Source organism: Chinchilla lanigera, unplaced genomic scaffold (assembly GCF_000276665.1).
Source record: "Chinchilla lanigera isolate Chin_1 unplaced genomic scaffold, ChiLan1.0 scaffold00168, whole genome shotgun sequence".
Taxonomy (NCBI): Eukaryota; Metazoa; Chordata; class Mammalia; order Rodentia; family Chinchillidae; genus Chinchilla; species Chinchilla lanigera.
Window position 1 is genome coordinate 1,216,919 of NW_004955569.1, and position 71,854 is coordinate 1,288,772.

Sequence of the window (71,854 nt, forward strand, 5' to 3'; positions counted from 1 at the left end):
TTCAGCAATGCTGAAACTGTTAGGACTTTGGCAACTCTTGCAGATGGACTAAATGCTGTTTGTATGAGGGGGTGGGCATGAGTCTTTGGGGGGCCAGGGGTGGAATGATATGGTTTATGTCTGTGTGTCCCCCAAAGCCTCATGTGGCCAAGGGTCAGGCTATTAAGAGTTTGATTAAGGTGTGAGAGCTGCATCTGCCCTGGGGTGGATAGTTTGCATACGTAAGGGAGAGGAAGAGAGTGCTTGAGGCCATTCCTCCCCCATTCAGCCTTGGTGTGTGCTGGTTGCTTTTGCTGTTATCTGCCACCCTGAGCTGTAGCTCTCTGCCATGAGCCACTCTGCCTTATAATCTGCCAAGTACGGACTGAAACCTCCAAGAACTGTAAGTGAAATAAACCTTTCCTTCCTTAATTTTGGGCATCAGGTATTTTGTCCCAGCAAGGAGAAAAAAGTAACCAAGACAGCCACCTTCCAAAGTCTCTCTTTCCTCTGAAAAAAAATAGGGTCAGCAGTATCTGTTGACAATCATCCCAATTGGGGCAGTGAGTTTTAAACACTGACTCCAGTAAGGTCATCTGAGCCCAAGGCTGTCCTGAAAAAGAGGGATTCTGGGCTCTCCAATTATACAAGTAACTCGTGCTAAAAAGGGGCATAAACCAAAACAGACCGATGTTTCCCTTGTACCCCCAACAAGGCCACCTGTCAGAGGGACAGAACAGGTACCATGTCTGAAGAAGAGATTTCCATGTCTGTTGTGGCGGAATCTGTCAGAGAGAGTTGCTGGTGGGTGATGGAGACCACTACAAAGTGGGTCTGAGCAGGATTTAATATTAACCAATTGGCTTTCTGTATTTACTTGTGAATTGTCTGAAGTTTGGGCATCTTGTTTGAAGGTGGGCAATGGGCTCATAGTACGTAAACCTCTGTGTCACTGGTAACCCTGAGGCCTGTATTGACCTGTAAGCTGTGACACCTCAAAGGACAAGATAAGGCCACAGGTGAGAATGTTTGGCTTCAACCCCAATTAACTACAAGGAAACTGCAGCTGTAGGCTCTTCAATCCTACAATAAATATCAACCTAAAGACAAGGTAGTTCTCCTGATTGACATAATTTACTACTTGGGAAAATCCTCAGAATGTCCTACTAGATTCCCATGTTTTCTTTTGTTTTGTTTTGTTTCCAGTACTGGGAATCAAACTCAAAACCTTGCTCTTGCCAGACAGATCCCACATTTTCTTGAGTATCCTCCTCCTTTGTTTGAAAAACAAATAAATATGGACTGCCCTGAGAAGTCTGTGTCTAAACTCAGAAAATATCGAAGCTGTAAGAGAGCAAGACCCTCCTGGAGCCCTGAAATCATTTCAATTGTCTCATTTATTTAAGCCTTCGCCATCACTCGCTTGGGAGATTGTGGGCCTGATCAACCCACAATAACTAAGAGTTATTTAACCCAATTGTCAAGGGTGGCTAGGAGGGCATGAGACAGAGTAGAGTGGTGGTGGAGCCAAAAGACCTAAGGTTGTTGGGTCATCCTTCTCAGGAGCTGAGAGCAACACAGGGAGTTTTTGTTTTAAGGACCTCTCTTTTATCACCGTAAATTGATCAGGAAATCCACAAGCACACATCCTGAGCCATTAGGGTAATGCCCATACTGTCCACAGCCAGCAATCTACATCGGGGAACTGGTCTGGGTGTCCAGGCTCTCCAGTGACAACATCCCACACCCTACTCGCTACTTGAGGATCAATCATCCCCTCTGCTGGCCATCCCACATCAAAAGAAGACCATTCTAATTCACAGTGATAGATTTGACTCACAGTCGACATGATAGATTTGACTCACAGTCGACGTGATAGATTTGACTCACAGTCAACGTGATAGATTCAGGTGTGATCTGAAAATCAAGTGCATTTGGGAAAATACAAACTATACAAATAACAAACAAAATAGTCCTGGGGACTATTTACAATTACTGACCATCAATCTGGAAGAATTTTAGAGTCAAGAAATGACTCAATTCTGAGAGAAAACTCTTACAAAATTCTCCACCATGCTAAGAATAAAACTCCACCGTGTCCAATGGCAGGGCCCACATAAATTTAACCAAACATCAGTCTGGAAAACAAGTCCCTTGACAAGTTCAAAGGCACCAAATTTTAAATGCTTACCTAGGTAGGGAGGTGGAGCTCAGTTGTTCCATCTCACAGCCACAGCATCCTGCCCCACAGCTGTCTCAGGAGACAGGCTGAAATTAGTCAGGGTGCCCCGCCACACAAACATCAACCACTAAGGCAAAGAGGCACAGGGCCTCCTCAAGGAAGAACCTTGAGATCTTGCTAGGATCTCCAAATGTAATGGCCAATTGCAAAAAACACTCACAGAAGACTGAGAATAGACGAGCAAGCTTTATTCTGGTCAGCAGGACAGTAATCAGAATGCCAAAACACCAATGACCCAGGCTTTGTTCTCCAGGGCTTTATACATTAACAAGTTTCCAATCACCATCACAACTACATTACAGGGTTTTTCACAAGGTCACAAGATTTACATTTCCCGGGTGTTCGTTAGTTAGGCAGGATGAAGTTAATCTTAGCTTACCCACAGTTCCTTTTATTTATTGGTTCCTCTAGATGAAAGACTTGTTCGTCCTTTAGTGGGTTTGTGGTTAGCTAAAGGGAGGGGTAAGGAGTGAGTTCATCTTAAGTTTAAGGGACTACTACGGTGGAGGCAGGAAAAATGAAGTCACTTTAGCCATGCCAAAAGCAATAAAAATTACCAAAGGTAATGGCATTGCCAGCATCAGGGAATAGGTTAAAGGCATTTGCCTCATAGTATCCAGGAAGAATCATTCTCCAAAAAATAATTCCACTATTGCTAAAAATCACTTTAACAATGTTGTTACTGAGAAATCATAACATCATTTATACTTTTTGGAGCAATTTCTTACTTGAGGTAGTTAACTGTGTGTCAACTTGAGTAAGAAATGCCCACCTAAATTGAAAAGGTACACTTCTACGTATAGAAGACCCACAATAAGGATTGCTGCCAGAAAGTGACAAGAGAAACATAATTAAAAAGTTGCTTGTTTTTCTTCAGAGGAACTCCAGTGCTCACCTTCACCTTGGACATTGTCTCCTGGCTTCCAGTGCAAGCTCCTCATCTTCCAGCACAGAACATTCATCCTTCATGGCATACACCACTTGGTCTCTTGATATGAACTTGGATAGAGCACTACAGTGGGCACCAGGCATTCAACAGAAGGATTCAGATCTCCAGCTCATGGACAGGCCTTTTGCACTTTTCCACATCTCACTGTACAAGTGGCTATTGTATGCCAATCTTCTAAATCTACTTGTGTATCTTCCATTAAATGCTTCTCTAATAAGTACTGACTGATACAGATTCTGGCTCTAGAGAAATTCTTTAATGCCTCTAGATGAAGTTCTTTAATGGCTTTAGGAATTCCTGGATTTGGCTAATGTGATGAGATCTAAAGATGTCATGGTCTTTCCTTCTCGTACTGTGGAGAATACTAAAAGTCCTTGCTGTGAACTCTTTAAAACATACAATTGAGATCCATTTGATTGTCCTAATTTACCACTTATGAAATGGAAGGAATTAGTGACTTTATATATGAAACTTTGCAATATTTTTGGCAGAGTGGAAAATACAATGATGATTGTTGTTGCTCGTAGAATCTTTAGAGGAACTGAAGAACAGTTAGCTTAACCAACCCACCAGCAATCAAATTCTTCTTTGAGGGTAAATGTATACAGGAAAACAAGGAGCTCAAAGATTCAAATTCCTACCTACCTGCAAACACACACAAAAAAAACTTGAAAGGATCTAAGTGTGCCCTGAAAAGTAATCTCCCCTCCTTTAGCTACTGGAATAAGATTACAAAACCCGAACACAGGCCTTCATAATTTGACTAGCTGACAACAGTGTAAGTTTAATGCTCAGCCGTCAAGGGTATCTGAAGGTGAGGGCTCTGATTGGAATAGAATGTGCACTGTTATGGAACTGTTTACGAAGATCCTGATGAGGCTGAGAGTGTTGAGCATCTAAAATCTCATGAGATTTTTTTTCCCAGAGGAAGATTTCCCTAACCTGTGTTGGAGGTATATACAACCCCACCCCTGTGGAATTAGCTTCTGCTAGTATACATGAGGAAATTGATTTTGTGTTGACTAAGCCTAATAATCCTGATATTAGTGAGGGCCACCCTCACCATGCATGATTGTCTGAATGCCTACAGCAAAATTCAAACTTAAGGACACTCTTAAGGGTGAATCCTACCTATGAGGAGGTCCACTATTCTCTCAAAGTATTTCTTGAGTCTTCTCTGATAATCAAAGGCTTAGTGAGCAATATGAGAATGGGTTTTACATGTGGAATAATAATAGTGTGAAAATGATACATTTGGATCAACCTAAATTTGTTGATATGGGCCTGTTCAGCAGTGACTCTGAATTTAATGTTGCAGCCCATGGAATAAAGAAAAGTTTTAATAATTTATTTCACTCTTTGGCAGAGGGATGGATCAAAATATGGCCCACTATCAATGACTCTGAAGTGCCTTACATTTCATGGTTTTCTGTTGATGAGGGGATTTAGAGGCTTAGGGAAATGTTAAGGCTGGAAAGGTTCTGCAATGTCAATTCTAATCTGGCACACTGGGATGTTCAGAAAACGTTCCCTACATTAAAATCTTGAGTAATGAACTTGTGAGATGAGCATCACTATCCCTGAAGAGCCCTGTCACTGCTCCTCTCTTTATGCCAGATCTTAGAATAAGGATCAGAGATTCTCATTTCGTAAACATAAGGACAATGGGTTTATTTGGATTCTGAAGTGGCAGGAGTCAAGTGGCAACATATAATTGCCAAAAGCAAAGTGCATGCACTTATGAAAATGTATGATGCACTTATGAAAAATAATGATGATCAAGATAGTCTGACACCTGTAGACCCACGGTATTTACCAATTATCCATGGTGTTCCCAAAAGTGAAATACATGGGATGCCTAAAACATTTTACTAGATTTACAAAATTTAAAAAATGCAAGAGTGAAAGAACAGAGACTTATTTCAGATCAAGGTAAGTGGGAATCACAGCCCCTAATCACTCCCCAGTTCCCAGATATGAGCAAGTTTTCAGGCCCAGAACCCTTTGAATGAAAGGGAGACCAGATCCCCTTGAAGAAGGACCTTAGCACACCAAAATAATTTATATGATTAGTCTTTCTCCCATCATTCTCCAACAGGACCTAATGACTTTTAACAGAATAACAAGTTGAAGAATGTCGAATTTGGAAAGTAACTGATAGTGGTTCTAACCTAAAGCTGATTCCACAAGATTTAAAATATCATTGTGGCCCTCCAGTAAGTGTAGTGGCCTATGGAGTTCAGGTACTCAATGGAATTCTAGCAAAGTTGGTCCCATATGTCCTCAAATTCATCATGAAATTATTTCTCTTGTTGCAGAATGTGACATTGGGATAGACATACTTTGTAGTTGGCAGAATCCTCACATTGGTTCCTTAAAAAAACACATGTCCATGTCTCTAAATATGCATATATTTACAAATGTAACATCAAATTCAAAGTTATCTTTTGGTATATGGAATATGAGATATATACACCAAAAAAATACAATTAAATCTAGTTGTAAATCCCAATTAAAAGCTATTTATAAAATACAATTTTTAGCTGACTGAACCTCCACATAGTAAAAACAAATCAAAATCAAAACTATACTAACTGTACTTGAAAGAGAAATACATTTTAATTCACCTTGTACTATTAGAAGATACTGTATATTAGGTTCAAGACAATGGTTTACATAAAACACACTACATCAATATTGTTTCTAGTAAACAGTACAGATACACAGTTCAGTTGTTTATAAGTGATTTACTGAACAACAGAAACAATATAGATTCTAGGAGATCTCTATCAGGCAATGTATTTTGTGGAAAACCCATAAAGAAATGTTGACATCAAATTTTTCACTTATATATGTACAGGGCTCCATTATATGAGGAACTTTCACAAGTTTGTCAGAATAAGCTTACATATATAGGATCACTCTCCAGTGTGACATCTTTCACATAGTGGATAAAAAATGTGCTCAATCAGCACTTCCCCCACATTCTTTGTATACACTGGGTTCCTCTCCATTGTGAGATCTATGTGTATATAATGAAGACTTACTAATAACTCTTCTTCCAAATGCCTCATATGCATATGGTTTCCTTTGTGTGTGAGTTCTTTCATGTCTTTGACAAGATTGGTGTTTAGGGAATGCCTTCCCACATTGTTTGCACACATAAGGTTTCTCCCCAGTGTGAGATCTTTCATGTACTTGACAAGAATGGTGTGAAGTGAATGCCTTCCCACAGTGTTTGCACACATAAGGTTTCTCTCCAGTGTGAGTTCTTTCATGTCTTTTATAATTATTCCTTTGAGTGAATGCTTTTCCACATTGCTTGCACACATAAGGTTTTTCCCCAGTGTGAATTCTTCCATGTACTTGACAATCTCTGTGTGTAGCGAATGCCTTCCCACATTGCTTGCAAACGTAAGGTTTCTCCCCAGTGTGAGATCTTTCATGTACTTGACGGGATTGGTATTTACTGAATGCCTTCCCACATTGTCTGCACACATAAGGTTTCTCCCCTGTGTGAGTTCTTTCATGTATTTGACAATCTTCATGTGTAGTGAATGCCTTACCACAGTCCTTGCACACAAAAGGTTTCTCCCCTGTGTGAGTTCTTTCATGTCTTTTATAATTACTCCGTATAGTGAATGATTTTCCACACTGCTTGCACACATAAGGTCTCTCCCCAGTGTGAATTCTTTCATGTCTCTGACAAGATTGGTATACAGTGAATGCCTTCCCACATTGCTTGCACACAAAAGGTTTCTCCCCAGAGTGAGTTCTTTCATGTCTTTGACAATTATTTTGTGTAGTAAATGACTTCCCACATTGTTTGCACACATAAGGTTTCTCCCCAGTGTGAGTTTTTTCATGTCTTTTATAGTAAGTCCTTATAGTGAATCCTTTTCCACATTGCTTGCAAACATAAGGTTTCCTTCCGGTGTGTGCTCTTTCATGAACTTTACAAGATCGGTGTGTAATGAATGCCTTCCCACAGTGCTTGCACACATAAGGTCTCTCCCCTGTGTGAATTCTTTCATGTATGTTAGAATCAGACTTTGTAGTGAATGCTTTTCCACATTGCTTGCACACATAAGGTCTCTCCCCAGTGTGAGTTATTTTATGTCTTTCACAAGATTGCTGTGTAGTGAATGCCTTCCCACAGTGGTTGCACACATAAGGATTCTCCCCTGTGTGATTTTTTTCATGTAGTTGACAATAATTGCGACTGGTAAAAGCTTTCCCACACTGTTTACATACATGAGATTTCTCCCCATTGTGAGTACCTTTATGGCTTCCACATTGAGAGTACCTATTAAATGATTTCCAAAATTGCTTAAATACATAGGATTTCACCCCACTGTGAATTCTTTCATGCGTTTGGCAGCAACTGTGTGTATGGAATGCTTTACCACATACACAGGGTTTCTCCTCTGTGTGAATGCTTTCATGAATGTTACAACTTTGAGTATTGCAAGTTTTTCTACATTGCTCGCTTACACATGCTGTCTTCCCACTGGGAATTCTTTCATGCATTTGAAAAGCACTGGGGTTGCTGGACACTTTCACACTGTTCTGACCCTCAGTGGTCTTCTCTCCAGGGTGAGTTCTTTCACTAAGTTCAGAGTAGGATTTCCTACAATGCTCACATTGAGGGGGTTTGTCCCCATTCCGTGTCCCTGCATGCTTCTGAAAGGATTGGAATTCACTGCAGATTGTACCATGTTCATTACATGCACTCACCTTGTCATCCAATCCCAAACACTCATGTGGCTTCTCTCCATTGTGACATAAAATGGGCACATTTAATGATAAGTGCCCAGTCAGGGGCTCTCTACAAACAAGACTTTTGGCTGACTTTAAAGCAGCTTCTTCCTTGTCCACATTAGCATCTGGAGTCTGAAGGAATCTGTTTTCATGTTGACTGCAAGTTGTATATTGATAGCATTTTTCTCCCTCTTCATTTCTGTAAGAAATAAAACATCAATCACAATAAAATGCCTCCATATCAATAATTTACTGAGAAAAGTTCTGGCTTGATGCGTGCTAAGAAATTTTTATAATGAATACACTGAAAGCCCTGGAGGATACCTACAAAAAAGCACATTTCACAAAGTATAATATTTATTTGGGAATTTTAAATTGGTATATATTTGTAATACATAAGGTCAAGTTTGATTTAAGTCACTGATTCATACATGTATCACATATTATCATTCTTGACACCTTTACTTGAACACTATCCCCTTCAATCACTTCTTAATTTTACCCCCTAATTTATATTTTAGTATCTCATATAAAAGAAAACACTTGATAATTCACTTTTTGTGTCTGGCTTACTGTCTTAATATTGTGATGTAGTCTCATCTTTTTTTGCCAGAAAATATGACATTCTTCTTCTTTTATGGCTGCATACATATAGCATATTTTTTTTCAATGCTGAGAAATAAACAAGAGTCTGAGCAATAAAATGCATTTTTACATTGAGATTCTCATTGATCATTCATTTGGTCAGGGTGAACTTCATGCTGTCATTCTGCTGGTTCAGCTTACCAAAATGCTCAGAACATAAGAAGGCACTAACACCTTAAGCCTATCTCATATCCTCCTTTTCCATGCATATAATGATTGATATGTAAACTGTTACCAGAGCTTAAGTATTGTGAATTATTTCCAGAACTTAACTGCTGTGAATACCCATGCATATTCCACTTTGAGCATAAATATACATGCAACTTCATACATTTTCTTGATGTTTATAATGAAAGAATTTTTTTATAACAATGTATGAGAGAGTGTCTCGTGGCATAATGCCACTAATAACTTAACTTTCTCATATTGGAATATTTCTTTTTTCAACGGTCAGATTATACAAAATCAACCTGTATGTGTATCAGCAAAATTTCTTTGCAAGTAAATAAATTTGAACATGGCCTGATTTGTAGAGTTTCCTTGTAATATTTCTGCTCACATATGGACTCTTGAGAAGTACTGCTTTTCCTTATGAATGAAAATTACCTTAGATTTCTTGAACAATTTTTGCATTCTTCCATTTGCTGGCAGTCCCAAGTCCTTCCTGAATTATAGCCACAGAAATAAAAAAGTCACCATATCATTATATAAAACTTAGCAGTTAGCAGAGTTAGGTTCATGGAATAATATAAAAAGGCCTGAGATATTATTCAAAATGTTTTCACATTCTGCACCCATCAGAAAAAACCAATGCTCTCTCATTATATATGAGAAAACAATGTCATCCTTACCTATAGCATTTATATTCCTAAATGTTTCCCACATCACATCTCTGTAGAGCTTCTTCTGGGATGGATTCAGCAGAGCCCACTCCTCCTTGGTGAAGGTCACCGTTACATCCTCCAGGGTCAGTGCCTCCTAAATAATCACATATATATTTCCTGAAAAAAGGTTGAGACTCACACCCCGAGAATTTGAACGCTTCTTGTCAAAGTGAATGGATGATGTTCCTTTAAATGAAAACTCCATGACTTTGTCACAAAATCCATGAGTATACACATAGTTTCACAAACAATTCTGATGCTAGACTGCTTCTTCCTGTTACAGTAACAGTGGAATATAGCACTGGGTGCCAGGTAGGGTAACAGAAATTGTATTATTGCAGTTTCTTAATCAGAGGTCATAGAGGTAGCCTGCAAATCACCATTTCCAAAAAAGGGGACAGAAATATATCTAATGAAGGTTTGCAACAGATCACAGATTATACTTCTTTTCAAATCTCATTATTTATGGAGTTAAATCAGTATTTTTGTACCATAGGGATTGTTTTGTTTGGCTTTTTTGGTACCAGGAATCGAACTCTAGACCTTGCACTTGTCAGGCAGGCGCTTATGCCACTGAGCTATATCCCCAGCCTTCTTTCTCTACTGCAGATAGGCAGCATTTTGAAACGTGAATCTGGTTTTACAGAAAAGAATTTAATTGAACATTAAATAAAGGATATGCATTTTTTCCTTACTTATACTTTTATTTTATTTCTCACACCACAGAAACCATGTGATATTTACACACGTGTACCCAGTTTACTTCACTTAAGAGTGTGATGTTAAGGTCCACCCATTTAGCTAGCAATGTTTCAAGCTTATCCGTATTTACGGCAGAATACTACCCCACTGTATAAAAAAGAACACTTCTTCCTTATCCATTCGCCAATTGATGGACATTTGGGTTGTTTTAAAGTTTTATCTCTCGCAAACTCTGCCAGGAGAAACATGGGGATATATATCACTGTGGTATGCTACTGTTAATTATTTTGGGGAGAGACCAAGAAAGGGAATAGCTGCATCAAACAGACCCTCTAACTTTTGTTTTTTTGAGGCATCTGAGAAGAAAGTGTTTAAATGAGAAGGGTACCAATGGAAGGGTAGTGGAAGAAAAGCAGAGACAATGAAAATAACAGAAGGATAAAGAGGAAAGAGTTTCATAATTACGAGGAGATGGGCCTGAGGGCATAGCAGGAGAGAGGAAGAAAAATAAGACATACCATGTACAAGTAAAAATTCCTAAGATGAATGTTATCACTACATATAGATGAAATGTACCAATAAAAGAAGAAATGGAAGGCTTATTAATACTATCTAAATGATAATGGAAAAAAGATGTTCTTGGAGCAAATCTATACAAAATGAAAATAGGGTCCAGTTGGCATAGTATCATATACCTCAGTGATAGCAAGTGATCACCTTGCACTCAGGTATAGAAAATCCTAGGATAGTATAAGTGAGATTAATGAGGGGAAGGACATGTATAAAATATATTAAACACACTAAAAAGGAAGATATCACAAAGTGATTAGGTACTAATTACAAAAGGGCAACTTCAGCCAGGTGTGATGGTACCTGCAAGTACTCCCAGCACTTGGGAGGCTGATGTAGGAGAATTTCTGCGAGTCTGATGATTAGCAGGAGTTCAAAGTCCAGCCCCAGCTATGAGGTGGCTTCACAGTCAGTCAACATCTCAAGTTGAGACATTATGTCAGACCACCCCCATAAAAGTAAAACTTAAAGAAAATATGATGTCACTTACAAGTCACTCCTTTGCTCTATTCAAAGAATTACAACTATGCAGTATAACAGATGACAACATTCAACACCTTGTGAGCAAGGTGGTACCTTGCATACTTTACATAAAACACTTTCAGGTTACACATTTTGTTACAATCTGCATTTTGTAGACAGAATGACATAATAAATCTCAGGGAAGAAAGGCAGCCTTCTAAGTATCCACATATCAATAGAATAGTGACCCATGATGCATCTTGTGTAAAGCATATCTGAAAGTAATCATAACATTTTATTTACGTGCTGGAAGAGATATGTATTTGGATATCTGGAGTGTATACTCTTCCATTTTATCTAAATAAATTACATATTGAAAAGGAAAGATAAACTTAAATACTTTAGGATTGTATAGTGAAGTGTCTTTTAGACACAGGAAAAGTTTCCTCAGAGGAAACAAGTAGCTACCAGAATTAGAAGGAGAAACGAAGTCTATGAAAACCATGGGAAATAAATAAAACAAGACTAAAATATTTGCTGTGTACACAGTACAAAGATTTTATATAGCGTGTAAAGATCAATGTACACAAATCTCTGGAATATATAAATCATATGTAACTCAACAGAAACACTGAATAGAAAACAAGATCAAATCAAAGAAAACTGAGGTGTGGAAAAACATAGTATGTCTCATGCAAAGAGGGAAAACCAATGGATACACTCCACACTCATCTCCTTTGCTTTAGAGTTTGGTAAAATCAACAGACCAGGGACTTTTTCCCAGCGTCCAGAAAATATATTGTGCTATCATTCTTGTAGAGAGATGTGATTATTGTTAAGTAAAGTTGAAAAATCTTGAACTTCATGACCACAGAATTCATGACAATGCACTTTTCCCTTGATTCAAACATCAGCATTTGTCAACAGTGAGACAAAAAATGCCCCAAAGTATTTCCCTGTGCAACATCCATAATACTTATTAAAAATTACATGGAAAGAAACTAAAACAACTCTATTCATGGAGAATCACACAAAGTAAACTGAGGAAAAGTTGCCAAAGAACAAGAGTGGTCAAAAGGATGAAACTCTTCTCTCATCCGAGGTCTCAGTGCTGAGCAGAGGAAGGCACCCACAATCAGTTGAAGTTTGACCTTTCACTTTTCCCAGTATATCTTTTGAACTCAACTGTGTATTCTTTGTGGAGCACTAGCCAATTCTATAACAAAAAACAGTGTGCCCAAAATCAATGCACCATGCAAAATGACCAAAATGCTGACAAGTTCAGAGTACAGTCCTAGTACATTACTTAAAATGAAAGTTGCTTCCAAGGCATGTGGTATTTTTCATCATGAAAAGTCATCATTCTGAAGTTTGGAAAATGTAGCACAGTCTCACCATTAACAGAAATGAATATATTTCCTTAAAGTGGCTTATGATAAAAATAGAATGCATTTCTATAGTACAGAAAATGATGACAGATTCTCTCCTCCAAAATCTAGGGAGAATTTCACTTCAAAAATTCTACAACAGGGGCTGGGGATTTAGCTCAGCGGCAAAAGCGCCTGCCTGGCAAACGCAAGGTCGTGAGTTCGGTTCCCGGTACCGGAGAAAAACCAAAAAAAAAAAAAAATATTCTACAACACACAGAACTAATTTCAAATTCATAGATACTTCTATAGGGTATCAGGTTTCCAAGGAAGTCATTCACAATGATCCCACACATTATCAATGAAAAACATTTTCAATATTCTTGACATTAAAAAGAATAACTGATGATGTTTAATTTAACCAAGCATTGTGATACTGCTTTACAGTTATACTTGGGAAATCAACACCTGTAATCATGCCACTCTGAGGGACTGAGACTTGAGGATAACAGTGTTGAGTTCAGCTTGAACTCCACAATAAGACACATTCTGAAAATTCTGTAAAAGCCTTTTTCAGGAGCTGATTTTCCTATCTTCCTGCATATTTTTCCCATATTATCTGTACTCCTCCTTGTTCCTACCTTTACAGAAAACTTTTTGTGGCTTCCACTGATCTGCAAGCACACCTGCACTTGGTACTTTACCCCTGATGCAGTACAGTTTGTCATCAGAGTCCCTACCTCATTCAGCGTGTCCTTTTGTGAACACTGTCTATAAACTATCAGTGAACAATAGCAATTATGTAAGCAGTGGTACTTTTTTTATGTGCACTAAATCATCAATTATATGTACTTTTGAGTACTGTACTTTAAGGGATTTGAAAATGTGGGTTTAAAAGTCAGTCCCTCATGAAGACTGTCCTTTACAGCATTAGTTATCACCTTCCTTTATTTAAATATAATTTTTGGCACTATAAAAGCTTATTTATTGGTTAATTTATTCATTTATTGCACTGCTCTGGATATGAGAAAGGAGTTTTAGTATGGTTGGCAAGGACCCCAATAATGATTTTCATCACACTGCAAAATAAACAGTATTCTGCAATTTTTATATGACTTGTAAATATGCTTTAATGACTTTAAAATTATGTGTAAGTGGTTGGTAATTTTGAAATTTACCATCATGACATAAAGTGCAGAGTGGAGAATACAATTTGTGTTTGAGATCTCATATTTCTTTTTCTTTCTTTCTTTCTTTCTTTCTTTCTTTCTTTCTTTCTTTCTTTCTTTCTTCCTTTTTTTGTACCAGGAATCAAACTCTGGACTTCATGCTTGCCAGGCAGGTGCTGTGCTGCTGCTGGGCTATATCCCCAGCATGGGGATCTCTATTTCAACTTCTAATCAATTTAGCACATTTCTGACTCTTTTCTGCAACTGGGACAAAATATCCAACAACCTCAATTTAAAGAATAACTGATTATGTTGACTCGCTGTTTCAGTTCATGCCCTCCTTGTTCCAATTTCAGAAGGGCAGGGCAAGGTTGGAACGGAGGAAAAGGTACTCAAACCATGGCAGTCAGAAAGAAGGGAAAGGTGAGACTAGGACAAACATGAATAGAATTTTCTATGCCATGACCCTAGTAACCTATTTCCAAAAATCTCCATCTCCCAAGGGCATATTCTGACACTGAACTCACCAGTGAATGCATCCACTGAAAGACAGGGCCCACAGAAACCATTCAATTTTTGTACTTCGAGACTTTCTGTGAGTACTGTAAACTATAATACTTAGTGTGTTTCTGGGTTAAAAAGTAACAAAAAACACAGTCCAGTCTCACCCACACAGAAACTTCATGTAAGTCACGAGTCTCCCCTTAACCCTCCTGCTCACTGCACTGCCTGGTGAGAAGTGGGGCTGCACAGACTGAGAAGGGAATGCCAAGGCTCTGGACACAGTAAAATCACCTGTCTTATACAGAAAGGATTCTTATTCCTGGCAGAAGCCTCAGCCCCTTCCTGAGGGCCAGAGAAGACATAACGTGTACCAGACAGTGTTGACAGATAGGAACAAAGATTTCTTAACAGATGCAGTGAGGCATAAATCCTGCCAAAGCTGATTCTGCTCATTTGCAACAAGAATCTATGCCTCCAACAAAAACCATACTCTTGCATTTGCTCATTTGGTCCTGCACAATCACCTTCTTGGGGATTGAGATCTGCCAGTTCCTTCCCATGCAACCAGTCAGCAGAAGCCACGGTGCAAGTCAGGCTGGGTCAGCCTGGGGGTCTCTGAGCAACACTTCATGAGCTTTTGACTAAGCTTCCTGAAAAGGAGGATTCTATTCTCTGGCCAGCAGGTCACATTTGACAGCTCATACAACTCAAACTCAGCCTCACAGATACAAAGCTGCTTGGTGTGCTGCCCAATGAGCCAGAAGGAAAACAAAGACAGTCCACTATCTGCTCTAGAGAAGCCCAAATGATAGAAGATAACATCCCTTGCCTGCCCAGCCTTCAGCCCAGGGATACTGACTTGATCCAGCCTGTTGGATTGATGATTTCAAGCAGGATTTAGTCCAAGCTTTGCAGAGCTCCTTGTGTTTTCTTACTGTATCCTGTGGGCTCTTTATACTTATTGTACCTGTTGATGGGATCACAGGTCCACTACTGTACTTGCAGATTCAAAGACACATAGGGAATAACAATAAATTCAAAGAAGAATCTGGGTACAGGCCATGGAGAACACTGTGGGCCAGCAGGAAAGTGCTAACATAGTCAGAGTGTAGAAAATTGAGACACTTAGCTTTATGTTACAGATTTTCTCACCATTATTTCTCAATCTAATCATTTTCCATGAAAAATAAAAGCATGCCCATAGGGAATATAATTATTTAATAAAAAATTGTTGCAATTTGTTAGCAGCAATAATATAAAGTAATCAAGATGAAATTAACATTTTCAAGTGCCTCAGACAGGCACATTATTTGAGCCAAGTCACAAGGAAATCCAACTTTCTAACAACTAATCATACCTACAAGGCCAGAGTGATAACTACAACATAGGCCCACCCTCAATCACTTTCTTGTGATGAGGCTGGGACAGCTAGGAATACAAAATAGTACTTTTCCCATAATATCCACTTTCCTCTTCACAGTTTAAAAGTTTTTCTCCATAGGCATATTAATTTTTCCAAAGTCATGTTCTCACCCTGATGGTTGGACTTCTATTGTCACATTTATTGGTTTCAGAGCTGCCTAGGATATTAGTAAGATTATGTCTGAGTATATCAGAATGAGGATAAAAGGAATGCCCTGTGTAATTACATCTACTGCATGGCTCCTCCCCCTCAAGCTCCTTCCCTGCTGATGAATCTCCATTAGAAGAATGAGAATTGATGCTGGAAGCTTGAAACAATTTGAGACCAACAACCAAATGGAATGGCAAATACTAGAGCTCATCCACAGAAAAATGGGGAAGATGTCATTTTCCCTTTTTATCCACTGATGGCACAAGCTTATTGGTTGCTGTGAATGGCACACAGGGTAGGCCACCCCTCCTGAGTTTGTGTCCTACAAGCCAGTCATCCACAGAGAAACACTAAGCTCTACAAATGGGCTAAGTGATTCTTACTCACATATCATAACTCATCACAAAAACTAAGTATGTCTTTCTTTTGCCAAACATGCCCTTCACAGACAGTCTTCTTAGATAGTATTTACTATCAGATTGCATCAAATCACTGTAGGTTAAAAAAGAAGAAAGCATACATTTTACATTAAGAGCCCTACGGCAATCAGAGTCACATCCTCAGAAATAATAAAAACACAAAGTAATCTGTATGTGAGACACCAGGTTTCTAACACTATGCAGCTTGTCTCGTTAGAAGTATTTCATGCCCCACACGGATTTAAAGCAATAAAAGATGTTTTGTCATGATAAATTGAAGTTATCAAAAACTCCTTTTTAAAGGACAAAATTTTTAGAAAAAACAAATCAAATATAAATTGTCCATTTTTCCCTGTGCATTGGTTCCCCTAGTATTCCAGTTTACCACAGGGCCCAGGTGATCTATTTTTAGTGACTGACACCTTCTGCTCATTCTTTTAAAATTATTTCAGTACACTTAAACCTCAACTAATGCATGTAGCCAGTTCCATGATAAATTCTAAGAATCCTAGCAGATTCTAGCCCTTTCACAAAGTGTAACTGCCCTAAATTTGAATCGTTCTGAGTCTGAATCAGTCCATTCAATTGAAATTCTAGATGTGAACTTGTGTTACAAGACCTATGATGACAATTTGGAATTATACTACAGAAAATTGGCGGGGGGGGGCCTCAATGGATTGTGACATTACAGGAAATAAAATAACTTACATACTATATTATTGGGCCATACGCTAGAGGTAATGAAACAAGTTTCTAACAATCTTTTCTTTTTGGTTTTCTTAGACCTTATTAAGTTGTAATTTTTATTAGTACATGTGCACAGTATATAATGATTGTCTTTATTATGGGGAATTGGTATATGTGCAGAGCAAATCTCAATTCATTTTTCCTCCTCTTGCTTCTCCAAGCTCTTACATTTGCCAGCATTGTATTTATTTATCATATAAGTCCTTTAAAACATAATTAGAGAAACCTTGAAATATTTAAGATTATGTGTCTGATTTACTTCAGTTAACATTATGCTTTCAAGGTACATCCATTATCCTACAAATAACTCAAGTTTTTGTGCATCTTTATGGCATAGGAGTACTCAATTGTGTATAACTAGCACGTATTCTTTAAGCATTCATCTCATGACAAAGAAATAGGCTGCATCCAATATTTAGCATATGAATTGTGCTGCTATAAACGTGAGTATGCTTACATCCCTGAGGAATAATATCTGACACTTTTAAGAAGACACCTAGAAGAATAGCTGGTCAGATTTAAGTTATAATTTTAGTTTCCTGAGAAATCTCCATTAAGATTTGCAAAGTGGCTGTACCAGGTTACACTGCAAACAACAATGAAGATTTACACCTATTTCTATGCTGACTTCCTTGCATTTGTTTGTGGTTGATTTTTGATTATAGCAATTCTTTCCGGAGTGAAATGGAATCTGAGCTGTTTGAATTTGCATTTCTTAGGGGCTGGGGATTTAGTTCAGCAGCACAGCGCCTGCCTGGCAAGCATGAGGTGGTGAGTTTGATTTCTGGTACCAGAAAAAAAACAAAAAACAAAAAAAAAAAATTAATTTGCATTTCTCAAATGGCCAGCAATAGTGAACATTTATTTATGTATTTATTGGTGATAGTTTTCTGCACCTGAGAAGAATCTATTCATTTCAGACCCATTTTTGCTGAATTCTTGTATTTGTCGCTCCCTTTTTTCTTTGAGTCCTAAGGTTGATTAAAGCTTTCCTTATTCATAATAAAAATGTTGAGAGGTTCTTCAATATGTTCTCTAGCCTTCTAATGGTGGGCAATGCCAATTTTCTTACAAACTTCCCTCCAACACTGGCATGTTAAATATTTTGTGGATATCCCTTAAAAACCCCATAAAACAAGCCATTACAGAATGACCTGGTGTGGGGCTGGGGATTTAGCTCAGCGGCAAAAGCGCCTGCCTGGCAAGTGCAAGGTTGTGAGTTCGGTTCCCAGTACCGGAGAAAAACCAAAAAAAAAAAAAAAACAGAATGAGCTGGTGACCTCCTTAAAACTAAATTTATAAATTAAATAGTGGCAATAAGGCCCAAGAGTTTAATTTCTTAATATTTTAAATTTTCTACATTGTGATTCAGAGGGTTTCACAATAATACAGAGAAACAAGTCACCACTGTGCTGAAGTGACACTGTAAAGTATGAGAGTTTTCTTTATTCTTGAAAACCTGTCTCTTACGAAGATCACATAGGTCACCAGCACCTCCAAAATTACAAAGGTAAAAAGGCCTGTTATCATTCTGAGTTTGCTGACACATACACTCAATTAAATGACATGGTTTATAGGCACAGGTTCTTACCTCATTTGCCTTAGGTATGGTTACATAGAAAAATAAAAAAATCAACGCTATCCTTTAATGAAACAATAGAGACAAAACTTACCTGACACATCCTGGTCACTTAAGGCACTGCGGCTATTTCAGTGGTTTGTACCTGTTAACCCAATATGGTATTTCCAAACAAAAGAATTTCTATTACATACAGTCCAATATCAGATAGTAGTTAATGTATTTCTTTCCAACCCAATGGTATATATATATATATTGATAGATGCATTTAGTGTTTCTCAAACATTATTCAAATTACAGTACTCAGACAACAAGGCAATACTTCACTGCAAATCAATCTCATGAGAGAATGTTTAAAAATGTTTCAGCCCTTACACAAATCACTTCAACACTTAAAATTATTGGGGGGAAAAAGTGTTTTTTGGGACATTCATTATGTGATAGCTACAGCAAAAACTACTGCAGTCATCTTAACTCATTCTGTTCAAGGTGATCAAGCTATGAATAGGTACTTTTAAAATAATACCTCTCAACTGCTAACTCAGATGAACACTGCTTTTAAAAAGTCACAATAACTTTGTGTAACAGTCTTCTGATGCAACAACCATTAACAAGTTCTCTGGACAAACAATCAACTTAGTTGAGATGTGAGTTACTATTCTACGTGCATCATATCTATCCCATTTAACCATTCAGAGTCCTAAGAGGAAGTCCAACACCTTCTCCATGGTGCCTTTTATACAAATCTGGAAAAGACAGAGATATTACTAATGTCCAGGACTGATTGCAACTCAAATATTATAAATTACAAATGAATGCTCACCACATCAATTTAAATCTCCTGAATGATGTTGTCCACTGTCTAAATCCCCAAAATTGATTTTATGGCTTCAACCTTCACATTTGCATTTTTACAACTATTGAAATTACATCTGGTTGTTTTTTATTACAGTTCTATACACCCTTATATGCTGTTCCAGCAGACATTCCATATCAAGCCCATGATAACTTCCACACAGTTGAGTCTGCTCAACTCACCATAGCAAGGAAGGAGCACAGAAAAATGGGAAGAGCCACAGATGAAGTACAGTTTTCCAGGATATTTCCCTAGTGAACTTCTTTCACCCAAGCCCCACTGCCTTACAGGACACCCTGCTGCTGAACATATCAATGGGTGAATCAACAAAAAACTATAAGGTCCATATAATCCAATCAAATTTTAACACAGAAGATACTTGGGAGATATTTTACACATAAGCCACAACACCAGGTCTGTTGTTGAAAGAAAAGTCAGAGACGTAAGCCAACCCAGTGACATTCACACAAAAATATCACACAAGAGTCAGCAGATCCACCATAACTGCCCAGTTGTCAGGGCCCAATAGGATGATAAGTGGAGGAGCACGCACTGAGTTGGCCATAATAGTGCTTTGGACATGATTAAGTCACCTCATTTGCACAGCACAGGATGATGAGGGCCTGGCAGTTTCTCAGGCTTGCCCTGAAAGCCAGAAAAAAACAAAGGCATAAAAGCAGCACTTGACATACAGAAACAAGACTCCTTAGTGGTTGCAGAGGTAGGTCTTTCCAAGACTGCTTCTGTCAATGTGTCACTGACCTTATGCCTCCAACACAGCCTCACTCCTGTCTTGGGTCACTGGAACCTGCACAACACCATTTACAGGATTAGAGATCTCTCAAAGCCCTTCCCACGCAACCTGCCATCAGGAAATGTCACAGAACTAGGCAGAGTGAGCCAGCTAGGAAGGGTTTCATCAATACACTGGGAGCTTCTGACTTAGGTTCCTGACAAAGATTCTTAGCTCCAGACAGTGTGCCTGCTTGGACAGTTCACAGGACACCAACCTGTCTTCACTGCTGCCCCATTATCTGCCCTCTGAGCCAAAAAAGGACAAGACAAAAAAATATACACTATCTCTTTAAGAGGAACCCAAATGATAGAAGATAACAAAACTCTTTCTTTTTTTTTTTTTTTTCCTCCGGTACCAGGAACCGAACTCATGACCTTGCGCTTGCCAGGCAGGCGCTTTGCCACTGAGCTAAATCCCCAGCCCCCAAAACTCTTTCTAACACAGGCTTCCTCCGAGGATATTGACTTCAGCCAGCATGAGGGATCACAACATTTGCTCCAAGATTTCCAAGAGCTGCCACTGTCTTACTATACTCAAAGTGCTCTTTCTAATCGCTGTCCCTTAACATCATGTCACAAGCTTAACCTTGCACTTCCAGATTCAATAACTCATAGAGTAACTACAGAACCAAAAGTAGTGGGCCACACACCTGGGCAGGACACAATGGAATAAAAAGCGAAGTTTCAAGTTGTTAGAGGACAGAAATTCAACTGAGGCAGTTGATTTCACTCTGCAGCATTTCCCACACTTTATCTCTCAATCTACATATTTTCAGCAAAAAATACAAAAGCATGCTCAAATGAGATATCACTAACACATGAAAAAGCTAGCATAATATATTAACAATATTCTGCAAAATGAATGAAGATGAAACTAAAGGAAACACTTCAGCTGCCTCAGAAAAGCCAACTTCATTATCCAAGATCACACACACACACAAAAGCTGAATGCTAAGTACTGATAATGTTCTTCACCATGAGGACCAGAATGATTGTTAAAAAGCAGCAGCACACTCACTCAGTCCTTTTAATGAGGCATTGAACATACATTTAACCCAAGCATTTAACAAAGTGCTGTATAGTACAATTTCTTCACTTTAAAGTTTGAAAGCCCATCCTCCTATTACTCACTTATTTCATCAAAGGTAAGGTCTGACTTAAAGTCCCATGACAGGTTATCTTGAGTGTCAGCCTGATCCAGCTTGAGAGATGCCAAGAATCTTAGTAAAGTACGTATTTGAGTGGCAGCACAAACCTCCAAATCATCTGCACATTTATCACATCTTACTGTAATTTGTCAAAATCAGCAGACCTTGTAGAGATTCTCTTTGTATAAAAAGGACAGAGAAAGAAAGTTCTGCATCCCAGGGTCCAAGAAGGAAGAGTATGCTGCCATTCCATTGTTTTTCAACGTGGAGCTCTGCTTAAAGTCCCTGGCCTTGGGGCTGGGGATTTAGCTCAGCGGCAAAAGCGCCTGCCTGGCAAGCGCAAGGTGGTGAGTTCGGTTCCCGGTACCGGAGAAAAACAAAAAAACAAAAAAACAAAAACAAAAACAAAACAAAAAAAAAAAGATGGTCATGCTACCCTTGTAAAGGGAACAATCCAATAGGAAGAGTTAACAATCATAAATATATATGCAACACATGCCAGTGCACCCAACTATATAAAACAAATGTTGTAAGGCATAAAGATCAAATAAGCACTAATTAAACTGTATTGTGGAATCTCAATACCCTACTGTCACAAGAAGGTAGATCAACTAGACAAAGCAAATAGTGGAACTGAATGAAACTTTTGAACAAATGAACTTAGTAGATGTCTAGAGAGTGTTCCCCTCTACAACATCAGAACACATCTTCTTCTGAGTTGCAAACAGGATGTTCTCCCAAATAGACCACATACTAGCTCAGAGAACATACTTAAGTAAATGCAAAAAACCTGAAATTATCCCATGCATATTATCTGACCACAGTGCAATGAAATTGGAAAACAATGGCAAAAGAAACCATAACAACTTTATAAACACAGGGAAATTAAATAGCACACTCCTGAACAACAAATGGGTCACAAATAAAATTAAAGAAGAAATAGACAGTTCTTAAAAATTAAATGATAATGACAATACAGCATACCAGACTTATGGGACACAATCAAAGCAATCTTAAGAAAGAAATTCATAGAACTGAATACCCATAGGAAAACAGATTAAGCACAAAAGAACACTTAATACTGAACCTCAAATTTCTAGAAAATGAAAAGCAGGCTAAGCCAAAAGCTCATATGAGGGAGGAAATTATTAAGATCAGAGCAGAAATTAGCACACTGAAGACTAAAAAACACAATACAAAGAGTCAAAGAATTGAAGAGTTGGTTTTTTTAAAGATTAAATAAAATCAAGAAATCCTAATATAAGTATATCAAAAAAGGAAAGAAAACACTCAAATCCATGCAATTAGGCAAGAAGAGGGTGAAATCACAATAGTCCCTGCAGAAATCCAGATCATTTATATCTACTTTGAAAACCTGTATTCCAGTAAGATGGAAAATGCAGAAGAAATGGACAGATTCCTAGATATGAATTATCAAAGCTTAATCAAAAAGATTGACAAATTCTAAATAAACCAATATGAATCAATGAAATCAAAGATGTAATTAAAAATCTACCAACAAAGAAAAGCCCATGCCCTGATGGATTCAATGATGAATTCTACAAGAAATTTTGATTAGACCTAACACCGTTACTTCTCATACTCTTTAACAAAACTGAAAGTGAAGCAATATTAGACTAGAGAAAGAAATATAAGGAATACCAATAGTAAAGGAACAAGTTAACTTAACATTATTTGCAGATGACATGACACTTTACATAGAAGACCCCCAAAGCTCCACTAAAAAGCTGCTAGATTTAATATGCAAATTCAGTAGCATAGCTGCATACAAAATCAACACTCAAAAATCATTAGCTTTCCTGTACATGCATAACAAACTCACTAAGAGAGAAATTAGGGAAACAACACCTTGCACAATAGCATCTAAAAAAATGAAATACCTAGGAATCAATCTAATGAAGGATGTAAAAGTACTCTACATTGAAACTATTGTTCAGAAATAGGAGATTGAAGTGGATACCAGAAAATGGAAAGATATCCCTTGTTTTGGGGGTAGGAAGAACCAATATAGTGAAAATAGCCATACTTCCAAAACTATTATACAATTGTAATACAATTCCCATCAAAATACCAATAGCACTTCTCACAGAATTAGAGAAAACCACAATAAAATTCATTTGAAACCAAAGACCAGGCAATGAACATCACAATCCCTAATTTGAAATTGTACTATAAAGCTACTGTGATAAAAACAACATGGTACTGGCACACATACACACACACACATACAAACAACAGACTCAAAGATCAATGGTACAGATTAGACGATGCAGAAAGAACTCTACACATACCCAGCCACCTTATCTTTGATAAAGGTACCAAACACATTCACTGCAAGAGAGATAGCCTCTTTAATAAATAGTGCTGGAAAAACTGGCTCTGCACATACCGAAGATTAAAAATGGACCCACATGTTTCACCATGCACTAAACTAAATCTGAAATTGATCAAAGATCTAAATATTAAAACAGAAACATCAAATCTGCTGGAGGGTAGAATTGGTAAAACTCTTGAAGACAATGGTATAGGCAAAGACTTTATGAATAAAAACTTGATCACACAGGAATTATCACAAGGGATCAACACCTGGGCTATCATCTTACTAAAAAGTTTTTGAACTGCAAGAGAAACTACCAACAGAGTGGAAAAAGTGTTTGCCAGCTGTTCCTCAGACAAAGGATTACTATCAAACATATGTAAAGAACTCAAAAAGGCAGATCTCCCAAATTTAAAGACCCAATCCAAAACTGGGCATCTAAAATGAATACACACCTCAGATGAAAAAATACAAACAGCAAATAAATATATGAAAAAATGTTCAACATCATTGGTCACTTGAAAGATGCAAATTAAAACAACACTGAGATGCCATCTCACCCCAGAAAGAATGGCTATCATCAAGAAATCAACCACTAACAAATGCTTGTGGGGCTGTGGGGAAAAACAAAACACTTTTCCACTGTTGGTGGGAGTGTAGATCAAGCACTATGGAAATCAGCATGAAGATTTCTCACTAAACTAGGATTAGCGGTCCTAATCCTAAACAGTTATTCCTCTTCTGGATGTCTTCCCAGGAGAATTAAAAACATCATACCATAGCAACGTATGTGCACCATGTTGATACCAGCACAATTTGTAGTAGCTAGATCTTGGAAACAACCCAAATGCCTATCAACAGAGGAATGGATAAAAAAGATGCATCTTTATACAATGGAGCACTACTCAAGCATAAAGGATAAACTTGAGACATTTATAGGTAAATGGATGGAACTTGAGACCATACTCATAAGTGAAATAAACCAGACTCACGGTTGTAAACATCATATTGTTTCCCTACTGTGAGATGCTGAAAGAGTAAGTAAGATCCAATTTGTACTAGATATATTGTAAAATTGGAAGAAACTTCAGAAAAAAAGAGAAACTGGGATGGGGGAATGGAGAAAAGAAGGAAGGTCAAAGCAAAAAATATACAGCAAGATAGATATATGAAAATCTATTTATCTATCAATTTATCTATATATGACAGTTAAGATAATTATACTACTAATTTCTCTAAGTCCACTGCAATGAAAGGTTTGTGTTAATATTGTGTGAAAAATTAAATGCCAATACCTCATACTTTGAGTACAATTTAAAACAATACACATATATTAACCATTGGTACCCTCTTATTATCTTGTTTTTAAATTTTTATTTTTTCTCTTTAAAAATAAAAAAAAATAGAGTGAAAAAAGAAAATAAAATATGGGAAACAGTATAAGAAAGTCTACTAATAAGAAAATATTCCAAAAGAATTTTAAGTAAAAATATATTAAAGTGATTTTAAAAAGAGCCAAAATTAAGTTAGAATTTCTGGAAACAATAAAATAGTTTATGAAATTAAAATACAGATGGAAAGCTCATGAGAATTATGTTGATTCTTTACAAGTAACAAAGAAATACCTAGAAAAAAGATTTTATTGAAAGAAAAGTATACTCACCTCAAAATGACAATATCACATATGCAGATAATGTATAGAATGGCTTACAGAAGAAATGAAAAATCTATGCATTACACAGAGACATAAAGCACAAAAAAAGGAAAAGAAACAATTAAATTTCACTATAAGCCTATGACACTCATTAAACTACAGAAAGTCGAGTGTTGGTTGTATGAGTAATAAATGTAATAGTAATATTACATAGCAATATTACTATTAATTACATAGTAATATTACTATTAATTATATAGTAATAGTAATAAATATTATTAGTAATAATACTACCTACTTGTGGTGTTCATGTGTATGACATATATTAACATTTTAGATGGATATTCACTCTGTGAACCATCAAAAAGGCTCCTGAACATCCATGATATTTTCTTACATCTGCTTCTATGGCAGCAAGAAATACAATGTTTACCATGGCATTTATACAAGTGACAAAACTAGACCAGCCTGCTATCCCGTAACTGTGGAAAGGTAAATAAGATGTTATGGACATAAACACTGCACTGCAGATGTTTGGAGGAGTTAACATGTACGTACAGCAATGCAAATAGAATGGAATATAAAACTGAATGAATTAAGTAATACGTAAGATAAACTCTTTGACATAGTCCTGTTTAGTCACACTAAAGTATATGGTTACATAATGCTGAGGTATAGGTCACTGTTAGAACACATGTAGAGTGCTTATCAATCTCTAGGCTTTACTGCAGGCATAGAATGTGTACATACAGCCAGGCAGTATAATTCACCAGTGATGAGCAGGGGCATAAGAGTGTAAAGAATAAAACACTGTAACAGAATAGTCAAAGAGCTCAATAACGATATTTGGGGCAATATTTCTTTCTATTAAGGGTAATCCTGGGGGCTGGGGATTTAGCTCAGTGGCAAAAGTGCCTGCCTGGCAAGCGCAAGGTCGTGAGTTCGGTTCCCGGTACCGGAGAAAAACCAAAAAAAAAAGGGTAATCCTGTGCGCTAATATTGATCAACATCCCTGGCCTCAACCCATGAGCTGCTCTAAGTTTTGCTCATGCTGTATGTTATAATTTCAACAAAAATTCTGAAACATTCTCACATGTTTTCTGATGTGTACAATGACCGTCATCTGAAACCCACTCATTTAGCAGGTGCAGGGGACAAATAAGCTGCTAAATGAAAAGGCACTCCAAATTACGAAACAAAAACTACAGCACAAGGCAAATTGACAGCTCTGCACCCCAAACCCAAGCTCAGTGGCTCTCCCTAAAGTACTTGCTCTCTAAACTTGCATACCCGCTTCCCTGTCCTCACTATCTGCACTATATTTCAGATATCAGGGGTGTGAAAAGAGAACAGGTTCTCAGTTTGATGCTGTATGATGACATCCACAGGGACAGGTAGAGCCCAGGTTAAAAAATGCCTTGAAGTGAAGCTCTGTGCTTCATCTCAGCTGTGCCCTCAATAACAGGCCATTGCCATGGGCTTTCCTACAATATCAACAAGGTCTGTTGTCACCCTGTGGAGAACCCAAGACACACTTACAGGGATTTCAGGGATTGCAATTTCTTATTTATGGGAACACAGAACAGAGGTTCAAGGTCATCTCTTTTCCCAGAGAGACAGCAATCACTGCAAAGGAGAAAGTGTTTTCTAAGTGATGGTGCTAGACATGCCTGCCTTTGGCCCATTAAGTCATGGGAAGAAATGAGGTTAAATTAAGAGGAAATGTGAGGTCACAGGCTTGAGCAACCCTGTGTAGAAAGGTAGATGATGATTCAAGCTTAAAACAATAGGATGGTTCCCATACTCAGGATAAGTTAAAACACGGAAAGGAAGTTGTTTCTCTTCAACCCTGTACATGCTTGGTGTCTGCCGGTCATAGTACTCAGTCTAATCACTGAAAATTTCCATCTTGTCTTCCTCATTTTGATGAGGCAGTATGGCCAGAGTAGGAAACCTCTGCATAAAATTCACACTCACACACACACACACACACACACACACACCTGAAAATCCATAAGCAAAGAATAACCCTAAGTCATGTTCCGCTTTCCAAACAGTATTATACTGTTCTCCTGATTTGGTTGCTCTGAAGAATCTGGTTAGTATAGCATTCCAAACTGGAAATATGCTGGCCATGGTGGCACACTTCTGCAATCCCTGCACACAGGAGGCAGAGGCAGGAGCACCTCTTGAATTTGTGGCCAGCCTGGGCTACACAATGAGGTCAAGTCTAGCCAAAACTGCATACTGAGACCCTATCTCAAAATAAATGCACACACAAAAATAAAAACAGGAAACAATCGGTGTCAGGTTTTACACAGAAGCATATGAAGAGTTGAAAGAATGAGTCTACAGATGCTACCTAAGTTTCAAAGGGAAAATATCTTGATCAATCCAAAGGAAGGTGAAAATAAAGTTTATTGAAAATAAACAAAATATATCTGATCAAGCATTGGTAAGCCATGGATCCTTTAAACTTGCTCACCACACCAATCCTTATCTGTATTTGGGGAAATTTATGTAACACAAAGCAAAATTCATAATAAAATGCTAAATATCTCATGTACTTTACTGAAAATAATATACTTTAAAATCACCAGTTGTCTACTTGTGATGTCCTGATTCTTACAGAGCAGTGACTCATCATTTTTATCCTCAACCATAATCAAGTATTGCAGCATGCACCCCTAGTGTGAAAAACGAGTAAAATTCAAAATTAACAGTAAAATTTGCACAAAATAACGTTTTTCTTCATTGCTATAGACTTAACTCAGGGCCTCACAAACATTATACAAGTTAATTTAAAGTGAAAGTACACCCCAAAATATTTACTTAATATTGAGACAGGGTCTTGTTCCATTATCCAGGCTGTGCTTGGTGATTTAATACTCCTGTCTCAATCTCTGAGGTGATGTCATGAGGTGCGCACCACAATGACTCAGTGATATTTACTTTATCCAAGCAGACATCTTGGTAAATCCTGGTGATTTAAGAAATCCAATTTGAAACCAATAAAGGGGCACAGGTCTGTCATCCCAGCAAGCAAGTAGGTGGAAAATGTATCAAAACTTTTTTGTGCCTGGGCAACTTAGCAAGACATGGTTTCAAATACTTTTTTAAAAAAGGAAAAAAGAAAAAAAGAAAACAAAAATTTTGAGTGGATGTATCTTAGGGTAAATTTCCTGAGTTCAGTCCCTGTACAATAACAAACTTCAAAAACATCAATAACACCTTGGAATCTTTTGTATCCAGGAAAAACTCCTTCCCATTCTATTTCAAAGATGATGTTTATCCTTTCAAAGCTACACCACCACCAGCTTCTTTTTTGTTTGTTTGTTTGTTTTTGTTTGGTCCTGGGAATCAAACTCGAGACCTTGTGCTTGCCAGGCAGGTGCTGTGCCACTGAGCTATATCCCCAGCCAGTTTCTTAATTTTCTTAATTTCTTAATTTCCAATTTACCTCAAAAATGATTAGGTGAGCTGATAAGTAGTCAGTGAAGAAATGTTTATATATTTCTAAATTCCCTTCCATTCTTTAAGCTTGTGACTTCTGACCCAATCTCAGACCAACCCAGCAGACAGTCCTTCATTTATTATCACACTACAAAAAATCTGAAGTTAGGAGGAGTTTATTGCTGTAGTTATTGACTTATGTCCCTCTCCAAAGTGCCTTCCTGCCCCATTTCCTTTTATTCCTCTTTCTTCTTGCCTATTCTAAAATCCCTTTCATCCTATACATTCATATGCCTGCAGATCTTGACTATTTCAAGACTTGCTTTTTCTTTGTTATTTGAGACAGAGTCTCACATGTAGTTCAGGCTGGGCTTGAACTCCCTATATAGCACAGGCTATCTCTGAGCTCACAAGGATCCTCCTTTCTCAGCTTCCAGAATGCAAGCATTACAGGTGTGCACCCCCACACCTGGCTCAATACTTGTTTTTACAATGTCAGCCTTTAATCACTGTTTTAGTATTTAAAACAATGTCTAGAAACAGTCCACATAATACTTCCATTATTTCACAGATGAAACACCTTTTCTTTTCCATTCATACTAATACCACACATATATGTCGCGGTACATGCCACAGTTCAACGCATATCTCTGTGGGGGTTTAACAGGCAGCCCTTTCTGGAAGTTGTCCTTAGTAAAAACACGTTCCCCTCCTTTGGTGATACACTAACATCCCTTCCACCTTTCTCAGCATTCTAGCCTCTATTAAAAAAGCCTCATTTAAGTAGTCTAAAACTAAAGAATAATTTGTTTTACTATCATATAAATAAAGCACTTAGCCAGGGAAGGGAAAGAGAGATAGAATTGGGAAACAAGATATTTTTATAAGAATTGAAATGAGAATACAATTTTCTACAGTGTTTGAGCAACACTAAACCTTCTGTCCAAAAAGGAATGCAGCCATCTTGTCTCTCCAAAAGGAGCTGCAGTCACGCGCTACTAAGCTCCTGCGTTTCCAGAAATTTAAAATACAAAATAACCAGTTTTCTCTCTAAAAGTCCAGTCTTTTTTAAACCATGCATGCTGACGAAATTGGTTAGAGATCATGAGATCAGAGTGATTGTTTTAAATCCAGAGACATCTTTGATAGGTGGTCGCAAAGCAACTGAACAATTACGGTGCTCTGAGCATCTATAATCACCTCTGGATTGACTGAGCAGCTACATGGCCGCTCCATCGGGATGCTTCCTAGAAATCAGGGAGTTCTTCTGAGTATTATTTCCAGTAAAATCTCTCCTAACAGCCTCCTTCTGTTTCACAACCTCATTTCTCAAGGTTGCGAGACTATACGTACGGATTGTTCACGCAGTACCACCACTGCGAGGAGAGGTCTCACGTAAATAATAAGTGACTATTGTTTTTCATTGCGGAGTGTGTAACCCAGGGTTTCCGCAAAGCCCCAGCTCTCCTCAGACTAGTGGAGATATAGCTGTGCGCGGGGGCACCCAAGAACGCATTTTGGGTTGTCAGTGTCGCAGTGCGGATAGGATGCTGCAGACGCAGAATTGCCCTTGCCTGAGCAAGCGAAAAAGGGGCAGATTGGGGCTGGGGATTTAGCTCAGCGGCAAAGCGCCTGCCTGGCAAGCGCAACGTCGTGAGTTCGGTTCCCGGTACCGGAGAAAAAAAAAAAAAAAAAAAAGAAAGAAAGAAAGAAAAAAGAAAAGAAAAGAAAAGAAAAAGGGGCAGATTATGATGCGGAACCAAAGACTAGGAAGACCTCGCATTCTCGAGCGAAGCAGAGACTATTCATTGCTATAGCTCATTCCGGCCCATTCCAGATCTCACCCGATTCCATCCCATCCCTGTACCCATCCCACAACGTCACCATTGTGTTGCGTGAGAGTCTCGCAGAATCCTTCGATTGCAGATTGCAGCCAGCAGAAGGTACACAAAAGGGTGGTCTAGTCAGTGCGGAGCTCCGCAATGCACTCAGACTGCGTATTTGGGCCCCATGACACAGGAAGTGCCCGCCTCCCTCAGCCTACCTGATTGGGTAATAGAGTCAGCCCACGCCTTCATCGCGGATTGGCTCTTCCTCCATTGCGGACCTGGTCTAAGCATGACAAGAGCAGCCAATTTCTTCCAGCTTGGGGGGAGCCCAAATAACAAATTCTAGCCCAGGAAATTCTGGTTCAGGAAATTCTTCTCTCTCCCGTGAAGACAGTCTCACCTCGCATGAAGAATGCTTGCACTTAAAGGCTTTACTCCTTTTACTTGACTTTTCAAAGCATCCATGGTTTTCTTAATACACTCAGTGGATTCTTCCTGAAACCTGCTCAGAAGGTTCCAGAGTCAATGTCCTATGGAAGATTAGATCCCTTGATATCAGAAAACATCACGAGTCTAGGAAACTCTCGTACAAAATTGAATGGAGGCAAGCTGTGCTGTAGGAAATGCAGTCAGTTTCATTGCCAAAATTTTCACACTGTCCCTCAATCTGCTCGTTTTCATCCATGAAAATGAATATAAGGCCCCCAAGAAGAATACATTTTTTTGTGTAAATAAAGAAATTGGAGTCTCATAATCGAATCCCTATATTCTGGAAAAGAGTAAAGATAAAGAAAAGTAAGCATTCCAACTTCCTCAAATTTCAGACTTTTTTCCAGAAAATACCTGAATTTTGATGATAAGCATATTTACAAGTATGAAAGCTGTAAGTCTCCAACCTAGCCTAACTCTCCTAGCCCCCAGCCTGCTTGCCAGCAGAGCAGAGCACTACTCTCTGCAGGGAACTAAGCTCAGCACTGAGACTGTCACTAGCAAATACAGGAATGATGTAAGATAGGACAAGCAATTTTGTAGGTCCTGGAGACATTTGGAGAAACCCCAAAATTTGCAACACACGCTTCACAGGACTCAACCCACTGAGATGCAAGATTGCCAGAAAACTTTAACCACGATGTTCATTGGGATCTTCCTCACTAATGTCCCCTGCCTTTTCTCCATATCAAAGGGACACACTTCTCTTTGTTCAGGACAGAAAGTCTATTCATGCTCTCTGCCTAAACCCAGACACAATAAGTTCCACGCCATGTTGCCTTTACCCAAGTCTAGTGGTCTCTGTTTGTTATTTACATGACATTTTGGTGCCTAGGCCAGGGAAGGATGACAACGTCTCTTTGGAAGGGTTTAAGCTCTCTCGAACCTCTACCCCAGCTAAGTCTACCCCGCGACATCCTCTGACCATGGTTCCTACAATTCCTGCTGCTACTGCCATGCCAGATCTTGCTGAGCATTTCAGATCGGGTAAGCTACACAATCTGTCTCTCCCTCTTTTTCTCCCTAGCCCTGCCTCGAAGACGACATAAATCCGGGCAGCTCCCCAGTGCCCGCCAAGATGAGTGTTTCAGGTCCGGTAAGCTGGCTCTCTCTCTGGGCTTCTAACACTCTCTGCGCCTTTAAGCTCCCCTCCCCCAAGGTATTGTGCAGGCAGCCGCTTTCAAGCTCAGAAAGCCGCAGCTTTTGGCTGGGTGGATTTTTCACGCTGAAACTTAAATCCTCTCCTCTAAACCTCCTTTCTCTCTACAGTCGACTGCTCATTTCTGCTCTCCTCTCTCATCCCTTGGGACGGAAAAAGGCTCTCTTCTTCCTCTGTGCCTTAAATCTAGCGCTGGTCAGGGTTGGACACTCCGCGGGGAGGCTGGCTCCGCTTGGGGATTGACTTATCGCGGTGACGACTGCCCTTAGTCTCTCAGCCAGGCTCCATCTTGGCCTAGATTAAACTGAAGGCGTTCAGTATAGGCCCTGCTGCCGCTCCTTTTCCCACACCAGGTGTAGGCATGACAATTACGTTTCCCTGCTCTCAATGGGAAATTCTCCTTCCTTCTTTCTCCTACACCTCTCTCTGTACTCAAAAAACAAAAACAAACGAACAAACAGAAACCCTGTCCATCCCTCTCTGCCTCTGCTAGCCTGCCTTCTCCAGAATCTCCGACTTCACCCTTCTCCCAGTCTAAAGCCTAAGTGCTTCTTGATGCCAGAACACAATGCTTTTGATTTTTCCATAACACATAATTAACAGGAGCCTGCACAACACAGCCTTTACCCAAATCCACAGCAAGACCTCAAACAAAGGCCACGCCCCTAGCAATGCCTACCCCAGTGTCCCAGGTCAAGGCAACCCGCAGCCAACCTGCACCACGCCCCTCTCCCCTGCGGCCCCCACTGTGGCTACCTGCCTCCACTAGCTAACTGATCCACGCCCAGCTGCCTTCCTAGGTCCCACACCCACAAATCTCAAGCTAGCTACTGCTCCTCTAACCTTAGGTCATACACTGTCCCCACTCCTATTCGCTTTCCCGAATCCCACTGGCTATTCTACCACACTCCTAGTCCAGAGAGCTACTCCTTTGTCCTCCCTCCCTGCCAGACCTCTCCCAGATCAGAGTCGGAGCTCTTCCTCTTCAGCCTCTTTAACACTCCAGTTTTTCTACCACCTGCCATAAGTTAACTTTAAACCCCTTAATTAAAAAAAATATATATTCAAATTAGACACAGCCCCAGTACCCAGAGGACTGCCGCTCCTCATGATTTTTCTTAGAACATCTTGCAGGCTGGCCACTATTCTCAGAGAGGACCTCTTTCTACACCCAAACCTGGCCCACTCCCACCCGGGAATAGTGAAAATTACCTTGCCTTCAGCTGTGACTGCCCATGGCTTTCACAGCAACAATGCGTAGCCTGTATACCTGGACATCCCAATCACATAAACTGTCAGCTTAGGGCCCATCTTAATAACTGTCTCTGCTTTCACAGATGTAAAAAGTGTTATTCTTTCTGATTCTTATTCCAAGAGATCTCTGTTAATTAACCTAGAAATTTTCTGACTAGTCTATTTATAGGAACAAGTTTAAAAACTGTAAGTTATTATAATTTGATTTAACCAAATATATTTGAGTGCACTCTGATTCTTACATATGTCTGTCTTCCATCCTTAAACAGGTGTTTTATTTGAGCTCAACACATTTTTCTTTGCTTTTCTTTTTTTTCATTTTGGGAAACATGCTTTCACTTATGTTGCCAGCTCGTCAAATTTATGCTATAACTGATTTTATAAATGTAGTATGTATTTCTGTCTGTATACAATGACTCAAACATCTCTCATTGATCCAAATTCCTTGTCCTATATCTTATCTACTTTCCTGTGTTTGCCAATAACAGCCTTACTGCTGAGCTGAGTTCTCTGCAGAGATTAGTGCTTCTGCTGGCAAGTAGGCTGGGTGCCGGGAGAGTCAGGCCAGGTTGGAGACTTACAAAAGCCAGAATGCTTTCTTAAACTAAGTTCAAAATTTTATTCACCTGATCACTTCCTGGTGATGAGGCTGGATAACAAAAAGACTTTCGACTGTAAACTCCCCTTGCCTTGTCATAGCTTATCACAGTTTGAAATTATGTACCTTTCATGTTAATATTCCTAGAAAAAATGACCTGGATTCAGGTGATACATGCACGTTAATAATAAAATGTTTGCCTGGAGAGATGTACAGAATATTATTAACGCACATTTCTTGGTGTCTGTGTGAGATGATAGTGTAAACAGAGGGACCAAATCTGAATCCTGGACCCTTCAGCCCAGCCTCTTCAACTTCATGCTGGATCCCAACTCTCATAAAGTATTCTTTTCCTTTATTTCTAGCTACTACAGACCCCTTACTTGTAAACTTAATTGTTCTCGAGATCTGACTGTGATTCAAGTGGGTTGTAAGTCAAGACAATTTTCCCACAAGAAATAATGGAAATACCCATAGTGTGTACTGAAACTCCCAAAGCACCGCTCAACTAACTTCTTTATATTAAATGGGTTGTATAATGTGCATAATTTAGCAGAAACCCCAATCATTTTCCTAGTATAATCACCAAAAAGTTATAAATTATGCCTGTTTTACCGGAAATGACAATTTCCTACTCTAATCATCATTCAAGTTCACATCTTTAGCTTGCAGGAAGTGAGGATGAAAAAGAAGGTAGTTATTGTTTGGAAGGAACATCAGGAATCTGACTCTCTGCTGTGCTTTCTCTTCTTGGGGCAGTCTGTAGACCACTAGGACCTTCTTGTGGCTTACTGGTTCTCAAAATTCTCAGAACTAAAAACTGGTCTAAGATTGTCTGTTTCTGTCTTTTGTTTAATACTGTCTTGTAGTATGATATGATTAAGCAAATCAATGCAGTGATTGACTTTTTCTCTGTCTTGGTGGGCCTTTTCTGCAAATGTCTGTAACTCTGTCCATTTTTTTCAAGATTTTCTTTATTTCAGAAGGACTTTGCTGCACTAATTGTTGATACTCCCCCTACTCTTCAGAAAGCTCCTCAGCTTTCATTCTTTATTGCTCAACCAGAAGCTGCTGAAGTTCCCCTGTAGACAATTACTCTGAATGTTTCTCTACCAGTTCCTCAATATTACTGCTGTCTACCTGGTCTCTGCTATAGTGACAATGCCATCAGCCATAGGGTTCATTGAAGGCTCAGGCTCCTCTACACATCCTTCAAAATTATTCTCACGTATAATTTTAGGGCACACTTTCTTTCAGGGAGATCTCAGTGTCCCTTGGGAGACATTGGCACAGGACTTCTTAATTAACCCCACATAGGAAAGGTGTTATACTGTTCCTTCTATAACTCTTTAAAGGTTACATCTGTGTCTGAAGCCATCTGCAAGCATTTTAGGAACAGTTCCATAATGCATAGCTTCTTAAATTTGGCTATAACCTGCTGGTCCATATGCTGCAGTAAAGGAGTTGTACTAGGTGGAAATAACTCAACTGAGAGCCATGAGAATTTTTCAGCCAATTATTCTTCCAAATCTTGTGAGTGAACAGGAGCATTGTCCATGATGAGGAGAGCCTTGAGTTGTAAACCTTTGTCCTCCAGGTATTTCTTGACAGTAGGCCAGAAAACCTCCCTCATGTACCCAAGAAAAATTACTTTATTATCCAGGTTTTTGCATTGGATCTCCACATGACCCCTACCATATTCCTCATGACTTTATGTTTTCTGAACACTCTACGGGGTGAGGAGTGATAAACCAAGAGAGGCATTATCTTGAGGTCACCACTCACATGGCACATAACCTTAGAGAAATAAGATTAGCCTATCTTTCATAGGCTTGTGGCCTGGCACTTTCTTCTTTTCCTGGATAATGTATGTTGTCCTCAGCATTTTCTGCCAGAAAAGTTTAGTTTCATCAGTTGAAAACTGAGGTTCAATATTAGGTTGTTTATTTGACTCGTTCTGTTTTTCTGATGTGTGAGTTCATTGCTATAAATTTCCCTCATACCACTGCTTTCACTGCATCTCATAAGTTTCAGTATGCTGTATTGGCTTTATCATTTAACTGTATATACTGTTTAATTTTGTCTTTAATTTCCTTTGTGACCCATTAGTTTTTCAGAAGGGTGTTGTTTAATTTACATGTTTTAATGTAGTTTTGTGATTTCCTTTGTCATTGATTTCGTTTCATTGCACTATGGTCAGGTAGTATGCATGGGATGATTTCAATTCCTTGACATTTAGTTACAAATGGTTTGTCAGCTGATATGTGGTCTATTTTGGATAATGTCTCATGTGCTGCTGAGAAGAGTGCATATCCTGATATTTTAGGGTGGAACACTCTGTACACGTCTATCAAGTCCATTTATTCACAGACTTGGTTTAATTCTACTATTTCTTTGTGGATTTTTTGTACAATTGATTTATCTGTTTGTGACAGTGTGGTATTAAGGTCCCCCATTATAATTCTGTTAGAGTTTATTTGGTTTTTTATGTCTGATAATATATCTTTTATGTAGGTGGTTGATCCTATGTTTGGTACATTAATATTTATGATTGTTATCTCTTCTTTTAGTTTTCCATTAACAAGTATGTAGTGACTTTATTTGTCTCTTTTGATCAGTTTTGGCTTAAAATTTGCATTGTCTGCAAATAGAATATCTAGCCTGCTTGTTTTTTGGATTCCTTTGCATGGAGAATTGTTTTCCATCCTTTGAATGAACAAATGGGATCTCACCTTATTAAAAAGGTTTTGCTCAACCAAATAAATCAACAACATAGTGAAAAGACAACCCTTTAAGAGTGGAAAAAATTATAGCCAGTTGTTCCTCCAACAAAGTTGTCCCTCTGGAACATAGAAAAAGCTGAAAAATTTCAGAACCACCAAATTCAAAAGACACAATCCAAAAGTAGACAACTGAGATGAATGCACACTTCTCAGATGAAGAAATACAAATGGCAAATAAATATATGTAAAAATGTTCAACATCATTGGTCATTTGAGAGATGCAAGTTAACACAACACTGAGATTCCACTAACCCCAGAAAGAATGGCTATCATCAAAAAAATCAACCAATAACAAATGCTGGAAGGGCTGAGGGGAGAAAGGAACCCTTCTCCACTGCTGGTGAGAGTGTAGATTGGTGAAACCACTGTGGAAATCAGCGTGGAGATTCCTAAAAAAATTAGGATTACCCATTCACTCCATCTATTAGCCTTCTGGGTATCTTCCCAGAAGAATTAAAAGCATCATACCACAGTGATATATGTGCACCCATGTTTACAGTAGCACAATTTGTCATAGTTAAATCTTGGAAACAACCCAAATGTGCAACAACCAAAGAATAGGTAAAAAAAAGTGGAGTTTTTTTTTAATAATAGAGTACTACTCAGCCATAAAGATGGATAAACTTGAGACATTTATCTATAAATGGATGCAACTGGAGACCATACTCATACGTGAAATAAATCAGACCTTATTATTAAAATTGTATTGTCTCACTAGTGTGAGAAACTGAATAAGTAAATAAGATACAAAATGTACAACAGATATTAAGAATAGGGAAGAAACTGTTCAAAAGAAAAGACAAACTATGATGGAGTAAGGAAGAAAAAAAATATATTTATGCACAAGGTAGTTAAGATAGTTGTATATATAGTTTCTCTTAGTTCATTGAAAAGAAAATTTCGTGCTAATATTGTTTGGACAAGATATCATGCCTACATTTTGTACTCTGAATAAATGCTATGAAGACAATACACAATGTATTAATAATTGTAACTCTCCTACTAACCTGTTTTGAAACTTTTATTGTTATTTTTTCTCTTTAAATTAAAAAATAAGTAAAATTTGATGAGAGCAAAACCATTTCTCTTTGTTTCAAAGTGGTGTATGTAATTTTCAGCAGCGCTTTTATCAGCACTAGCTGCTGCATCATGCCTAATTATGCTATAAACCCCATTTCTTACTTCAAAATTGTAAATCCATCCTTTGCATGAAATGTTTCACCATTATCACTCATTGAGGGATTATTCCTTATGATATCTGCATTTATAGCCCTAGCTTTTTTCAGAAATTATAGACTCAGAGAGTATACAACCTGCCATCTGCGTGTCATTTATCCACACTAATAATAGCCTTTCTACTCATATAAACCTGCTGATTATTACATACTAATTTGAGTAACACCTTTAGCAACACTAGCTTCCTTATACAAATGTTTTGTCTGTATGTTTGTCAAGATAGTGTATTTTGACATACTGTACATATGTGACATACATCAGATGAATGCCACTCTAGGTGTCCAAAATTTCCTGCTTCTTTCTTACTGAGATTATTTTTTTAACCTTCCCTTCTTAGCTACATTTCTAGCTTTTGGGAGGCCATATTGATAGCATTAACAATAGTGACTGTATAATCATTGACCAAAATCAAGTCCACAGACACGTGTATCTGGCATAAGACTGACAGTTACAGATGCTTACATATGCTTTTTTTGCATCATGTATCCTTGTTTACAACTACATAATCAGCTGGCATTTGAGTTGTAACATAAGGCTAAACCTAAATATCTGGTCATAACTCAACTTATCTGTACATGAGGCCAGTTGTAACTCATATTCCCTCAATCTACTCTGATTTGTTTTTTTCTATGCTATGAGGTCTTTGTACTTTATGATGAAAATGTGCGCTACTACTCTGCCATGGAGCTATAGAATGAAACTTCTAGAAACTGTGAGCCAAGTAAAACTTTCCTTCTTTAACTTGTGGGTGTCAGGTATTGTTTTTCCAGCAAGAAATAAGTAATTAATACAATATTTCAATGGAGATAAATGTTACCTTTTCCCACCAAATCAAGACTTTTGTTCTTTGAAAATCTCAAAACTGACCTAATATCATCTCATATCTCAGAGTAGGCATTTGGTCAACCTCAGCTAAGCAACACGAAGAAAAATAGCTGAATTAGGAAAAAATGATCTGACACATGGGCTTTCCTAAAGTGCTGTTCTTGCCTCCCATTTGAAATCACCCTGCTCTGTCAGCTCATCTGCTGTATGGTCTTTTTCCTGTGTATGTGCCAGAGTCTTGAATTTTGGGCTTCAGCATGAATACAGAGATAGCTTTGTGCATTTAGACAGTGATATGTTGCTGTATCTCAGTTTTCATATTTGGGACATGAGCACATCAAGGTAAGTGTACACAGATCAAGTATGTCTTTGCTCCATCAAGGAAACCAAATTTTCCCTGGATTGTCCACTCCTATCACATTTAATATGGCACTCAAACATTTTTTCTCGTAGTACTAGGAACCTAGAATGTTTTCAAGGGTAATAGATATAGGACCGATACTTTCCTTATACTTTAATATTTTAATCCAAACATAGATGCCTCATGATAGGGGTCATGATAAAGTTCTGAGCATATTGTGGACAAGAAAATATCACATGATGAATGCTTTCCTATGGGAAATATTCAGTGGCAGAGAGAAAGACCAGACCAAAGAAGAAAGATTAAAAAGCCATGGAATATGACCCTGAAGCAGACCCCAAGAGAGGCAGGATACAGTAGAATTTCAAACAAATGCTTCAGTAAAGTGTATGTAGAGACACGTTAAGAGTCACAGAAATGCTTTCAGCTCTTATCTCTCCAAGTATGCTACATATGATTATATACTTCCTAAAATATTCTTCTACAAAATATTCTTAAGTATACTGAAATATTAATAAAGATGACACAATAAACAAAGCATTCTATTAACTTACCATGCAAGGGTATTAGAGTTGCCTTTCCTGGGCCAAATAGTAAATACACAATATTGTTTTCCCATAGGGACTGCTGAGATTACTGCCACTATCAAGCACTTGAAACATGCAGGAGTGGTTGTGCCAACTACATCTCCACTTAATGCTTTAATTTGGTCTGTGCAGAACATGGATGGATTTTGAAGAATAATGGTACATTACCAGAAACTGAATTGTTTTGACTCCAATTGCAGCTCCTGTACCTGATATGGTATCTTTACTTGAGAAGATTAACACATCTCCTGGTAGTTGGTATGCAGCTATTAATTTGGGATTGGGTCATCTGAAATAATTTTCTTTCAGTGAAAAACACCAGGAATACACCTTCATTGTCCTACCTCAAGGTTATATTAACTCTCCAGCCCTGTGTCACAACTTAATCTGCAGGAATCTTGATTGCCCTTCTCTTCCACAAGGCACTATATTATGTCCATATTACACTACATTATGCCCATTGGACCAGGTAAGAAGGACTTAGAAACTGCTGTGGATTTGTAAGTTAAAAATATGAGAGCCTGGGGACGGGAAATAAGTCATACTAAAATTGATGGTCCTCTCAGTGAAATTTCTAGTAGTCAAATCATGTGGGTCATGTACAAATATCCCTTTAAGGTAAAGGAAAAGTTGTTGATTTGGCTTCACCTACAACCAAGAAAGAGGCACAATGTCTAGTGGGCCTCTTTGGATATTGGAGGCAACACATTCCTCACTTAGGTGCTTTACTCTGGCTCATTTACTGATTAAGAAACATGCTACGTTTGAGTGGGGCCTTGAAGAAAAGGCTCTCCAACAGGTCCATGTTTGCTGTGCAGACTGCTCTGCCCTACGGGCTCATATGATCCAGCAGTTCATATTTAAAGTGCCAGTGGCTGGTAGGGATGCTGCCTGTAGTCTCTCTGTGGTCTCTGGCAAGTGCTCATATATCAATTGCTATGGAAACCTTTAGGATTTTGGAGTAAGACTCTACCATCTTCTGCAGACAGCTACGCAGCCTTTGCAAAACAGTTCTTGGCATGGTACTCAGCAATAGTGGAAAGTGAAGGGTTGACCATGGTACACCAGGTTACCAGGCAACCTGAGCCTCTTAGCATCAGCTCAGTTTTGTCTGATCCACCAAGGAATAAGTTGATTTTGCACAAAAACAATTTATCTTTAAATAGAAACTGTATGTGTGATCAAGACAGTGCATGTCCAGAAGGTATAAGTAAGTTACATGAAGAAGTTCCTCAGATGCCCATGGCTCCTACAATTTTATAACACCTTCTTTCCCAACATGCACCTATCACCTCATGGTTTGTACTAGAAATTCAGCTATTAGGGGAAAAAAGGCTAACCACTGTTTATGCATAGTTCCAAAGTGGGCAATTTTTGTACCAGGAAGAACAGCGATGCCCATCAACTGAAAGGGAAAACTTTCCCCTTGTCATTTTCATCTCATGATTCTGAGGAAAGACTCTAAAGATGGAGATAAAGTGCTTAAAGATGTGACTGACCCAGATTTTCAAGGGCAAATTAGACTATTACTCCACAATGGAGGAAAGAAAGAATATACTGAGAGTGCAGGAGATCCCTTACTAAAGACCTTACAATGTCTTCTAGCATTGCCATGCTGTTATTAAAGTTGAAGGAAAACTGTAACAATCCAATTGTATGCAGAGCAGACATAACATGTTAGGTATATCTCTGAACTCATCCTTGTATCTGGGAGCTATGGTTTAAGGAAATGTGTGTAGTTGTGAAGTTGTCAGGGGGATTGTGATAGTTAATTGTGTCAAGCTGAGTACTACATGCCCAACTAAATTTGCCCAGCAAATTATGGATGTGGAGGACCTACTCTAGAGAGGAATGTTGCCAGAATGTTATTTAAAAAAAAAAAAAAAAAGGAAGGCTTACAAGTGTTTCAGTGGAGGAGCTCCAGTGTTCACTGTCACCCTGGAAGCCATCACCTGGTTTCCAGCACAGATTCTTCAGTCTCTAGCTCAGACGCTGCAGTCTCCTGGAACAGATCCTTTATTCTGCTCACATGGACTTGTATGAGACACTACAGTGGATTCCACTCCTTCAACTGGACTTTTTGGATATTCAGGGCCCAGAGAGACTTTTTGCACTCTTCCACATCTGAGTGTGTTGGCAGCGACTGTAAGCCAATCTTGTAAATTCACACATATTGTATATCACACATTGAAATTATTTCTCTAGTAAACACTAACATATAACTCATGATATACTTTATTAAACAAGGCACAGCCAATCTGATTTGTTACAGTCAGAAACTCGGAGAAGTATGGTTTATTCTTTGGTATAAATTATGGTAAAATTACCAATGAATTAAAAGTAATAAAATATAACCATGAAAAGTAAAATATTGATATTAAGAAAACAAAATCTTATGTAAATTACAATACTGACTTCAACATGAAAGCAAAATAGGCAAAATTATGTGCTATATATAATTAAATTGGGATATACATAGGCATCTAGTTAAGACATGAAAAATGAAACATTTGCTAATCTACAAGTTGTTTGTAAACAAATGAGCTTTTATAAAATATATTCACGTCTCTACAATATGCATATATTTACACATACTTTGTAACATCAAAGTCATCATTTGTACACAGAATATGAGGTGTATACACCAAGAAAAGTACAATCAAAACTAGTGGGACACCTCAATTAAAAACCTATTAAAATATTCTAGCAGGCCATACCTCCCAATAGTAAATGCAAAACAAAATCAAAACTACATAAAATACCTTATTTGGAAGTGAGAAATACACTTCAATTGACCTTGTTTTATTAGAAGATACTATATATTAGGTTCAAAGAAAATAGTTTACATAAAATATGTCAATATTATTTCTAGTAAAGATGACAGATACATAATTCAGTTATTTAAAAAAGATTTACTGAAAAACACACAATACATTCTAGGAGATCTCTGTCTGGCAGTGCATTTTCTGGAAAACTCATGAAGAAATAGTGACATCAAATTTTTCATTTATATGTGTACAGATCTCTATTACATGAGGAATTTTCACAGGTTTTTCAAAATAGGCTTACATATATAATGTCACTCTCCAATGTGATATCTTTCATGTAGTTGATAAAAAATGTGTTCAATAAATGGTTCTCCCACATTGTTTATATACATAGGTTTCCTCTCCTTGTGAGATCAGGTATATAAAATGAAGACTTACTAGCAAATCTTTTTCTACATGCCTCATATGCACATGGTTTCTTGTCTGTGTGAGTTCTTTCACATATTTGACAAGACTGGTGTGTAGCAAATGCCTTCCCATATTGTTTGCAAATATGTTTCTCCCCAGTGTGAGTTCTTTCATGGCTTTTATAATTCCTCCTTATTGTGAATGCTTTTCCACATTGCTTGAACACATAACAGTTCTTCCCACTGTGTGTTCTTTCATGTTCTTGAGAAGATCAGTGTGTAGTGAATGCCTTCCCACATTGCTTGTGCACATAAGGTTTCTCCCCAGTGTAATGTCTTTCATGAATCTGACAATACTGGTGTGTAGCAAATGCCTTCCTGCACTACTTACACACATATGATTTCTCCAGTGTAACTCTTCTCATGTATTTTACAATTACACCATATGCTGAATATTTTTACACATTGCTTGCACAATAAGGGTTCTCCTTAGTGTGAGTTCTTTTATGTCTTTTATAACTACATCTCATAGTGAATGCTTTTCCACATTGCTTGCACACATAAGGCTTCTCTCCAGTGAGAATTCTTTCATGTATCTGACAATCTTTGTGTGAAGTGAATGCCTTCCCACATGGCTTGCACACATAAGGTTTCTCTCCAGTGTGTGCTCTTTCATGTATTTGACAAGATAGGTGTGTAGTGAATGCCTTCCTACGTTGCTCACACACATAAGTTTTCTCCCCTGTGTGAATTCTTTCATGTATGTTAGAATAAGTCTTTGTAGTGAATACTTTTCCACATTGCTTGCACACATAAGGTTTCTCTCCAGAGTGAGACCTTTCATGTCTTGTATAATTACTCCTTATAGTGAATGCCTTCCCACATTGCTTGCGCATGTAAGGTTTCTCCCCAGTGTGAGTTCTTTCATGTACAGTATAAGAACACTTTGTAGTGAATGCTTTCCCACAGTGCTTGCACACATAAGGTTTCTCCCCTGTGTGAATTTTTTCATGTATTTTAGAATATTTCTTTGTAGTGAATGTTTTTCCACATTGCTTGCACACATAGGGTTTCTCCTCACAGTGAGTTCTTTCATGTGTTTGATAATAACTTTGGTGAAAGCTCTCCCACACTGTTTACATACATAAATTGTCTCCTCATTATCAGTACTTTCATGGCTTTGACATTGAGTGTGTCTGCTCAAGGATTTCCCACATTGCTTACCTATATAAGGTTTCACCCCAGTATGACTACTTTCATGTCTTTGGCAACAACTGTGTGTATGATATGCTTTTCCACATTGTTTACATGCATAGGGGTTTTCTTCCATGTGAATCATTTCAAGAATTTTATAAGTTTGAGTGTTGAAGGTTTTTCCAAATTGCGTGCATATGTATGGCTTCTTCCCAGTGTGAATTCTTTCATGGATTTGAAGACCATTGTGGGTGTGGGAGTCTTTCACACTATTCTGACCAACAATGGTCTTCTCTCGAGGGTGAGTTCTTTCACTAAGTTCAGAGTAGGATTTCCCACATTTCTCATACCGATACGGTGCCTGTCCATTCGTTGACCTTGCGTGCTTCTCAAAGGATTGGAAATCACTGCTGGTTTTCCCATGTTCATTACCTTTAGTCAGCTTGTCATCAAATCCCAACTACTCATGTGGTTTCTCTCCAGGGTGAGGTGAGATGTGCACATTTATTGATAAATGCCCAGTCAGGGGCTCTCTACAAACAAGACTTCCACATGGCTTTAAAGCAGCTTCCTGCATGTCCATACTATCATGTGGAGTTTGAAGGAATATGTTTTCCTGTTGATTGTAAATTGTATATTGATAGAATTTTGCTTCCTCTTCATTTCTGTTAAGAAACAAAATAGCAGTGACAATGAAAAGGTCTCCATGTCAGTAATTTTGTAGGACAATTTAGGCTTGATGCATGCTAAGAAATTTTCAGAGTGAATAGGCTGAACGCCATGGGGGATGCCTTCAAAAAGCATATTTAATATATTTATCATTGTGAGGTAGAGTACATCTTTTTTTTTTAACTAGATAGAATATCCTTCTTTTTTGGCTGACTATATATATATAGTGTTGAGAATGAAACAATAAAATACATTTCTAGGGGTTTTTTTATTTCTTCTTTTGAGAGAGATTTTCAATGATCATTCATTTGGTCAGGGTGAACTTCGTGTTGTCATCCTGCTGGCTCAGCTTACCAGAGTGCTGTGCTTATATGACAGCACCAACATGTTGAGCCTATTCCACATTCTCCTTTTCCATACCTACAGTGATTGACACCTAGTCTGTTACCAGAGCTTAGGTATTATGAATTAGTTCCAGAACTTCGCTGTTGCGAATATCCATGCAAACCATGCTTTGAGCTTAAGTACATGGGTATCACTAAGATATGATACTTTTAAATACCTTCAGAATATACATAGAGGGTTTCGCCTGGATCAAATGCAAACTTTTGGGCTGGGGATATAGTGGAAGAAGTGCCTGCCTGGCAAGTGCAAGGTCCTGAGTTTGATTCCTGGTACCAAAATTTTTCAAAAAGCAAACTTTTACTTTTATTTTTTGAGACATCTGTATATTGAATATAAAAGTAGTTCTGTTTTATATTCTTACCAATAATGTTTAAGGGTGGATTCTAAGAATTTTAAAGCATGAATGCACACAGCTCTCCAGAGGATGTTTTCACACATAACAAAACACTAACATGCACATGGATTTTGAATGGTGCTCTTTGGTTAGCAGTGTTTTAGATAATGTACGTCTCATATTCATTTATATACATAAACAGGTACCTTGAGGATGAATTCCTGCCACAGTTCAAGATTTACTCTTTTCATATATGCCTATACACAGTAGCTAAATGCAACTTCATACATTTTCTTTTTTCGGTTTGTTTGTTTTTTTGTTTTTTGTGGTATCAGGGATCAAACTCACGACCTTACGCTTGCCAGGCAGGGGCTTATGCCACTGAGATATCCCCAGCCCTTCCATACATTTTCTTGATGTTGATCATGAAAGAATTTCTCTTTATACAAATGTATGAGATAGCATCTCTTGTGGCACAATGTCACCAACTTAATTTCCTACACTGAAATATTTCTGCATTCAGTTTCAAGTTATACAAAATCAATCTGTATGCATATCGGAAAATTTTTTGTGACATTAAATAAATTTGAAATTGGCCTGATTTGCTTGTAAAGTTTGCTTGTAATATTTCTGTTCACATACAGACTCTTGAGAAATATTGCTTTTCCTTTTGACTGGAAATTACCTTACATTTCTTGAGTAATTTTTGTATTTGTCTTCCACTCGCTGGTTGTCCCAAGTTCTTCCTGAATTGTACACAGAGAAATACAAAAAGCCATCACATCATTATATAAAATTAGCAGTTAGATTCATGGTATAATGTAAAAAGGATGGAGATACTGTTCAAAATGTTTTCACATTCTATTTAACAAATCTGTACCCATCAGCAAGACCCAATATTCTTTCATTGTATATATGAGAAAACGATGTCATCCTTACCTATAGCATTTATATTCCTAAATGTTTCCCACATCACATCTCTGTAGAGCTTCTTTTGGGATGTATTCAGCAGAGGCCACTCCTCCTTGATGAAGGTCACCATTACATCCTCCATGGTCACTGCCTCCTAAATAACCACATATATATTTCTTGAAAAAAGGTTGACACTCCTACCCTGAGAATTTGAATTTCTCTTGTAAATGCTGAATTGAGGTTCTTCCATCAAATAAAATGCCATGTTTGTCACAAAACCCATATGTACACACATATCTTCACAAGCAATTCTATTGCTAGATTGCTTCTCTCTTTCAGACCAACAACAAAATAGAAGCACTGCTTGCCTGGTAGAGTAACAGAAGTCGCATTTGTGCACTGTTTCCAAAGTAGAGTTCATAAAGGCAGCCTGCAAATGAGTATTTCAAAAAAGGGGGGGGTAGAAAAATATCAATGAATGGTTACGACAGACCACAGATTATCCCTCCATTCAAATCTGATTATTCCTACAACTAACTCATTCTTTTTTAGACTCTACGTAGGCAGTATTTTTAGAAAAAAAACTTTACTGAACATTAAATAAAGTATATGCATTTTGTTCCTTATTTACTCTTTGGTTTGTCACACCAGAGAAACCATGTACATTTACACATGTGTGTCCAATTTGCTTCACTTGAGAGTATGATGTCAAAGTCCACCCATTTAGCTAGTAATGCTTCAAGCTTATACTTCTTTAGGGCACAGTAGTACTCCACTTTATTAAAAAAAGACAGTTGATGGACATTTGGGATGTTTTCAAAATTTACCTATTACCAACTACTCCAGTATAAACATGGGTGTTTACATATCACTGTGGTCTGATGCCTTTAATTCTTTTGGGGAGAAACCAAGAAAGGGAATACCTGGGTCAAATGGATTCTCTAGTTTTTGATTTTTGAGGAATCTGAGAAGAAAATGTTTAAATGAGTAGGGGGACACTGGAGAGGTGGGGGGAAGGAAAGAAGGGACAAGAAAAAAGAATAGTACAAAAGGAAACAGTGTTACAAATAAAGAGAGGGAGAGGGTCTGAAGGGATGGCAGGAGAGTGGAAGAAAATAAAAGCAAGATATACTATGTACAAGTACAAGTTCCCAAGATGAATGTTTTGACTACATATATCAAAAGAATACCAAAAAAGAAAAAAAAGTTTTATTAATAATATTAAAATGGCAATAGAAAAACAATATTTTTGGAACAAGTCGATGGACAAAAACTAGGGATCAGGTGGCATATTTTCTTACAGATTAGTTACACTAAATGTTCACCCTGTACTCAGATACAAGAATTCCTAGGATTGTCTAAGTGAGATTAATGTGGGGCAGTACCTGTATAAAATATATTGAACACATTCAAAAGGAAGATATCCCAAAGCCATTTGGCACTAATTAACAAAAGGAAAACTTCAGGTTATGTTACTTATGTAGGTAAAATACAAGAGTGTACCATCTAGATTTTGAAATACATACTAAGTACATGCCTCTTTTGCTCTGAAAATAAAGCACTTTGATTACTTTCAGATAAATTTAATATATGGTATCAGCACTTGGGAGACTAATATAGGAGGATTTCCATGAATCTGATCATTGCCAGGAGTTCAAAATCCAGCCCCAGCTCTCAGGTAACATCAAGGCCCACCAAGATCTCAAAGTGAAGTCCTGTGTCAGACTACCCCCATAAAAAGAGAACTTAAAGAAAACATTGTGTCATTTACAAGTCACTTCTTTGCAGTGTTCAAAAAGCTACAACTGTGCAGTATAACAGAAGACTGACAACATTCAGCACCTCATGACCAAGGCGATAACTTGCACACTTTATATAAAACATATTCATGTAACACATTTTGTCACAATACATGTTTTGTAGAAAGGATGAGAAATGGATCTCAGGAGAGCAAGGCAGCCTTCTCAGGTTCCACATGTAAACAGAATAGTTATGCATGATGCACATGGAAATTAAATGGTACCCTCCTGAACAACCAGTGGGTCACTGATGAAATTAAAGAAGAAATTCAACAGTTTCTAAAATTAAATGATAATGACAATAAAACTTATATCAGACTTATGGGACACAATGAAAGCAATCCTAAGAGGTACATTTATAGCAGTGAATACCCATATCAGGAAAACAGAGCAAGCACAAAAAACAACTTAATGACAAACCTCAAATTTCTAGAGCAAGAAAGGTACACTAAGACAAAGCTCATATGAACGAGAAAATTATAAAGATCAGAGCAGAAATTAACACACTGGAGACTTAAAAAAAATACTAAGAATCAATGAATCAAAGAGTTTGTCCTTTGAAAGATTAAAGAAAATCAACAAACCCTTACCAATGCTATCAAATGAAGGAAAGAAAAATCTCAAATCCATGCAAATAGGAAAGAAAAGGGTGAAATCACACACACACAAAAATCCTTCAGAAATCTAGAAGATCATCTATACCTACTTTGAAAACCTGTATTCTCATAAGATAGAATATGCAGAAGAAATGCACAGATTCCTCCACACATATGAATTACCAAAGCTGAATTAAGATGACATAAAAATCATAAATAAACTAATTACAATCAGTGAGATCAATGATGTAATTAAGGGCATAGTGGGCATAGTGGCACATGACTGTAATCCCAACACTCGGGAGGCTGAGGCAGGAGGATCATTGCAAGTTTGAGACCAGCCTGGCTACAAAGTGAGATCAAGGCCAGCCTGAACTGGAGAGTGAGACCTTGTCTCAAAAAGGAAAAAAAAAAAACAAAACAAAGCAACAAAAAAAAGCCCAGGCCCTGACTGATTCACTGCTGAATTCTACAAGAAATTTAGATTAGACCTAACACTACTACTTCTCAAGCTCTTTAATGAAATTGAAAGGGAAGCAATACTCCCAAATTCATTCCTCAAAGCAAGCATTACCCTGACACCAAAACAGGAGACAGACCTAAATAAGAAAGAGAGTTATAGGCCAATCTCCCTCATGATTACAGATCCAAAAATCCTCAGTAAGATACTGGCAAACAGAATGCTGCAAATCATCAAGAAGATTAAACACCATCATGAAGTAGGATTCATTCCAGGGATTCAGGGATACCTCAACATAGGTAAATCAATAAATATAATACACCATATTAACAGAGCCAAAAACAAAAATCATATGATCATCTCAGTAGATACAGAAAAAGTTTTCACAAACTCCAGTACCCATTCACGATAAAAAAGAAAAAAAAACCTATGGAAAATTGGAATTGATGTTCTTTATTTCAATTTAAAAAAAAAAAAAAAAAAACCTATGGAAAATTGGAATTGATGTTCTTTATTTCAATTTGATAAAAGTCATCCATGATGAAACAACTGCCCACATCAAAGTAAATGGACAAAAAACAGAAAGCTTTTTTTCCAAATCAGGAACAAGACAAGGATGTCCACTGTCTCCAGTCTTGTTTAACATAGTCCTGGAAAATTTAGCTGGAGCAATTAGACTACAGGAAGAAATAAAATTAATAAAAAGAAAGGAACAAGTGAAATTATCATTATTTGCAGAGGACAGGATTCTCTACATAGAAGACCCCAAAAACTCCATTAAAAAACTGCTAGAGGGGCTGGGGATTTAGCTCAGTGGCAAAGCGCCTGCCTGGCAAGCGCAACATTGTGAGTTCGGTTCCCGGTACTGGAGAAAAAAAAAAAAGATTTAAGTAAAAAAACTGCTAGATTTAATAAGCAAATTCAGCAGCATACCTGGATACAAAAATCAACACATAAAAATCAATGGCATTCCTGTACACAAATAACAAACTCACTGGAAGAAACTGGAGAAACACCACCTTTCACAATATCATATAAAAAAGTAAAATACCTAGGAATAAATCTAATGAAGGATGTAAAAGACGTCTACACTGAAAACTACAGTACTCTGAAAAAGAAGATTGACGTGGGTATCAGAAAATGAAAAGATATCCCTTGCTCTTGGGTAGGAAGACCCTGTATATTGAAAATTGCCACATTTCTAAAACTGTTATATAAATTTAATGTGATTCCGATCTAAATTCCAATAGTATATCTCACATAATTAGAGAAAATAATACTAAAATTCATTTGGAATCGAATAGCAAAGGCAATTCTGGGCAACAAAGGCAAGACAGGGGATATCACAGTCCCTGACTTGAACTTATACAATTAAATGCCGATATCATGTATTTTGTGTAACTAATTTAAGTGTATTAACCATTGTTACCTTCTTATTATCATGTTTTGAAATTTTTTTTCTTTATACTAAAAAAAAACAATAATAGGGAGAAAAACAGAAAATAAAATATGGAAACAGCATTAAAAAATCCAGAAATAAGAAAATATTCATAAATAAAATTTTAAAGAAAAACATATTAAAGTGACCTTGAAAAGATACAAAATTAAGTTATAATTTCTGGAAAGCAAAGATAATTTATGAAATTAAAACATATCCCAAAAAATGCCCAAACAAAGAAAAAAGCCCAAAGTAGTGTTCCCCAATCCAAACAGTATGATACTGTTCTCCTGATCTGGCTGCTCTGAAGAATCTGGTTAGTACAGCACTCAAAACAGGAAATATACTGGACCTGGCTGCATGCATCTATAATCCTTGCACTCATGAGGCAGAAGCAGGAGCATCTCTTGAATATGTGGCCAGCCTGGGCTACACGGTGAGTTCAAGTCTAGCCAGAACTGCATACTGAGACCCTATCTCAAAATAAATGCACACACAAAAATAAAAATAGGAATCAATCTGGTACATGTCGTGTTCTACACAGAAGCATATGAAGAGTGGAAAGAATGAGTCTACAGATGCTACCTGAGTGTCAAAAAGAAAATATCTTGATCAACCCAAAGGAAGCTGAGGCCTTGCTTCTCCCTCCGGACTCCCTGCCGTCTGTCACGGGGAGACCTCCTCGCCTGATCCACTTGCCCTCTCTGGCCACTGACCCCACATGTCCCATCCTGCGTGAGTGCATCTCCATCCACATTGGCCAGGCTGGTGTCCAGATTGGCAATGCTGCTGGGAGCTCTACTGCCTGGAACACGGCATGCAGCCTGATGGCAAGATGCCAAGTGACCACACCATTGGGGGTGGAGATGACTCCTTCAACACCTTCTTCAGTGAGACTGGTGCTGGCAAACACATGCCCAGGGCCGTGTTTGTAGACCTGGAACCTGCAGTCGTGGATGAAGTATGTGCTGCTACATACTGCCAGCTTTTCCACCCTGATCAGCGCATCACAGGCAAGGAAGATGCTGCCAATAACTATGCCCGTAGGCACTATATCATTGGCAAAGAGATCACTGACCTGGTCTTAGAGCAAATTCGGAAACTGGCTGACCAGTGCAGAAGTCTGCAGGGCTTCCTGGTTTTTCACAGTTCTAGCGGGGGCACTGGCTCTGGGTTCACCTCCCTGCTGATGGAGCACCTCTCTGTCAACTATGGCAAGAAATCCAAGCTGGAATTCTCCATTTACCCAGCTCCCCAGATCTCCAAGCTGTAACAGAGCCCTACAACTCCATCCTCACCACCCACACCACCATGGAGCACTCTGATTGTGCCTTTATGGTAGACAACGAGGCCATCTATGACATCTGTCCTAGAAACCTCGATATTGAGCAACCCACCTACATTAACCTCAGCTGCCTTATTAGCCAGATTGTGTCTTCCATTACGGCATCCCTCAGATCTGAAGGAGCCCTAAATGTTGATCTGGCAGAATTCCAAACCAACCTGGTGCCCTGTCCCTGCACCCACTTCCCTCTGGCCACCTATGCCCCTGTCATCTCTGCTGAGAAAGCCTATCACAAACAGCTTACTGTGACAGAGATCACCAATGCCTGCTTTGAGCCAGCCAACCAGCTGGTAAAATGTGACCCTCACCACGGTAAATACATGGCTTGCCGCTATTGTACCGCAGTGATGTGGTCCCCAGAGACGTCAACACTGCCTCTGCCACCATCAAGACCAAGCGCAGCATCCAGTTTGTGCACTGGTGTCCCACTGGCTTCACGGTCGGCATTACATACAGCCTCCCACCGTGGTGCCTGGTGGAGACCTGGCCAAGGTACAGTGGGCTGTGTGCATGCTGAGCAACACCACAGCCATCGCTGAGGCCTGGGCTCGCCTGGACCACAAGCCTGATCTGATGTACACCAAGCGTGCCTTCGTTCACTGTTACATGGGTGAGGGGATGGAGGAAGGAGAGTTTTCTGTGGCCCGGGAGGACGTGGCTGCCCTCAAGAAGGATTATGAGGAGGTTGGAACAGATAGTGCTGAGGGAGAGGAGGACAATAAAGAGTACTAATCTTTCTGCTGTGGTTTTACACTCCGTTGTCTCACCTTACGTTTTTCTGCTTTTTGTAACTGTTAAAGCCTAAACTGAATAAAAACGTTTCCATTAAAAAAAAAAAAAAGGAAGTTGAAAGTAAAATTTATTGAAAATAAACAAAGTATACCTGATCGAGCACACACCATTGGTAAGCCTTGGATCCTTTAAACTTGCTCACCACACAAATCCTTATCTGTATTTGGGGAAATTTATGTAACACAAAGCAAAGTTCATAATAAAATGCTAAATGTCTCATGTACTTTATTGAATATAACATCCTTTACTAGCACAGTGTATAACATACTAGTGATTTAATTGTCCACCTGGAGTGTCCTGATTCTGACAGAGCCGTGACTTACTACTGCTATCCCCAATCATAAGCAAGTACTGTAGCATGTACCCCTAGTGTGAAAAATGAGTAAAATTTAAATTAAAAAGTAAGATTTGCATTAAATAACTTCTTTTTCTTGTCATTGCTATAGATGTAACTCAGGGCTTCATGAACATTACATAAGTTAGTTTAAAGTCTAGATACACCCAAAAATATTTATTTAATATTGAGAAAGGGTCTTGTTCAGTTATGCAGGCTGTGCTTGCTGATTTAATACTCTTGTCTCAGTTTCTCAGGTGATGTCACTAGGTGTGCTCCACAATGACTCAGTGATATTCACTTTACCCAAAGCACTGAAATCATGGTAAATCCTGGTGATTTGAGAACCCCAATCTTAAACCGACAAAGTGATACAGGTCATACCAGTAATCATGTAGGTGGAAAATGTATCAAAACTTTTCCATGACCTGGGAACTTAGCAACACCTGGTCTCAAAAAAAAACTACATAAATAAAAATGAAAATTTGAGTGGATGTATCTTAGGGCAAATTTCCTAAATTCAGTCCCTGTAGAATAACAAACATCAAAAATGGCAAAAACACCTCGGAATCTTTTGTATCCAGGAGAAACCCCTTCCTATTCTACCACAAAGATGATGCCTACCATTTCAAACCTACAACAAGACCAGTTTCCTAATTTCCAATTCTGCTTCAAAAATTATTAGCTAAGCTGATAAGGCATTAAAGGAATGTTTATCCAATCCTAAATTCCCCCCATTCTTTAAGCCTGTGACCTATGACCCAATCCCAGACCAACCCAGCAGACAGTCCTTCATTTAGTACCACAGTATAAAAAAATCTGAAGCCAGGATTTTATTGCTATAGTTCCTGACTGATGATATCCCTCACCAAAGTGCCCTGCTGTCCCATTTCCTTTTGCTTCATTCCTCTTGCCTCTTCAAAAAACCCTTTTGACCTATTCATTCATAGTTTGCAGACCTTAACTATGGAAATTTACCCCTACTTCAAAATTTGGTTTTTTTCTTTGTTTGGTGGCTTTGAGATAGTCTCACTATTAGTTCAAGCTGGGCTTGAACTTACTTTGTAGCACAGGCTGTCCTTGAACTTACAAGGATCCTCCTGCCTCAGCTTCCTGAGTGCAAGGATAACTGGTGTGCACCACCACTCTAGGCTCAATGCTTGTTTTTATATCCATCTCAATCATTGTTTCAACTTTTAAAATAATGTCTAGAAACAGTCCACAGAATACTTCAATTATTTCCCAGATGAAATCCCTTTTCCTTTCCAGTCATACCAATATCACACATATATGTCCCTGTACATGCCACAGTTCAGTGCATATTTCTGTGTGAGTTTAACAGGCACCCCTTTCAGGAAATTGTTCGTAGCAGAAACACTTTTCCCTCCTTTAATAATACATTAACATCCCTCCATCTTTCTCAGCATTCTAAACTCCATAGAAAATCTCATTTAAATATTCTTAAAGTAGGAGCTGGGGATTTAGCTCAGCGGCACAGTGCCTGCCTGGCAAGCGCAAGGTCGTGAGTTCGATTCCCAGTACCAGAAAAAAACCTAAATAAATAAATATTCTTAAAATAAAGAATAATTTACTTTATTAGCATATAAATAAGGCATCTACCGAGGAAAGGGCCTGAGACAGAGTTAGGAAATAGGACATTTTTATAACAGTTGAAATGAGAATACAATTACCTACAATGTTTGAGCAACAGTAAACTTTCTGCCTAACAAGGAATGCAGCCATCTTCCTGCTAAAAGGAGTTGCAGTCACGCCCTACTGAGCTCCTGAGTTTCCAGGAATTTAAAATACAAAATAACCAGTTTTCTCTCTAAAAGTCCAGTCTCTTTTAAACCATGCATGCTGACGAAATTGGTTAGAGATCATGAGATCAGAGTGGTTGTTTTCAATCCAGAGACATCTTTGATAGGTGGTCATGAAGCAACTTCTGAGAAGGAAAGATTTAGCGTTGTGCTCTGATTTTCTATAATTACCTCTGGCGGACCTAGCAAACACACGACCACCACACTGAGATGCTTCCTGGAAATCAGGGAGTTCTGAGTATTATTTCCAGTAAGATCTCTCCTAATGGCCTCTTTTTGGGTCACAACCTTATTTCTCGATGTTGTGAGACCAGGAGAACTGTCCATGAAGTAAAACCATTGTGAGTAAAGATCTTACATAAATCATTATTCCTATAAAGGAAAGCGCATCAGAATCACAGCAGACTTCTCAACACATACCTCAAATCAAGGAGAATTTGGAATGAGGTATTCCAAGCCCTAAAAGAAAAGTACCTACAACCCAGATTCATGTACCCCACAAAATTTTCTCAAAATCAGTTGAGAAATAACATACTTTCATAACAAAGAACAACTAAATAAATTCAGAATCACCAAATCAGTTCTTCAGAATGCTCTGAAGGTATATTAGAAAGAGAAAATGAAGACCACAAGCATAAGAACACCAACAGAAAGAAGACACTAGGCAGGGCAAGGAAGGAAACAGAGGGGAAACACAGGGAACCAACAGCAGGAAAATAACATGAAAAAGATAAGCCAAAACATATCAGTTATACCCAGCCTTGTAAATGGTCTCAACTCACCAATCAAAAAGAAACAGACTGGCACAATAGACCAAGTAGCAAGATGTAACAATATGCTGCATTCACAAAACACATGTAACTCAAAAAGAAATTCATAGACTGAAAATCAAAGGATAAAAAACAGCACTCCATGTCAGAGGAACACTGAAAAAAATAGGGCCAGCTATTCTATTCACAGACAATGCGAACTTCAAGCCAAGACTAATCAAAAGAGACTAAGAAGGTCACTATCTATTTCTTGGGGGAAAACTTCAAGAACAAGAAATAACAATCACATATATATAAAATACAAGTGCAACCAACAACATAAAACAAATATTAACACACATGAAAAATCAAATAAGCACTAATACAACTGTAACAGGGGACCTTAATATGCCACTCTTACAATTAGCTGGATCCACTAGACTCACAATTAACAAAGAAATATCAGAATTAAAACAAACCTGGGAGGAGCTGGGGATTTAGCTCAGCAGCACAGCACCTGCCTAGCAAGTGCAAGGTCATGAGTTCAGTTCCTGGTACCAGAAAAAAAAAAAAGCAAAAAAACAAACCTGGGAACAAATTGATCTAGTAGTTGTCTACAGAGTGTTCCACCTCACAACATCAGAATACATATCCTTCTCAGCTGCACATGAGACAGTCTCCAAAATAGACCATAAAATATACTTAAGTAAATACAGAAGAATTCAAATCATCCCATGCATATTATCTGGCCATACTGCAATCAAATTAGAAATCAATGGTAAAAGAAAGCACAGAACTATATAAACACATAGAAATTAAACAACACTCTACTGAACAACAAATGGGCCACAGAGAACATGAAAAATAAAAGAATATGTACGATTAAACAATAACACAGATAAAACATACCAGAACTTCTGGGATGAAAGGAAAGCAGTCCTATGAGGGAAGTTTATAGTGATGAATTCTCACATCAGGAAAACAGAACAAGCTCCAGGAAACAATCTAATGTTAAACCTCAGACTTCTAGAAAAAAGGACAAATCAAACCCAAAGCTCATCCAAGAGAAGAAATTATAAATGTAAGAGCAGAAATTAATGCAATTGAGACTAAGAAAGCAATATGAAAAATCAGTGAATCAAAGAGTTGGTTCTTTGAAAAATAAAACTGACAAACCGTACTAAGTGCTCTACCAATTAGCATCATTACCAGGAACGTTAAACATTTCTTCACATGTCCATCATCTTTATAAATACCCTCTAATTTGGTAATGTGTGGACAGAGTTGGAAATCAAGTATTTTTGTCATTACAATGAAGTCCAGGATTGAGAAGACAGCTTGTGGGAGGCTCTGCATCCTAAATTTTTGTCCAGTTCATCAATGCCAGGTGTCTTAGTTACCCTCCTGTCACTGGGACAAAATACCCGACACATTGAAAGAGTTATTTTGGCTCAAATCTTTAAACGAAGACAAAACAAGTTGCTTAAGGAGCATTGCAGTGGAAACATGCTCAACTCCTCACAGCAAAAAGCAGAGAAAAATGGTAAGCGCTGCAGACAAAAATACAGTGTTCCACCACATGTCCCAAATGACCTTCTCACAACCAGGCCTCAGGGCCTTATAGCACACGCACTTATGAACTTATCAACGGATGAATCAACCAAAAACTGTGAAGTCCACAGAATCCAATCAGGGTCCAAACAAAGCGGATATGTAGGGGATATTTCAGACATAAACCACAACACAAGGTCTTCTGCTGGAAGAGACAGGGGACACAAGACAGCACAGTGCCATTCAAACACAAACATCACACATGAGTCAGCAGATCCACCACAGCTGTCCAGCTGTCAGCACTCACTATGATGAGAAGTGATCCAGCAGGCACTGCCCTGCCCATGACAGTGCTTTGGACATGCTTAAGTCACCTCATTTGCACAGCACAGGATGCTGAGGACCTGGCAGTTTCTCAGCCTCACTTCAAGACCCAGAAATGAACAGGGCATAAAAGGAGCAGTTAACATACAGGACTAAGGCTTCACAGCTGATGCACATAGGTCTAGGTCCTGCTAAGTTGGGTCTGTCTACATCCAACTGACCTTATGCCTCCACTACAGCCCCATTCCTGTATCAGGTCAGTGGTCCCCGCACATCACCATTTCCAAGAATAGGGGTCTCCCAAGGCCCTTCCCATATAACCTGCAGTCAGCAAATCCCAGAGCCAGTCAGTGTGAGCCAGCTAGTGGGTCTTTCAGCTACACATTGGGAGCGTCTGAGTTGGGTTCCTGACAGAGGAAGATTCTTTATTCTGGACAGCAGGCCTGATTGGACAATTTACCTAGAACCAGCCTTTCACTGTTACTCCATTTCATGTCTTCTCAGCTAAAAAGGGCAGACAACATACAGTACCTGTCTGAGAGTAACACAAATGATAGACTATTACCAAAACCCTTCCCAACACAGGCTTCTTGCCTAAATATGGATTTCAGCCAAAATAAAACTTAACATCATTAAGGCAGAATGCACTCCTAGATGTCCAGAGCTGCCGCTGCTGTCTTACTGAATTCAACGGGCTCTTGCTGAGTGTTGTCTCTGCAAATCAGTCCACAAGTACACTCCTGCACTTCCAGACTGTGTATCACACTGAGAAAACCCCCGTACTCAAAGAAGAACTGCACTACAGACCAGGTGGGACCAAATGGAATAAATAGAAGGAAAGGTTTAGCGTTGTCAGAGGACAGAAATATAAATGATGCACCTGGTTTCACCATGCAGCTTTTTCCATACCTTATCTCACAATCTATTTATTTTTAGCAAAGAATACAAAAATATGCTAAAAAGAAAATATAGTACCTGATAAAGAAAGAAAATGGCATGCTACATTAACAATATTATCTCAAATGAATTAAGATAAAAGAATAGGAAACATTTCTAATGTCTGAGACAGGCAATGTACTTCATCGAAGATCACAAATAACCTAAATTCTGAATACAAATCACTTTCCTCACCAGGAACACCAGAATGATTGCTGAAAAGCGGCAGCACCCTCAGTCACCCTCAATCTTTATGATGAGGCAGGGTCTCACAAGTATTCAAAACAGCAAACTCTCTATAGAAGAACTTCCCCAAATCACAGTTTGAAAGCCTCCCTCTTCCACTCATTCATTTCAGGTAAGTTCTGCCACTGAGTCAGGTAACAGAGCATCTTGATGATCAGCCTAATTGGTTTGACAGATAACCAGGATATTAGTAAAGCATAGGTCTGGGTGAATGCACAAACCTCCAAACCAACTGCACATGAGATTCCTTTTTCCTATCATGCTGCAGTTGCTTACAGACAGCAGCCACTCTAGAGCTGTTCTAGGCATACAGAGGCCAAAACAAGGATGAACTGCAGCCCAGAATACACCAAGAAGCAGTACATTGCCATACATTTGGTTTTCAACATGGGCCTCTTCTTAGTCACTGGCCGTAAGTTCCTATTGCTAAGCCCATGTTATTCACCTATGTCCAACCAACTTTCAGTTGAATGAGACAAAGATTCTCAGTCCACAAAGTGACATTGCTTTGCTTCTGAGTTTACACATGAGGTGAACATACTGTGAGGTATTATTTGTTATTAGAAAGCAGAACTGGGGGTTGCAGCACAGTAGTGCGGTGTTTGCCTAGCATGCATGAAGCCCTGATTCAACACTCATACTGGAATAAAAAAAGCAAACAAAAATGCCAAAATCTTATTTTCATATCTCAAAATGTACCAATCAAATAATCAAGTGTGAATTATCTACTTTTTCCTGTGCATTGCTGATTCTCTCACCATTCTAGCTGTATCTTGTCACAAGATGCTGTGCCTAAGAATTTGCATGTTTTGTTTACCTTTTGAAAATAATCTCTGGACTCCCACACAGGACTCTGACCCATCTAGTCATGTCTTTCAGAAATACTTCACATTTAAGAACTACCTCTTCTTTTCAAAACGTATAACTGCCCTAATGTTAAATGCTCCTGAGGTTTGATCTCTTCCTTTAATTTAAGTTACCCATGAGAAGCTCTGCCACAAGGCATATGGTGACCATTTAGGTGCACACTAGTGACTTTATTTTGACTTTTCTTCATGGCCTATTAAGTCACAGAGTTTAGGAAAACAGGCATAGGATATGAAATTATTGGGACATAGGCTAGAGACTGTGATCCAAGAACTAAGATTCTTGAGATCTCTCAAGTGAACATACTGTGTTTTGTATGCTAATAATATGATCAAAGGCTGGATAAACCTGGTAGCTTCTGGATAGCATATAACTGGCATGCAGAAAGACAAAGAAATGTTTACAAGCTGATATTTTAAAAGCAATTTTCTTCACAGTTATCCATTAGGTTAAAATATTGAGTCTCCTACTTGATCCGTGAAAAAGGAAAAGAAAACTGACAAGAAGTTAAAGACAAAGAACTAATTAATTTGTGCAAAACAAAGTCTTCTTCAAAAATTCTTACACTATATTTTAACCAAAACTTTAGGGTTGGTTAATACTGAGATGCATAAACATCTTGAGATCTCCACACAGAATATTCAATGTCCACACTGTTCTTGCTCCATACATTGAAATATGCACAAAAGCCAACTGTTGTCCTGAGTTCTGTGATTCATTCCAGAAATTAGAACAAAAGAACAAGAGGGTAGGTTGTGAGAATTTTTCTTTGGCCATGTTGAGTAAAAAAAGGTAAGCAAGAACACAAATTTGACTAGCCTAACATCTAAAAGAGTTCTAGTGGAACTACACAAGCACACCTGTGAACTTGAGATAGTGTCAGAATTCCATGGAATTATTAGAGACACAGTTCATGTCTCCAGAGCTAAAGAGCTTGTTGTAGACATAGAAACAAATTACACTACACATTTGTGGGAAGTGTTGTGAATAAAATCACTGTTATTCATTTCTCCTTGTGTGTGACAATTTACACTGTCCACATTTCATTCCACATTAGTTCCAACTCTGGCAACTCACTAGAGTTCAAGCTAAGCATATCACCACTCTACAACTTTTCTGGATCTCCAACAAAACCTGTGTTCTTCAGAGTGTATTCTTTAAGCAGCTAGGACAAACTCTATACAATCAGACATCTGGCCGTGAAGTCATACCTAACCTCATGGTTGCAGACACCTGCTAAATTTTTCACAGTATGTTTGTAAACTGATGGGAAGTTTCTTTATTATGTACACTTGTAGGTATAGAATTACATGAGTTCATAAAAATTACCTGAAAGATTATGTAGATGCTCTATATAGCACCATATCCAAAAAAATAAATTACCTCTGAAAATTAAGACACTGTAATATTACACAAATCCCATCTGAATATCTTAAAAATTTTTGTTTTTCATATTGTAATTTCTTATCTTTAAGCTCTTGAGTTTTCTCATCACTTCATTTACTTCTCAGAACTTCCTAAGGCAATCCATGAAGACATGGTTTATTGGACATACAACTCTTAATGAGTGCACCATGACTCAGTCTTTCTGACCAATAGCAGTAATGGGCACAGATTGCCAATAAGGACACATGATAAATAAAGAACAAAAATACCCCGGAACAGTGGACAGCACACTACAGGAATCCAGTCTGCATCTGAAGACACAAGTGTGCTTTTTGTCCCATTTTAGCTGTGTGAAGTGAGAATGTACTACATTTATCCATCCGATGATTCACCAAGAACTAGCAATTCGTAAACATTTGGAGCTCATGTGGTAATTATAAAGATAAAAGTACCTAATGCACAATATGTCCTGCACATAGGACCTGCATACTTTCTAAATGTAGGATAATAGAGTATAGATACAGGCTTGGAACTTAAAGCGCCTGTAGGGGAAATAATTCCAATGTAGAAAGGCAGATGATGATCAAAGTTAAAGCAGTTATAAGGGTTTCTCAATCAACATAAATTAAAACTACAAGTGGAAATGTTTTCCCTTCAAACTTGCACATGTTTGGTGTCTTGTGTTCTAACTGCTCAGCCCAGTATCTTTTCATTTAAAATTTCAGTCCTATCCCCTTTTCCTGGTTATGTATTCCAAATAATGTGGTCAGAGTGGAACAACACTTTATAGTAATAAAAAAAATGAAAACAAAGTAAAGAAAAAAAAAAAAAACAAGAGCATTTTCCCCCTGTTCCAAGAATTATTATACAGTTGTCTTAATTTGGTTGCTAAGGATAAATGAATAATAAGCATGCAAAACAAGAAACAACCGGATGAGTGTCATGTTCAACAGAGGACTATATGAAGAGTTGAAGGAATGACTCTACAGATGCTACTTCACTTTGAAAGGGGAAATATCCTCATCAACCCAAAGGTAATTGAAGATAAAATGTACTGAAAAGACACAGAACATGAGCAAACATCATAGCTAAGCCTTGGATTCTTTAAAGTTGGTCAACCTATACGTCTTAATGTTCATTTTGGGAAACTTATGTAACTCAAAGCTAATCTGATTATAAAACACTAAATATCTCATATATGTTACTGAACAGAGTACAATGTAAATAACTCGTTGTTCATACTTGCTGTCCTGTTTCTGTCCATGTACCACTGGTGTGAAAAATGAGTCAGTATCAAAATTAAAAGTAAGATTTGCACTAAATAATTTTTCACTTTCTCTTCATTACTAGAGACTTCACTCAGGGCTTCATGCACATTAGACAAGTTACTTTGGAGTTGAGGTACACCCCAAAATATTTCAGATAGAAAAAAGGTCTTGCTCAGCTATCCAGCCTTGTACTGATATTTTCATACTCTTGTCTGTTTCCCAAGTAGCTGGCGTTAAAGGTGTGCACCATCATGCCTCAGTGATGTTTATTTTACCCCACCCTGAAATCTTGGTAAATCATGGTGATTTCAGAACCCCAATCTTCAACTAGCAAGGTGACACATATCTGTGTTCCCAACAGTCAAGGAGGTATAAACTATAAAAATGTCTCCTAAGCCTGGGCAACTTAAAGACTCAAAGAGTAAAAAAAATAAAATAAAATTTATAAAATAAATGAAAATGTGAACTTGGGGGAATGCAGCTCAGGGTAAAATTCTTGAGCTCACTCCCTGTACAATAAAAACATCAAAGACACCTTGAAATCTTTCGTATCCAAGAGAAACCCCTTCCCACTATAAATCAGTGATGCTGTCTACCCTATTTTTAAACTTACAAGACCAGTTTCCTAATTTCTAATTTTGCCTCAAAAATGATTAGGTGAGCTGATCAGTAGCCACAGAAGAAATATTTATCTGTTACTAAATTCTCCTCCTTTCTTTAGGCCTCTGATCTTTGACCTATTCTCAGAACAAGCCGGCAAAAAATCCTTCATTTATTATCAAAATAAGAACAAGTTGACTTCTGGAGAAATTTACTGTTGTAGCTGCTGATTTTTGCCACCCTCACAAATCCCATGCTTTCTCATTCTGTTTCACTTCCATTTGCTCTTGCCTATTCAAAATATCCTTTTATTCTATTCATTCAAGTGCCTGCTGATGTTAACTACGGGAATTTACCCTTACTTCAGTACTTTTCTTTTTGTCCTTTTGTGACACGCTTTCACTATGCAACTCAGGCTTCCTGCAACTCACTTGGTAGCCCAGGCTGGCCTCAAACTCACAGAGATACTCCTGCTTCAGTCTCTAGAGTATCGGGATTACAGACATGGTCCACCATGCCTAGCCAATTACTTCTTTTATGTAACCATCTCATTCAGTGTCTCAACTTTTAAAACAATGTGTAAAAGCAGTTCACAGATTATGAAGCAATTATTTTAGAGACGATTCCCCTTTCCCATTCCAATCATACCAATATCACATGTACACATCCCTGTAGATGCCCCACTTCAAAGCATTTTTCAGTGTGGATTTAAGAGACAGCCCTTTCAGAAAGTTGTTCTTAGCAGGACCACTTTCCCCTCCATGGAAACTCATTAACATCCCCCCATCTTTTTAAACCTTCTAAACTCTATGGAAAGGCTCATTTAAATAGCCTAAATGTAAGGAAAAATTTGTTTTATAATTTAAATAAGGCACCTCGCTAGGGAAGGATCTGAGATAGAAATGAGAAATTAGACAGTTTGGTAAGAATTAAACGAGAATAGAATTACCTAGAATGTTGTAAGAGAGTGAACTTTCTACCCAACAAGCAATGCCAACCCTCCCTACTAAGAGGAATTGCAGCCATGCCTTACTAAGCTCCTGGGTTTCCAGTAATTTAAAATACAAAATAACCCGTGTTTCTCCAAAATTTGTTTCTTTTAGCAGTGCATGAGGAAGAATGGGTTAGAGAGCCTGAGTTCAAAGCAGTAGTTTTAAATCCACAGAGGAGTCTGTGATAGGTGTTCACCAGACAATTCAGAATTGATTTACTATGCTCTGCTTATCTATAATTATCTCTGGATGCAAAGCTACAGGGCAACTCACTCACACTTCCAAAAAGGAGGAAACTATTGTTATCTCCAAAAAATCTCTCCTAACATCTTTTATGGGTTCTCCATATCATTCCTCAATAATATGAGACCATGAACTCTGTTCGTGCAGTAACCAAAATTGCAAGTAGTAGTCTGATGCAAAAAATTACAATGATGATTGTTTTTTAATGCTGAGTAAGACCGATGGATATAGTGCTGTGCCTGGGAAAGACCAAGAAGGTATGTTGGGTTGGCCTGGTGTGGTGACGCATGCTTGTAAGCCCAGCACTTGGGAGGCAGAAGCAGGAAGATTGCTGCGGGTTCAAGACCAGTCTGGGCTTTGTAATGCATTCAGGAACAGCTTGAGCTACATAGAGAGACCTTGTCCCAAAAACCAAACCAAACCAAAAAAAAAAAAAAAAAAATTGCAGTGTCACAGTAAGGTTTTTGTGCGCTAGGGACCCGGAACTGCCCGGTCTGAGCAAAGGGGTAAGTATCACTGACGATGATGCAGCATCAAAGAATAGGAAGACCTAGTATCCAGAGGTAAGCAGGGAGGTTGCAGATTGCCAAAGCTGTTTCTGACCACTTCCATCCAGAACACACCAGATTCCATCCCATCCCCAGCTCCCGTCCCACAACGTCACCACTGCGTTTCTTGAGGGTCTCCCAGGGCTCTTTCAAGGCAGCTCGCAGCCTGTACAAATTATTAAAAAAGGCGGCCTACTCAGCTGGGGGTTCTCAGCCCTGAATCCACGGTGCTCATCAGGGTGCCGCGACACAGGAAGGGCCCTCCTCCTTCGGCCCACCTGATTGGGTAGTTCAGACAGCCCGCAGCTTCAGCGCTGATTGGCTCCTGCTCCATTGCCAGGTAGCTGTACTAACTGGAGAGACAAACCTCTAAGAGCAGAGGTCTCCTCAACTCTTACCTTGTAGATCAAGAAATCTGAGACCAGTCGCTTTCCTTAGATTTCAATCTCACCTCTCCTGAGGAATGCTTGCATTTAAGGGCTTTGCTCCTGGCTTTGCAGAGAGCTGCCCTAGGTTTCTTAATGCACTAGGCGGACTCTTCCTGAAAACGGGTCACGTATCTGCTCAGATGGTTCCAGGATCAATGTCCTGTGGAAGAATTAATCCCCTGATGACTGAAAATGTCGAGGCCAGGCCAGGATTAAGCGGACCAGAGGGAGGCCCTGCTGTTAGCAATGAGGCAGTAAATTTCATTGCTCAAGGCCAGCCTGAACTGTATAGCAAGACCCTGTCTCAAAAAGACAAAATGAAATAAAATTTAAAAGTGCAATGAATATATGGTCCTAAGAGGAATACAACTATTGTGTAAACAAGGAAATTAGAGTTGCATGATAGCAATAGTCTGCAAGAGTACAGAGGAAAGAAAAGCAAGCATTCCAACTCCCTCAGACAACATTCACAGTTTATCCATAGTCATTAAAAATTCTTGAAATCTGAAGATAAACATATTTCCCAGCATTAAGGCCACAAAGATTGCTCAAACAGCTCCATATTAGATTCCCCTAATCAATTACTGGTGATGAGGCCGGGCTACAAAAGGACTTTAGATAGTAAGCTTCCCATACCCTGTCCTGACTCACCACAAGTTGAAATTCTCCAACTTTCAACATTAGTATTCCTCAAAAAAAATTACATGGAGTCGAGTAATAGATATACTTGTTAATAATTTGTTTGCCTTGAGATATGTACTAGATATTAGTAAAGCACACTTCTTAGTGTGTCTGCCTGAGGCATGATACTGTGATCCAAACAACCTAGTCTGGTCCCTGGACCCTTCCTCTTAGCTTGTTTCCCTTCTCTCTGGATCCTGGGTCTCTGTAAGTCCATATCTTTGTCCTTTATTTCTATCTACCATAATATCTTCACATTAGAAGAGATCAAACCAACACTGAAGTCTCAGAAATTATGACACAAAATAAACTTTCATTTGCTTTGTATATCAGAAATTTCTCCCTGTGTCAAAAGCAACAACAAAAATTTAATACAATAGCTGTTAGGTATCCGTCATCAATAAACTTTCAAATACATCAATTCTTTCCTTAGAAAACTATACAAATGAGTTTTTCTGTATGAATCCTCTAAATAGATTTCTTTCCTGTGCACATACTTCAGTTTGACTCCAGCAATTCTTTGCATGTCACAATGACTACAATCTATATAAGCAGAAGTCACCCAATATATACAGACATCTGGCCATGAACACATGCTTAATATCAACCCATGGCTACAGACACCTGGAATCCTGATGCATAGTTTTTTAAAAACTGATGAAGTTCTCCTTATTACGTAGCAGTTGTACTTCTAGGTGGTAACTCAGAAAAACCCACGAAGAGTATCCACAATGATGTGAAGTTGTGTATGACAATGATTTCTGGGAAAACACTCTAATAATCCTTAATAGGCTGACACAATGTAACATCACACTTCCATCTGCATGCACCTCGGAATACACACGCTGTCTCTTGTCTCTGCATATTGATTCTTTATGTCACCATTTTACCCACATCATATATACACGTTTCAGGTCTCATTTATATATAGTCACTTCCAGATGTCTTCTCTCACTCCTTGCCATGGCATTTCAACATAAATAAACATCTATGGACACTTGGCTTATCTTGTCCTATTTTATTACAATATGTCAGGCTCAGTGTAAGAGAATTTCTCAATTTGAACCACAGGAAGCTGAGGCCACAGCAGAATTTTGTTCATGGTCATTCCTGTCTCTCAGCTTGTATAGTATTTCTAAATCAAATGAGCATGAAACTTATAGTGGTGGAAATATGAGAAAATTTTTTAAAGGACAAGATATTCTGACATAAAATACGGGAGTGTGAATCTCTCTAGTGAGTGGGGTGACACTTTACTTGTAGTAGTTTCAGTGACAGAAAGGAATATTCTAGACAATGTGAAAACAATGTGCCTGGCAGAGAAAATTGTTGGAAGCAAAGGTATATGAGTATGTTGAGCATGGACAGAGCACATCATTAAATATATCCGAATATAGACTGTAAAGGAACATGAAGTCTCACAGCCAGTTTCTCTTAGGTCATTGAAAAAAAGGTTTAGGCTGATACCATATGGACAATATTTCATACCCATATCTACACTCTGAGTATCTGCTATGAAGATAAAACACAATGTATTAATTTTCAGTACACTCCAATTATCTTATTTTGAAAGTCTGTATTACTTCTTTCTTTCTTTGAAATAATAGCCTATTATGGTGGGGCATACCTATAATCCCAGCACTCAGGAGGCTAAGGCAGGAGGATTGCTGCAAGTCTGAGGCCAGCCTAGGGTAGGAAATGATTTCAATTCCAGCCTGAACTACGTAGTGAAACCCTATCTCAAAAGGACAAAAAATAATTATAATAATTTTTAAAATTACATAGCAACCAATATTGTAAAAAATAGAAACAAAAATATGAGTGGATATATCATAAATCTTTGTGTACACTTTTTCCTCAAATAGTTCTCCTTGCTTTCTTACTTCTTCCCTTTTCTTATAGATTTCAGGCATTCTCTCTGTAGAATGATTTTGTATTAAATTCATGTCAAGTTAAATGATGTAGAGGAATAAAATACTATTTAAATAAGTTGTTAGAGGACTTTCAAAATTTGATTTCAAAATGTATTTTCATCTGACATTAAACTACCCAATATTACAGGACTGTCAATAGAATGAGGTAAATTAGCAAGCCAGAGCTATATTCAATCTGTACAATCATACTTATTTATTTTTTATTCTACATATAGAATTCTACACACGGAATTTGCACCTGTACTTGATATATCTTGATTTTTCTTTTTTCCCATTCCCCAGCCTCTTCTACTCCTCTTCCCCTCCTTATTTACAAAAGTTTTATTTCCATTTTTCCTTCTACTCTTATTTTTCTTCTACCTTCCTTCTATCTCCCACCCCTCCCTTGTTCATCTCATTTGAACATTTTCTTCCCTTTTCCTATATCTATTATGAATTTTGGTCCTTGTATACACTTTTGGTTTTGCACATCAGAGAAATAATGTGGCATTTAAATATGTGTATATGATTTATTTCACTTAAGAGTATGGTCTCAAGGTGGGTGTTGTGGTGCACACCTGTAATTCCAGCACTCGGGAGGCTGAGCCAGGAGGACTGCTACGAGTTTGAGACCAGGCTGGGCTACATACCGAGTTGAAGCCCAGTCTGAACTGCATAGCGGGATCTTGCCTCAAAAAGACAATAAAAAGAGTATGGTCTCAAGGTGCATCCATTTAGTTAGAAATATCTGAAGCTTGTGGTATTATACAAGCAATCTCTTAGACATCTCTTTTTTTAAACGACATTCTAAATGTAGGAATATATTAAGCCATTAGAGCAAATAGTTTTGGAATAACCAGCTTAACAAAGAGATGAGAAAATAGTATCACTAATGCCTAGTCCTGGGAGCAGCACACACAGCTGTTCATTGGAGCTGGATTTTCACAGTTCCTGTAGCTTCCCATGGGAAGTGTTCCATGTCCATGGAATCACTATTCCCTCCATCAGAGCAATGACATTGGCTTCACCTGACAGCTCCACATCACCCACAGCTTTCAGGAACACTAACCTTGCTCAACATTGCCTGGCCTCCTGGGCTTTCCTTAGAAATTTCAGTGGAAGCCTCATGCCTGCACACCTTTGCATTCTCCAACTCTTAAGGACCAGCATCATGTGATGAAGACAAGGTCTGCCATAGATCCGAACTGTACTAGGGTGCAGTTGCAACAGGACTGAAAGTGACCTCTGGAGTGCTTTGCTGGCTCAGGCTGTCCTGGAAAATCCAGGCCTATATTCTGAAAGAGCCTGCAAAACCTCAGAAACAAATTTGCATGTCTCCACCATTAAGCCTGCCATGGTCACAGCTTTGTCAGGTCCTGAAATGTCAACATGTTCTCTTTTCTTTTGTTCTGAAGCAAAGAAAATGGCTTCTCTTTAATGGCACTCTATACCACCCACCCTCTCCTTTGGTACAAATGTACTTGTGCTCCTTTCATGGCCAAGCTGGGAATTTTCCAAGTTTTACTCCTCTGACCCTTTCTGTCCCCAATTCTTACAGTCAATAAGGCTACAAGCAGCCTGTAGTGCCCACACTGCTGTCTGAATTCTGCACAGTTTTAAATGTCATCCATCAGGTAAACTTCTTTAATGTCCTTAACTCTGCCTCCCACAAAGTCTCGGTATGAATTAAACGCACCCATGGTCTCTTCCATGATGTATATTGTGTCCCTTATTTCAATTCCTAATTGTGTCCTCTTTCTCAGATGGAACCTCATCAGTGTCACCTCACTGACCGCATTTCTCTTCACTATCTTAGCCTCCACTGGAATTGTCCAGGCCCTGTCAATGCTCCAAGCTGCTCCTCCATTGCTTTCCAAATTCTTCCTGGAAAGATATTGCAAGGGCTTCTTCATATCATCTACAGTCTAATACTGTAACTAGTACCTCTGAAAATTTACTTTGACTCACCATTTTAGAAGGTTTTTTTTATTGGTTTTTTCCTTTTTTTGGTACCAGGAGTCGAACTCATGACCTCAGGCTTGCCAGGCAAGTGCTTATGCCACTGAGCTACATCCCAGGACCATTTTAGAGATTTTATTGCATGAAAAATTTGGTGCATTACCTCAGATGAAGCCAACATCATGGATGGAGAACATGGTAGATAAAATTTGCTGTGGCCCACTGTCCCCTTCATGGCCATGCCCATTGGCCAAGGGCCTCCAACCAAGCCTCACCTCTAAAATACTTCAACACTTCCCCATGGAACCACCGTAGGGAACACAGCTTTACAATGTGCATTGTTGAGGGACAGTTAACCTCTAAATTATTACTTTCCAGTTTGTTGTATTGTGTTATTTGCAATGAGACATGAATCAAGGATATATAGGTACCAAACAATGTCCTTTCAAACAATGCTTGGATTAAAAAATTAATGAAAGGGGAATTGAATATCATCTTCAAAATGAAAATTAAAACACAACATGAAAACTGTTGGCATGCAGCAGAAGGAAGCAGTGAGAATAAGAAACTTCTAGTGATGAACACAGGGATTCCACATTTGCATAGACTCCAACACATCTGTGTTCACCCATCAGTGACCAAGACAAGTAACTGAAATTTTACAATAGGAAAAAAATGAATAAACAACAGAGCAGGAATAAAATGTAAAATAATGTATAAGGATGTATGCAGTTCTATAATCTCCACATCCCTTAAAAAATGGAATCCTGTCTTTTGAAGCAATATGGGTAGAACAGGAAGACACTGTGTTAGGTGAAAAAGTCAAATACATAATGAAAAGTGGTGCAAGTTCTCTCTCATGTGTGCAGGATAAAATAAGGTGATCAGAGAGTAGAAGAGTAATGGCTAGAAGATACAAAGAGTTGTAAGAAGAATGGCATTAGCTAACAGGTGCCAGAAATAGTTAAAAATAAAACAATAAGTTCTAATTTCTCCAGCACATAGTGTTGAGAGTATAGTTCACAGTCTCCTGTTAAATAAATCCTGAGCAACCAAAAGAGAATAACCTGAATTCTACAAATGCAAAGTCATGATGAAATAGAAAGGTTTATTAGCCAGAATTAATCAATACACTGTAACTGCATCCTATACACATGTGCAGTTGTTATGTGTTAATCAAAATTTTTAAATTTAAAATGAAAGAAGATATTTAACAAAATTAAGATTTTTTTTTGGTTTTTCTCTGGTACCGGGAACCGAACTCATGACCTTGCGCTTGCCAGGCAGGTGCTTTGCCACTGAGCTAAATCCCCAGCCCCTCAAAATTAAGTTTTATTGGCACAGATAAACAGAAATGACAAACTTCAGTAAATAATGAAATAAATGTTCTCAAATCTGGATAAAAAATACAATATTAGAATGATTGTCATATACTAAACAATATAAATGTATATATAATATAGTTATATATCACCAAAAATGAATACACATTTATACACTTCAAGAAAAGAAAAACTTCTATAAATATTCTAATACTAAATTAATTTACATATGAGATTAATATAAATTACCTTTGGCCTCTGCAATTACAAGATGCCCTCAAAGTGGTGGCCATCAGCTTCCAGACATTTTTTAGTACGGCATACTGCCATTTGGGTAACCTTGGTCATTGAGATTGCTGCACGAGCATTTTCAATTTCTTCTCTAAGGGACGGCAGTGCAGTGAGTTTTTAGTGCTATATGACATCATGTAGGGTCCCCCATGAAAAATCTATCACCATCTTTTGAAAAGATATACTATTTTTCTTTTCCTGAATTGTGTATAATTTTTGGTGGACTCTGTGTATTTTGAATATGTATTAGTTATTTATGCTACTTTAATTTTCACCTACTCAAATTTATAAAAGTCGTAGCATATTATATATAATTGTATTTGTCTTACTCTAATGAATGAGCACTGGTTAATTTAAGAT

At 38.3% G+C, this 71,854-nt stretch overlaps 2 protein-coding genes and 1 pseudogene across 3 annotated transcripts; 1 reads left to right on the forward strand and 2 right to left on the reverse strand.

Annotated features, from left to right (window-relative positions):
* Nucleotides 1-2,388: 2,388 nt before the first annotated feature.
* On the reverse strand, nt 2,389-30,820 carry LOC102004655 (zinc finger protein 709-like). The gene is made up of 4 exons (XM_005413497.1): nt 30,681-30,820; nt 9,428-9,554; nt 9,183-9,240; nt 2,389-8,130 (listed from the first exon to the last, which is right to left on the reverse strand). The coding sequence occupies exons 1-4, from the start codon at nt 30,681-30,683 to the stop codon at nt 6,135-6,137; spliced, it is 2,184 nt and encodes a 727-aa protein (XP_005413554.1). The 5' UTR covers nt 30,684-30,820; the 3' UTR covers nt 2,389-6,134.
* Nucleotides 30,821-44,119: 13,299 nt separating this feature from the next.
* Nucleotides 44,120-65,139, reverse strand: LOC102005646 (zinc finger protein 136-like). Of its 2 annotated transcripts, XM_005413498.2 has the most exons (5): nt 65,017-65,139; nt 46,975-47,036; nt 46,634-46,760; nt 46,380-46,440; nt 44,120-44,951 (listed from the first exon to the last, which is right to left on the reverse strand). In XM_005413498.2, the coding sequence occupies exons 2-5, from the start codon at nt 46,996-46,998 to the stop codon at nt 44,747-44,749; spliced, it is 417 nt and encodes a 138-aa protein (XP_005413555.1). In that variant the 5' UTR covers nt 46,999-47,036; nt 65,017-65,139; the 3' UTR covers nt 44,120-44,746. The 2 variants fall into 2 exon arrangements, with proteins under 2 accessions (XP_005413555.1, XP_013364830.1); XM_013509376.1 differs by lacking the exon at nt 46,975-47,036.
* On the forward strand, nt 51,702-53,055 carry LOC102005317 (annotated as a pseudogene).
* Nucleotides 65,140-71,854: the final 6,715 nt, after the last annotated feature.

What these genes read in the sequence shown, in the direction of transcription:
- LOC102004655 (XM_005413497.1), bottom strand. An exon ending in TAGGAATATAAATGCTATAG is followed by an intron (nt 9,241 to 9,427) that starts GTAAGGATGACA and finishes GCTATAATTCAG; the next exon opens with GAAGGACTTGGGACTGCCAG. An exon ending in AATTGTTCAAGAAATCTAAG is followed by an intron (nt 8,131 to 9,182) that starts GTAATTTTCATT and finishes TATTTCTTACAG; the next exon opens with AAATGAAGAGGGAGAAAAAT.
- LOC102005646 (XM_005413498.2), bottom strand. Translation starts at nt 46,998, where the DNA reads ATGCGACTTCTGTTACTCTACCAG. An exon ending in TAGGAATATAAATGCTATAG is followed by an intron (nt 46,441 to 46,633) that starts GTAAGGATGACA and finishes TGTACAATTCAG; the next exon opens with GAAGAACTTGGGACAACCAG. An exon ending in AATTACTCAAGAAATGTAAG is followed by an intron (nt 44,952 to 46,379) that starts GTAATTTCCAGT and finishes GTTTCTTAACAG; the next exon opens with AAATGAAGAGGAAGCAAAAT.